General features: G+C 41.7%; 6 protein-coding genes across 6 annotated transcripts in view; 5 read left to right on the top strand and 1 right to left on the bottom strand.

Moving 5' to 3' along the window:
• LOC121181369 overlaps nucleotides 1–5778 on the top strand; it is an 18989-nt gene extending 13211 nt beyond the window's left edge. The window contains exons 9-13 of the mRNA XM_041037305.1: nucleotides 1622–1699; nucleotides 1826–2018; nucleotides 2920–3161; nucleotides 4090–4269; nucleotides 5533–5778. Coding sequence (XP_040893239.1) covers nucleotides 1622–1699; nucleotides 1826–2018; nucleotides 2920–3161; nucleotides 4090–4269; nucleotides 5533–5778 — 939 coding nt within the window. The remainder of the gene's footprint in view (nucleotides 1–1621; nucleotides 1700–1825; nucleotides 2019–2919; nucleotides 3162–4089; nucleotides 4270–5532) is intronic.
• An 8229-nt stretch (nucleotides 5779–14007) lies between these two features.
• On the top strand, nucleotides 14008–17379 carry LOC121180669 (dynein light chain 4, axonemal). Its single transcript, XM_041036266.1, has 4 exons — nucleotides 14008–14119; nucleotides 14627–14706; nucleotides 15869–15952; nucleotides 16155–17379. Exons 2-4 carry the CDS (start codon nucleotides 14635–14637, stop codon nucleotides 16317–16319), a joined length of 321 nt encoding a protein of 106 aa, XP_040892200.1. The 5' UTR covers nucleotides 14008–14119; nucleotides 14627–14634; the 3' UTR covers nucleotides 16320–17379.
• Nucleotides 17380–23145: 5766 nt separating this feature from the next.
• LOC121181367 (extracellular serine/threonine protein kinase FAM20C-like) lies at nucleotides 23146–53170 on the top strand. The gene is made up of 10 exons (XM_041037299.1): nucleotides 23146–23627; nucleotides 24435–24610; nucleotides 26254–26332; nucleotides 26647–26739; nucleotides 26959–27074; nucleotides 27285–27465; nucleotides 27657–27766; nucleotides 52249–52330; nucleotides 52418–52477; nucleotides 52897–53170. The coding sequence occupies exons 1-10, from the start codon at nucleotides 23146–23148 to the stop codon at nucleotides 53168–53170; spliced, it is 1653 nt and encodes a 550-aa protein (XP_040893233.1).
• LOC121180477 (dynein heavy chain domain-containing protein 1) lies at nucleotides 29350–51772 on the top strand. Its single transcript, XM_041035924.1, has 45 exons — nucleotides 29350–29629; nucleotides 29672–29723; nucleotides 29985–30182; nucleotides 30314–30517; nucleotides 30605–30715; nucleotides 30996–31152; nucleotides 31354–31608; nucleotides 31905–32048; nucleotides 32231–32342; nucleotides 32485–32717; nucleotides 32806–33049; nucleotides 33302–33459; nucleotides 34024–34149; nucleotides 34264–34540; nucleotides 34805–34932; nucleotides 35205–35403; nucleotides 35489–35580; nucleotides 35770–35998; nucleotides 36136–36261; nucleotides 36385–36482; nucleotides 36595–38079; nucleotides 38113–39763; nucleotides 39852–39972; nucleotides 40119–40278; nucleotides 40377–40659; nucleotides 40761–42273; nucleotides 42579–42684; nucleotides 43051–43165; nucleotides 43263–43449; nucleotides 43715–43817; nucleotides 44204–44332; nucleotides 44495–44686; nucleotides 44922–45341; nucleotides 45435–45858; nucleotides 46038–46130; nucleotides 46276–46452; nucleotides 47153–47331; nucleotides 47773–48807; nucleotides 48886–49057; nucleotides 49185–49259; nucleotides 49516–49741; nucleotides 49963–50054; nucleotides 50134–50283; nucleotides 50569–51197; nucleotides 51344–51772. The coding sequence occupies exons 1-45, from the start codon at nucleotides 29350–29352 to the stop codon at nucleotides 51770–51772; spliced, it is 13569 nt and encodes a 4522-aa protein (XP_040891858.1).
• A 1244-nt stretch (nucleotides 53171–54414) lies between the features above and the next one.
• On the top strand, nucleotides 54415–61989 carry baiap2l2b (BAR/IMD domain containing adaptor protein 2 like 2b). Its single transcript, XM_041036687.1, has 14 exons — nucleotides 54415–54468; nucleotides 54714–54789; nucleotides 55750–55836; nucleotides 56969–57030; nucleotides 57289–57360; nucleotides 57852–57941; nucleotides 58120–58251; nucleotides 58754–58858; nucleotides 59069–59171; nucleotides 59574–59781; nucleotides 60529–60594; nucleotides 60955–61300; nucleotides 61448–61491; nucleotides 61885–61989. Exons 1-14 carry the CDS (start codon nucleotides 54415–54417, stop codon nucleotides 61958–61960), a joined length of 1521 nt encoding a protein of 506 aa, XP_040892621.1. The 3' UTR covers nucleotides 61961–61989.
• Nucleotides 61990–62850: 861 nt separating this feature from the next.
• On the bottom strand, nucleotides 62851–68478 carry pvalb7 (parvalbumin 7). The gene is made up of 5 exons (XM_041036824.1): nucleotides 68322–68478; nucleotides 64868–64936; nucleotides 64396–64525; nucleotides 64147–64256; nucleotides 62851–63480 (listed from the first exon to the last, which is right to left on the bottom strand). The coding sequence occupies exons 2-5, from the start codon at nucleotides 64926–64928 to the stop codon at nucleotides 63455–63457; spliced, it is 327 nt and encodes a 108-aa protein (XP_040892758.1). The 5' UTR covers nucleotides 64929–64936; nucleotides 68322–68478; the 3' UTR covers nucleotides 62851–63454.
• Nucleotides 68479–69674: the final 1196 nt, after the last annotated feature.

Genomic DNA, 69674 nt, shown 5'->3' with positions numbered 1-69674 from the left:
CACCCTCCCCTCTACCTCCGCATCAAACAGCAGGATAGAGGAATAAATAAAAGATGAAGCTGGCTGGACAGGAAGGAGGCTGGTGGTGTGGTGTGGGGGGAGTCAGGTTCTCAGCCTGTGTGTGTGTGTGTGTGTGTGTGTGTGTGTGTGTGTGTGTGTGTGTGTGTGTGTGTGTGTGTGTGTGTGTGCTGAGATTGAGACATAGAGAGGCTTATAACCACGCACACACACATGCACACACTGCTGCATCACTGCCAGCCTTCTTCAAGCACAGTCAGTTACAAGGTTGTCTCCATCAGTGTGAATTTATATCCTGGACGTCCAAATCCAGCCCTGCCTCAGCAACTCTCTTGATATTATATATCGCCCTCGCAGTCGTCTCATCCACAAACAGCAGCATCCCTCTCTTTACTGCTGCTTCACCAACACCTTCTTTTTTCAACTTCTGCTCTGAATACTAATAACTGCCACTGCTGGGGTACTACTATCATCACTACAATGCCTATCGCTGTGCTGCTGCATTATCATTTTACTCCTCTTCCTTCAGTTTCATTTCAGTTTAGTTTAGTTATGCTACTACTATGAAGACAGGAATAGGCTCCACTTGTTCTTTTATATTAAATGTTTTAAAGTCCTCTAGGGTGCAACCTGCCAAGAGCAAAGATCCACACAATTCAAAAATAAGTGGGATGAGCAGTCACATTTTTCTCATGCTAGATTAATGCAAATAGTCCACTGAAACCCAGACTTTCAGGCTCCGCATGCAACGTACAGTCTCTGGGCCAAATGTCCGCTCTCAAAGCTTATATTAACCCCAGCTCTGCCCATCAATAGTCAATAAGGACAATCACAATCTTTCCAACAGACACTTCCTACTAAGGAAGGCATTGCCCAAGATGTCTGCGTATTTGCAGGGACTGCGTGCTACTCATTTAATTTTGAGAAAGGGAGGATCTACGTGCTTAAGTCCAAATCCAGGATTGAATTGAAAAGCCAAGCTTTTGATCTTTAGACTGCATTAGGGCAAAATTATAAAAGGGAATCTCAAAGCTTATAATGACATTAAAAGATGAAGTCAGGGGATCAACAAAGTTGTTAAACTTTATCCTGAGGGGGACATGAATATGTGTAGTAGGTATCATGATAATCCATCCAAGTGGTGTTGAGATATTTCACTAAAAGATGAAAATGTCACCCTGCTGATGGTGCGAGAGGGAAAGCATCGGTATCCTCTGGAGACCATGAATGCCTGTACAAAATGTCATGACCATCCTTCTGATAGTTGTTGAGATGTTTCAAGTCTGAACCCAAGTTGTAGCCAGACCAACCAACCGTCAGACCGACTCTGACAGTCAGAAAACCGTTATTGTTGGCTATGTCCTCAACAAAAATCATTATATGAATATTGATGCCACTGCCTACAACCTCCACCGCCACCATTATAACAACAACTGAAACCTGGCTGCTTCCGTTAAAGATCTTCCGTGAACAGATTAGTTGTTTTCTTCTCTGCACAGCATTTCTTTTGTGATCTCTCTGTACACCTCTTTGGGAGTTTTTAATCATTTATGTTCCAAACACCTACTTTATCTTTTTTTTTTCCTTTCTCCGTGTCTTGCAGGCGGAGATAGGTCCTGCTGCTTTGAACCTTACTGACACATCCGTGGGTACAAGCAGCAGCAGCAGCAACAGTGGCAGCAGCAGCAGCCCAGATGGTAACAGCGGCAAGGCTCCCGCTCCACCCACCGGCAGTGCTTCTTCGCCACCTGCAGCGGCTGGCCCGGGTGGCCGCCGTCCTGCCTCCCCCGCTTCCCCTGCCCCGAAACCGTCATCCAAGGGTTCCCCCGGGCGTGGAAAGGGCACCTGGAGGGTGGAGGACCTGGAGGGGGAGCTGGAGAGGAAGATAAAGATGCTGGAAAAGGAGCGTCAGGCCATGAGAAAAGAGACTCAGGGCCAACACGAGAAGATCAATCAGGGAATCGACACCGTCAGCCACCGCGTCACTGAGCTAGAACACAGTGAGTCCGGGGGAGAAAGGGGAGGAGGGTAAAGGCATAAGGTGGAGGATAAACAAATGAGAGATGGGAAATATGGATGAACTGATGCGTACAGGGAGGTAAACAACAGCATCACCAAGGTGACTTACATAAGAGCATTGCAAGAGAAGGCTAAAATGAAACTTTAATGAGCACTGTGGGCAAGCTGTGTCACCACAGCAGCAGCGAATAAGCTGTAGATTAAAATAAGGTGATTAATGAGTTCTGAAGGTTGTGAAATGTCAAATAGGGCTTGGGTGTGAAAACAGAAATCATACAGCAAAAAATAATTGGAAATAAAACTGCATGAAAACCTTTGCTCTAGGTTTTCATTACTATAGGAGTTTTTCTTCGGCAGTGATGTGATTTGAAAATGTCACATTGGTTTTGAAGAGGTTCGTTGGTCATTTGTTCGTGAAATTCTTCTAACACAGACAGTCAAGGTAAGTGTAGCTGAAAACCACTGGAAAAAAGAGAGAACTGACAATGGGGGAAGTGGAGATGTAGAGGAGAGACTGAGCTCATGGGGTGCAAAGAAGATGGTTAAAAAGAAAAAGAAAAAGCACTTCTCTATTCTCTTTTTAGCTCTGTCATTCTCTGTCAACTCTCTGACTGTCGCCACATCTTCTCTGCCTTAAGAGCTACACTTGTGGCCTCGAGTTAGAGAGGCTGATCGTTAACTGTAAAACTTGAGCTCTTGCCAGGCACCGTGCGTGTGTGCACAAACTGGCAGGCACAAGTAAGAAGAGAAATACCAGTGTCCTTGTGTAAATTGGCCGTTAATGCATCATCCTTCCCCGTTTTTTCTCTCTGCTTGCCTTATCTCTCCCCCTCTCTGCTGTCTGACTGTTTCTCTTTTTCTCCTTCTTCTGTGTCTCCAAAGCGCTGACAGAACCATCGTTCCCCGATGGCTTCGTCCTCTCCTTCCCCATGCGGACTAACTACATGTACGGCCTGGTGAGAAAAGAGATAACTGAGATGTATGCCTTCACTGCTTGTGTGTGGTTGAAGGCCAAAGAAGGGGGCATCGGCACCCCCTTCTCCTACTCAGTGCCTGGGCAGCCTAACGAGCTGGTGCTGCTACAGGGAGTCCACAACCCTGTGGAGCTGCTCATCAATGACAAGGTATGAGGGTTTGGGTCCTACCTCAAGTGGTTAAATGATAAATTTGGAACAGTTGTCAGACCAGAAAAATAGCAATTGTGAAATTGTATATTATGCATGGAAGTAAATGGCTTTTTCTGGTAAAAATAATGAATAATTTGTTCCCTGCGAGTTTCCTTATAATTAGTCAAGCAAAATAGCCTGTCATGTAAATCATTATTAGCTTATTATGCTGTTCCACAGAACAGCGCAAGCCAGTCTGTGGCTCATTGTAACTCATTGATTAAAATGAGCAATGAAAACATGTTCGTTCTTGTGACAGACCATGTTACATGAGTGGTAAAAAGAACAAACTGTACGATTGAAAATGGCAACAGCATCCAATTACTGTTTCAGTCGGTATGATGTGGAGTGGAGTTTAATTTAGGTTTGGGGTTGTTTTTCTGGATCCACTATAGCCTAAGGTGTGTATGAGTGGACCCTGTTTTACCAACCATTTAATGTACCACAGGTAAAAAAACATATTTATTATTATAATATATTGTTTACCTGCTACAGAAAAGGTAGAACTAAAGCAGACGGTAATAAACACAATGACAAATGGGAATATTACTTTGGATATAATCTTTTTCATCTAAAATAAAAACCTTGATTAAACACGGTGCGAGAGTCCAAGGCAGCTGATGTTTACAGCTGTTGTTTTGTGTCATGCATTAATGCTTAGCTGTTATAGTGCTTACGCTTATAGTTCCCATGGAGGAGAGGAGTGGAGGTTTGCAACTGTGGTGTAAGGAAGGTTGGGAGTGTCCACAGGGCGTAGTTTTGCTGACATAAACCACCAGTGTCCACATTCTCGCCTGATTACTGCCCACACATGTCCAGTATACATTCATAATGCGATCTTGATATTCAACTTGATCACTCACTTTCCACCTACTCTGACCTGTAGGTGGCGCAGCTGCCTCTGTCCTTACCGCAGGACGAGTGGCAGCACATCTGTGTCAGCTGGACCCTGAGGGATGGAGTGTGGAAGGCCTACCAGGGGGGGAAGATGAAGGGGAGGGGAGAGGGACTGGCTGCCTGGCATCCCATCAAACCAGGAGGGGTCCTCATACTAGGACAGGAACAGGTGAGATGGATGGATGGGTGGAAGGACAAATGAATGAATGAAAGGGTGAACAATGGACAGATGGATGAACTGACAAAAAACAGGATGATGTATACATGGATGATGGATAGACAGCTTAACGGATGGATGGGTGTACTTATAGACTGACAGATGAATGCATGAATGGATTGATGAACAGTATGATGGATCAAAAGATAAAATGGATAGATACAGGGATGGATGGATGGATGAAAGGATGAATGAACAGTTTGACGGATGAACAAATAAATGGACAGATCGATGGATCAGCAGATACATGGATGGATGAATGGATGATGAATGGATGATGGACCAATAGATGGATAGATTAATAGGTGAACAGGCAGTTAGATGAGCAAAAGGGTGGAAGGATGAGTGATGGATGGATGTATACTGGGCCAGGAAAACATGAGACATGTGGATGGATGAATGGATGAATAGAGGGATAAACAGATAATGCATGGATGAATGGATGCATGGATGGATGGATTGATTGTTACATGTTTGGGTGGAGAGAGAGCTATTTTAGGGGAGCACCAATAGCTTTTCACACATAAACAGACTGAAACCTAATGGTGTTTATCCTCATACTGGGCTGCCGCTCGTCTTCATTAGTGAGACACGCACATTACATAACCCTTATGAAATCTAACATTATCCCTGCTCCCTGGTGTCAAAAGAACAACCCAAAGCTCATTCTGCATCTCATCGTCCTTGCACAAAGGATAAAGAGCAGAGTCCAATTCTGCAAGATGCTGCAATGATGCAACAAGACTTGATTTAATGGATATGTTTTAAAGATAGAGAGAAAGAGGGAGAGGAAGTGCTTTATTAAATCTATATTAATCTGTATTGTGGATGAACGATGGATTGCTGTGTGGATGTGCTGACCAGATTTTATTGGGAAAATCCCAGGACACCCCCCTCACAAGGGTGGGATGAAGGAAGGATAAAAAAATTTTTAAATCTTATTTAGGGTGAATATTGAAAGCACAATATTTCTGTGTGTGGATTGAGCTTTATCTGCACTTTCAGTCTCATTTACTAGTATTTACTCTGTAACAATTGCCTGGGGATGGCTGTAATGTTAAGGATAAGAGATTGTTCACTAATTTCATTGTACTATTAGTATAAATCTGTAAAGAAAAAAAAAGTGTAATATTGGAGGAGGACAGTGTCTCTGTGCTACTCATGCTAGCATTTAAAATCCAACCCCTTGTTTTTTTCCACCTCTCCCTACCCAAGGATACCCTGGGCGGGCGATTTGATGCCTCACAGGCCCTGGTCGGGGAGCTGTCCCAGTTCAACCTGTGGGATCGGGTGCTGAAGCCTGCAGAGGTGGCCGCCCTGGCCGAGTGCAGCTCCTCGGCACTTGGCAACATCGCCCCCTGGACCGACCACGATGTAGATGTCTATGGTGGTGCAACCAAGGAGTCCCTTGACCCCTGCCACGCCGCCCAGAGATCCAATCCCTCCAACCCCAAACAGTGAGGGGTGACTGGGATAAGCCAGCCGTGGGTGGTCGTGTTTGATAGGTCAACTTAGGAGTCCATTCAGCAGTTTAAAGGCGTATCATATTGGAGTTTCCAGTTTATTTAGTTTGCTTGGGGATGGGAACCTTTCTAGTGGACCGAAAGATGGAACTGTTAAGTCGTTAAGAGTGGTGTATCTGTTTTGTTTTTTTTTGTGTTGGTGTCCACACTCATGTGTTTACTTCTGCAGTGAGATACAGCGAGTTTAGTCACAGAATCACCTTAGTGAAGGCTGCATGGGTGGATCAACTTCTGGCATGAATGGGACTATTATGGAAGCATTCCATAATAGATTCATGATTGGCTCTGATTAAATGTACCGCCTTCTGCTGTTGGCCACATGTGGTTATTCAGACAGAGGGCCTTGACTGAATGCCGTTATGAATGAACCTTTATTGATGCCATATCTAAGGGTTTCTTAATTTTACAACAAAGTGACACAAAGTTCTGTCTTTCCTTATCTTGTGTCCAGTTGGTTGTATCTAATGCTAAAACTGATTTATGAGATGCTATCATGGTTACACTGATTTCAACACTCAATGGGAAACAAAATGAGTTTTGTTCATTTTTAACTGTATATGATCCTGTTGAGTAATGTCCGTGTACTTTTAAGTTTTCTATATTGCATACCATGATTTGGTAAAACAGTGGTCTTATAAATGTATATTGTGTAATGTATCTCTGCTAATGTTGCTCTGTGCCAGTCTGCTGCCCCTGCTGTAGCCTCTCACACACCTCACAGTCCTGCAAAGTTAAGTTGCAGCATTTTCGTTTGCAGCTTAAAGCAGCACTCTCAATTGTTGACCTCTGAAATAATCACTCGATGTCTACCTGAGCACCAATCGGACACTGAAATTGTGACAAACCTGAATGAGTGATCAAATTGCGTTGTATCCTTGAATGTAAACCAGATAGAATGTAAGTATATTTGCATGACCAAGGTCACATTTCCCATCACTAAAGAAACAAACTCAAAATGTGGTTGGTGTTCCCCCAAACTGCACCACACCCTGAAGCACACAGATGTCTTTATAGTAAATCAGATCCTCACAGAATACTTGACAGACAGCTAAGTGCATGATGTGGATTAATTCTATGATGACCATTTTGTACTTTATATCTGACTATACAGAAGATCAGTATGAAAAAGGGGTTTTTCTTTAACACCAACTCATACATTCTGTTTTTTCTTGACCTGGAGCAGACACATGTTGAAGCTCCTGGATCTAAACTAAAGAACAACAAAACAAACAAATAGATTTAAAAGATATGCTGCATTTGAATTGCAGCATCAGCCTTTCTCAAATCCAAATGCCCTGTTTTGTCATAATGTTCTCAACTGATGAAAAGTATGTCACTGAAACAGTGACTGTAACTGCCTTTTCCATTTTCTGTTTCAAAAGCACCTAATGCCATGTTTACACCATGTGGGGTGGAAAACAGCGACAGGAAGTCCCCACCATTTTTTATGGTGGGGACTTCCAAGTAGTTATCATAGAGAATCATTTCATGAAGAAAGATTTGGTAGAAAATAGTGAGCACAATCAAACACTGTCTGTAACCCTAGTTACAGACAGTTTTACCTTGATTTTCAGACATATTATCTCCAGCTCAGTCGATTAAATTGGACATTTTAAATAATTCTCCAGTCATAGCCACCATAGTGTTAATGTCAACTGTGACAAGAACGTAGCTTTAAGATGAACTGAAAGCTGAAAGGAAAAAATACATGGACATCCCTCTGGCTTAGAGAGCATCAAAGTTGCCACATTTCCACCCTAAACTTCACCAGATGGTAACTCTGTCACACTGCCTGATGGAGACCAAATGCTGGATGGTATAATCAAGTTAGTCAGCACTCTTTTGGACGGCAACCATAGAAAATGATTGGGTTTAGCTCAAGCCAGCACACCATGACTTACATTACCTTAAGCTGCTAGCGATGCTATATTCTGCCAGTTTTGAGATTTGGTTGTCTCTTTTGTTTCCGGTGGGCTCTGTTAAAATGATCAATGCACGCTCAAAATGGACATCATAGGAATCTGGTTTAGAGAAGGCAGAACGAGCCACCCACTGTGAGGGGTGAGGGATTCATTCCCACTTGGGTCAACAACACTAAACATGTACTGAACATGTCAACACTGTGCAGTAAAGTGTATAAGCTGTGGTCACAACAGAATCAGTTTCTGTTCACTTATTACCTCAAGACATCAGCCCCACATACGATTTGACAACCATTTGTAAAGTGCCTGCCTGGGCTGTCATGCCCAAAAAAAAAAAAGTAAGATGTTTTTATGTTTTCTTCTTTGTCGTCTCTTTCTTCTCTCGCTGTCACTTTCTCTCTCTCTCTCTCTCTTTCTCTTGCTTTTGGTTGTTGAAGATTGTGACAGTGTTGCGCTTGTCCTTATCTGCATCTTCATGGATCTATGATATTGTGAAATAGGTGGATAAAAATAATAAAATGGTTATGACATTTCCAGAGTCGTAGCTCAAAATAACATCAAAGAAGCAGCAGTGTGTGTGTGTGTGTGTGTGCGTGTGTGTGTGCGTGCGTGCGTGTGCGTGAGTGTGTGCGCGTGTCGGTTGTGAGCCCAGCTTATTCTGACAGGTCTCTTTACACCTCTCAGCTCATCTGGATTACACCTCAACTAAGTAACCACAGGGAGACTGTAAACCCTCACGACCCTGTAACACACACACACACACACACACACACACACACACACACACACACACAGGTATGAAGCCTAATCTCATTTAGTTGCAGTCAGACTAGATGAGGTGCATTTTTGCTGTCAGATGGATTTGCCTTTGACACGTGTGTGTGTGTGTGTGTGTGTTAATGTGGAGATGGTGAGGTGATTGTTCAGCAGAGAACCACATCTTGTATGTAGACATAATAGATTACTCATAGATTTAACTAAGACAGTGTTGATTCGTGACCACTGATCTGCCCACACACACAACATTTCTTGGCGTTCGGCTCAGCTGAACTGTGATCTGATGTGTAACCTCCCACTGATAACATTTCATAATTTTATTTGTCTCACTTTAGCATTCCTCTTTCTTCCTCAGGCCACAAAATTTCAGTCTTATAACCAAAGAAATATGATGCAACTCTTAGTATTTCTTAGTATTACCACCATTTCTACTTCCATTACTAATAAATGATACTAAAGCCAGTTCACTTGTAAGTCCATTACTACACTTTTCATTCTCATAAAATTGCAACTTGATTTCTACACTCATTTCTTAATTTTAGGTTTTTACTAAATTCATAAAAACTGTCTTTTGTCTGTCATTTGTGCTTGTGTCCTTTGTTTCACACCTGGTCGAAAGCGGATCTTTGCCACGGTTGGACAATGTTCCCATCTGTTCAGTGTGGGCATGTTTTCTGATCGAGTGCTTTAACAGATTGCTTGTGGAGTATAAAGTCATGGACAGATGACTGTGACTGGGAGATTAGTTTCATTTTAGGGAATATTCTCAAAAATATTGGGAGAGTCTCTGTTCATCAAAGGATCCAGTCTGTTTTTTAATATTTAGTTACCTTCTTCTCTCCTGCATCATGTCCTGATTTATCTGAATCAGAGCCTTTGGCAATAAAGGCTTTAGGTCCGTATCAGTATCACCACCACTTCTCCATTGTGCATATTTCTTGTATTCAGGTGAAATTAATTAATTAGTTTAGGAACATGGGCAATGTGAAGTATAAACTTACATAATGGAGATGTTAACTCTATCTCCAAAAAACAGGCCCACCAAGATTAACCAGTAATCCAAGACCCATGTCCTTTCAGATCATTTTGTAATTAGCTCTGCATATTTACAAAAGAGTGTGTAGTTAATCAGATTACCACAAACCAATCACACAGTGATGGGCTCCATGCAAGTCATTGGCCCTGGAACAGGAGCAGTGAGCACACACACACAGATTTTAACAGTAATTCAACTGATTTTCTTGTACAGGGTTTCTTCTTCTGTTCCCGTGACTTTACTCTTGAGCCACCATGAAGCTGATATCAGTGAAATGTCAGCTGTTACATGGTTTATCAAGAAACTTGGTGCACGCATCCATGTCCCCTCTCAGGATCAACTGTGCAAACTTTAATTCAACTTTTCATTTAGTAAAAATTTAATTTGTCCATTATGGCCACATACCTGCAAAACTAATGCCAGTCCCACCAGAATTATCTGTACTTCATGCTAAGATGCAAAAATAAAAATGGTGAGCGTAGCAAACATCATACCTTCTCAGCATCACCAACTCAAAACCACAAGTACAGCTTAACAGAGCTATGAGCATGGCAGTAGACTCTTAATCTAGTTTCCCAAGGTCTCCTCAATAAATACTTTGAACCCACATGAATAGAACAACAGCTTCATTCAAGAACTCATTAATTGTTACTAAAATAAGTGCACTGAGGTGCGGCAAAAATAGCAAATGCACAAAAAAAGCCTAATATATGCCATGAAAATGATTAACTCACTCTGCACCATTCCAGCTGCCTGTAAGCACTGATCAATTACAAAGCCAAACAGAGTCATCAGTCCCCCACTCAGTTGGATAATGAATCAGTCAGAGAATAATTTTCTTCACTTCATTTTTTTTTTGTTTTATGTTTCTCTGCTCCATGTCTCTGTTGATCTCGCCTCTCTCACAGCTTGTTAGCAGAGTCACATGGGGTCTTCCTCTCCCCTCCCCGCCAATCTGCTTCCTCTGCTGTTGAATTATAGATACACCTTAATTACCTCTCTCTGAGGCAGGCAGACATTATGGAAATCCTTGTGTGACCCGCCACCACACTCACTGTCGCACATAGGCACAAATACACCAACTCAAATATTCATTTTTACAGCGAATCTTCATCCTTTTCTTAATCTTTCTCAACTTTTTCCTCATCCCCTGCTGCACAGACGCTCGCAGCGTGTCAGCCTTCCTCGTGAGGAGTACTCGTGAGAGTACAAATGAATTTTATGCTCACTGCAATGCATCACCTCATTGCTGCCAGCTCTTCAGTCAAGCAATTCTTGTACGTCCTCCACATCTACACTGTAATTTCACTGTTGATCAGCCCCTCACCTTGAACTGCTTCACTCTCAAAGCTAACTCATAACTATCTTCCACTATCCAAACTGTTTTCCTTGACTTTTTTCATTTTTTGTGTGTGTGCGCGTTCTGGACTCTGCCTCATTTCATTTTTACCACAAAATGTTTATACAATATTTTCCTCTCATGATGAATTCTTTCCTCAAGGTCTTTATACCTCCCCCTCCTCTCTTTCATCCCTCTCTCTTCACCTGTTGGCATCTTTTCACTACACCTTGTGTCAAAAACACCTCCGTCTCCTTCTCTCCTCTTGTTTCAACAGTCTTATTTCAGCTTACCTTCGAGCCCTCTGGCGCTGTTCTTTGTGAGTCTCTCACCTGGGTATTTAATGCTGCCTCTCTCGCTCTCTCTCAGTATATTTTAAGACGCACTTCACACTTGATCAAAGACAAGTGCACAAAACGACTTGAGTAAACTTTGTTTATCAATGTGATTGCTACTTTTTTTTTTTAATTAATACACCCCCAAATACACAAATAAGTAAATACTCCCTCACATAAAAATCAAAGAAACATTTTTTTTTGTTGAGAATAAAGCAATAACATGTCTTTCTGACAAAAATACGTACTTCAAACAATACAGTTATACAGTTCATTGACCTCATGGTGTAGTTGCCATTCTGTGCAAATAAATAAAATAAAAATATGGCAAACCATTTGAGTATGTAAGACAAAATAAGGACAATTAAAAACAGTGTTGCCGTAGGAGTAGTTATAATTGCTAACAAATATTGCACAAAGAAAAACATATAAAAGGATGAGCTAATGATATGTAGGACTGCAACTAACTGTTATTTTCATTATCAAACAAGCAGCAGGTTGTTTTCTCGATTCATGGATCAAATGTTTGGTCTCTAAAAGGTCAGAAAATAATGAAACTGACATTTTTAAATGTCTCATTTTGTTTGACGAGTCCAAAGCCCAAAGATGTTTCATTTACAATGATATGAAACAAAGAAAAGCAGCAAAAAGCCCTGAACGTAAGGTTGAACTTGTGCGGCTGTTCAGCTCTCATTTCAGCAGACTCATCTCTGTGAATACTGAAAAAAATCCACTGAGCAATCGCCCATCCACGGATGAAGACTGCGCAATGTGATTGAAAGCTCTGGGAATATTAACTGGACTGTGAGTTGGGATTGTTCTGTAAAACTGTGTTTTTCTGGCTCTCAAACTGATGTTGTCACCAAACTGGGTCAACTGGGCTGATCAAAGCCCCTGCTGCAGCGTTTCATAACATAATCTGTTGCTGTGCAATTAGTTAATGGCTAGCTGTTTATCTGAGTCAAAACACTTTGGAGAAAAGGAGTCAGCAGGGGGGAGTTGAGAGACCAGGTTTAAACTTATGGTCCACACGTTGCAGCCTTCTCCTGATTGCAGACAGGATGGAAGAAAAAGAGAAGAAGGAGAGAAACATTATTACATGATCTGTTTGTCTGTCTGTCCAGGGATTGATTGATAATCCTCTCTAATCCAGAGGGGAGTCATTGTTTCAGAGACCAAATTAATCCAGATGCTTGTGGTGGTATTTCAGACTGGGTTTTTCCGTCCGGCGTGTGAGGCGAAATGCACAACCCAGGTTAACAGGCACAGCTCTCACTCAGAGAATCTGGGACTATCTCACTTTCAAAGCTTTGTGGATTTTGTGTGTGTGTGGAGGAGACAGACAATTCTGGGTCACAACTCTCCACCTGGGAATTCCACCCAGATGTTTCCAGCTGAATGTGGGTCAGAGTCAGTAAGAGGGCTGATTAGGAAGGATTGAAATAGGTTTTACTCACACACAGTCTGTTTGACAGTGGTGTAATTTTAGAACAGAATGACAAACAGTTTGACAGTGGTGAGAAGTATCAAAGTACATTTACTCAAACTTCTAATCAGTTCTTGATTTTGGTTACTTGTTATACATGAAGGAACCAGCACAGTGACTTAATATATATGACTGTTTATCACAGTGCACTAAGATTTGCAACCCGCTTAAAACCATCAATGTTGTCTCCCATGCTGAATTCAAGGCTATTATACACACTGATTCCTTTAGTAATTGTCTTTGTTTGTGGCTTATGTTAGAAGGCACAGGTTTCCTTTTTTTTTTTTTTTTAAAAAAAAAGAACTTTTATTTAACCCAAAACAACACACCAAACATACAAATGAATGAAAGTAAGCAACTTTAGTAACAAACAGAACTCCACTCGAAACTACAGGAAACAAAACAAGATTCTTAGGCCAACTAATTGACCTGACAAAATGCAACAGGGGAAACTTATATACTGCCTGATCAGACCATTAAAGACCTGAAGGGGAAAACAACAGAGACTGTAATTTGGACTCAATGCAGAGACACACCTAACCCCCCCATTCTTGTGCAGCTCATGGTCTGGTCCATTTCTTGGGCCTCTGTATTTAACGGGGCTCCACCCTTAACCACATCTTTTGGCCAGACCAGGAAGGACTCATGCTGTAGACAGGTAAATCAAAGCTTCAGAAAAATTAATGCACCTTATTTGCAATGATAGTGATAGATCGATATAATGCAAATTTATGTGTCTCATTGTGAATAAAGTGTAGTGTCAAAATGTAACAATAAACTAAGTTTTCAGCTAAACTGTGGATGCATTTCATCTAAGTGGCCGCAAAGAAAACTAACAAAGACTGTGGTAATGATGTGGGAGAGCGTGTGAAACCATTAACCTGGATCTTGGATTTATATGTTGCGTGTAGTGAGACTGGGTGGATGTGATGATATTTCTGTTTTCTGTTGCATGGTTGATATGGCCATCACGGCTTATTTTAGCTTTCTTAATACTGACGATTGTTTTGTAACTTTGAGCCTTAATACATTGTTACCTGGTTTTCAGCAGTTTGTTTGTTTGTTTGTTTGTTTGTGTGCCTTGTGTTGTACTATCTGTCTAAAACTGAACATTTAGTACTGTACACGCTGTAAATTATTTGTATTGATAAACAAAAAAACTAACAAAAAAGAAAAAATACAAACAAACGATTTCCGTGAAAAGGGGCGGTTCGCGACTATTCGAATCGACCAATTCAGTTGATTGACAGCCTCAGAGCCAATAGGAACGAAGTCAGGCTGTGGTGGGCGGGACTTCTTTCCACCGACGTGTGTTGTTTAAAATGTCTCCTTAACAACCGAACTGAGAGTCGCAGAGGAGAAGTTTTCGCTGGACAAACGCCTCGTAAGTACCCCGCCTCTGTGTCATTTTGTATTTATTAACTATTGACAACACACTGTAACTCGTAGTCATACGACGGCGGGTTTAAATAAGTCGAGTTCGGGGTAGAAAACATCAACCGGTAGCATCAGCTGTTTGCTATAGAACGAGCTAGGCTAACTAGCTAGCTAGTAAAACACATTAAGCTAGTTAGCTTTATAAACGCCATAATGCCCGGTAAAGTTCACCGACCAGTCGTAATGTGTTACATCTGTGTATAGTGCAAAGGAGAAATTGTCTAATCTGAAGTAAACTACGATGAGGTACTTGTTGTCGCTAGCTAGCAATGGCTAAGCGAGGTTAGCTAACCTCGTTCCTAGCCGGGTCTTGTGACAGCGATGTTAGCTACAGATTTGGTTACTGTCTGCGATGCTGGACACTACTCATGAAAAACTATATTTGGCAGAACTTCTAACCAGAATGATTCATTGAGGTTTTTCTTGTTAACATGCGGAAAATGTCCTTTCGCAGGAGTCGGAATGGCTGGGACTGGCGATGGAAAGAAAGAAGAGGCTGACTACAAGAGACTGCACAGCTTCCCTCTGATCAGGGTAGGACAGTAGTGTAGTAGTGCCTATGCGTACAGGACAAAAACATCTTAACTGCGGCCGGCAGCATCGATCTTTGCAAAGACAACGTCAACGTTACTTTCACTGTATAAATTTGATGTGTAGGCCGCAAATTTTAGGCTGCTGAGGTTTGGTTCTACAAATGAACAGTGTGTGCATTTTGATTGAATCAGCTATGTCTCACTAAAAACATGAAATGTGCCTGCTAAAATCTTCATCAGTTTTATTTAACCATTAGACTTTTTGTAGGTGTACGAAAACTTCCCAGTGACTCAAACGGCAAAAGCAATCATGACAGATCTTTGAGAGAATGTGTACTTTACACACTCAGATATGTAACAGTTATCATAAGCCTAGTATTCAAGTATGTGCAGACTATACGATCAACAGATAACACAAAACATGTAAGGAGAGAGGGGTGCAAAGAAATCTATGGGTCAAAAGGCAGAAACATTAGTTATTGTGTAATCAAAGATTAGCTAACCATAGGTGGTTGTCTGTGCAGCAGTGGTGCATTGTTTTTTGTGACTTCAGAATGAGTCTGATTGCAAACACATTTGTCACTCTTAGCGCTATTGTTTGTGTTGGTCAGTCACAGCAGACAAGCTCTGGCATTTTGTTTGAATGAGGTGATACGAGTTTATACCTGTTTGAAACAGCCACTGTAAAAAAAAGTGGAGCGAGAAGCTGGTCATCCTTGAGAGGGGGCAGACACTGTATTGTTTGAATATGGAGATGACCCACATTTTCAGATGGAGTCTTCTGGAAGGCTTTTGTGGTGTTGCACTTTGTTATTCATAAGAAACATGAAGGATAAATAGTTGTGTGACAGATGAATATAAAAGATAGCTGGAGAGAGAAGTTCAGCTTTTCGTTTGTGCATCCCAAGGCCTGCACAGTATCTGTATGATGCAACAGACATTAAGTGACGCAGTGCAGCTTATGTGTATTACATTTTACAGTTATGTTTGAATCATACAGGAGACTGTTTTGCAATTACTCTGTTTTGTCTAAAATTTGTAAATAATTTTAAATATCTAAAATCAGAGACGTCGTTTAATGCTTGTTCGTCCATAGCTCGCATAATATTTGTATTTAATAGAACAGACAGACAATGGCTGACTCTTACTATTTTTTTTCTCAGCACACAGACATGCCAGAGGAAATGAGGGTTGAGACCATGGAGCTGTGTGTTACAGCCTGTGAAAAGTTTGCCACCAACAATGAGGTAAGTGTAGATTGTGCTGTCAGTTTTCTATGTTTATGTGGTAGCTTGTTCAGAAATTAATGTTTTGCTGCTATTATAATGGCTTCTGTAAGAGAATTAAATTATACTTTACAGTAGTATTGTTTTCTTAATATTCTTAATTCTTAATAATCACTATAACAATTTCTCTTAATCTTTTTTAATCCTGGCTGTCTTCTCTCAGAGCGCAGCGAAGATGATAAAGGAGTCCATGGACAAGAAATTCGGCAGCTCATGGCACGTAGTGATCGGTGAAGGCTTCGGCTTTGAGGTCACACACGAGGTGAAGAACCTGCTCTACATGTTCTTTGGAGGGAGCCTTGCCGTGTGTGTGTGGAAGTGCTCATAGCACCTCCTTGCTGTCCATCCTCCCCCCCGACATGGTCACTGGGCTGGGAATGAACACCAGCTACCAGCCAGACGCTGGTTACATTTGTGTTGCGGCAGGTCAGATTGTCCACACTACCAGCCACTGTGGCTCATAATAAACCATCATTTTGGAGATCTCGTCCAGTTAAAAATGTAGTTGGCAGGGAAAATACTTGAAAGGGAATTTTCGAGAGCAGCGGTCACTTTGGCTTAAAAATAGCTTCCTCCCTTGTCTGTCACTTTTCTTTCTTTTTCTCTGAAGCTGTGTCCATGGTCCTAAACATTTGTGAGTGTGCATGTGCAAGTATGTTCAACTTTTACAAACAATACAGCCAGCCAGGGTCTCCAAAGTCCTTTATCCTCATTCCTCTTCAGGGAGCGTGTGTGTGAGTGAGTTCATATGTTTGTGTGTGCTGGACACACACTGTTTTTTTGAAATAGCATTTCGTTGTGACCTCCCTCGGCAGTTTGTGCAACCATTAACCGTCCACGCTGTCTGCAACGTTTCACACGTGTCTTTCTCTCTCAAGCCGCACTAGTCTTTTAATAAAATTTGTAATATTTTTTATGTGTACATATTTTGATGCGACTTGAAAAACTTCTTTTTAAAGACCAGTGTCATCTTCTTACAACTAAAGGCTCAGAGTCTCCTGAGGCAGACAACACTAATCCCGATCCACTTTTTCTCCCTGTAAAGGTGTTTGTAATAATCCCTAATGATATCACCCTGCAGAGTGATATTAGCAATGTGATTGTTTTCATGGTGATGCCAGTGTTAATGATCCAGAGCAATGGACCATTATGTGTGAAATGACCTGATTGTACAATAAACTCTGAAATGTGATGAAATAGGAATGTAGACTGTCACCTGTGTTCTTCATAGCGTTTGTTGGTGGCTGAGGGTTTACAGTTATATTCATTACAAAGCAATCTAGGTCAAATTTATCAAAAGCAAATGCAATTTTTATGAGCCTTGGGAGAAAATCAGAGCTACTGAGGTAGAAAGGAGTATAAGTTGAGAGCAAATTGGAATGGGTAGACGGGGCATGATTAATCTTTTTTTTTTTTTTTTTTTTTTTAAACAGTTAATCCTGTTATTGAGCCATTAGTGACTGTACCTGCATTGCCAAGAGTCAACTGACACATTTGTCCCAAGTATCAAGAGGTTTTGCATTTTAATATCTGCTTATGAAATGGCCGAAAAGACTAAAAATATACAGCTTTACACAGAAGAAAAACATGGCAGCAACTGCTTTTACTAGGCTTTTTATAAATAAAGACACAGAAGTGGAGACTAACAAAGATGTTTCCAAAAATACCTGACACGGGTTTATGTTCATGAGGAAAGGGAAGGTAAATGGAGTGTTTGGGACTTGTCAGAATGGATAATGAAGACTATCTGAGAAACTGGTAGAAGTTGTGCTGAAAAGATACTACTCTACAATTTAAATGTTGTTTCCCGCTAAAGGCATTTTAAATATTTTGGGAATAAGTTGCTCAAAATGCCAGTTTTTCTTAAATGTCTTTGTAGAGTTCCTTATTGACACCAAGAGACACAGTCACACTCAGCTTGTTCTGTGGTTTCTGTGACGGCTGCTCCAGTTCATGTAATCCATTTTAAATGCATCAGTATATCAGTTAAAATCCGTCTTCGTGACAGCTACTCATTGCACTCCTTTATATAGACAGATGACATTTGTCTGCTTAAGATAAAGAGGTATAATGTTATGTAATTAAAGCAGCCCTTTTGCACCATGATGGTGCAGAGAGCATTTTGACCCAGCAGTGGAGGGACAGAAGGAGGCCGACCATTATTGACAGATTAGCAAAATCTGGCAACTTAAACGAGAATATTTGAGTACCCAAACACCATGACCCCAAATCAGGTCAGCCTGCTCTCTGGCCTCACAAACAAGACTGCTGTTTTTAAGCCTCACTCTCACTGCTTCCCTTCTGTTCACGTTTGTCACCAACGTGACTAATTTGTGCAGGAAATAGTCGAGTCACAGACTCGCCCAACATAAACATTTCAGGGCAAATGTACTATTTCAAAATCTTTAGAATAATACCCACAATGGTTTTAATTCCCTGACATGGTCCTGCAAAAAAAAAAAAAGGTCATGATTGCATGTCTTTGCCAGTGAGAATCAATCCAGAACTCATTCAGGAGACATTTAGCTTTTTAGTGTCTTTATTTCAGCTGGTCCAGAATGCCTTTCTCTGAAGAACAACCAAATTAATTTGCCAGCATAGATTCTGAGCGATTATCTTAACAAGTAACAACCCAAGAAAGAAAGAAAAGGCAAGAAAGTCCCTCTCAACTGCACACTGAAATGACTGAAATGGATTTGACATGGATACACCCAGATTTACTTGGATACCTACCCGTGTAATACACTGGTAACTTTCACCCAGATTCACCAGGTTGGCCTGTTTCATGTGAAGGAGCCTGCACATTCTGCACATATTGTAACAAGCCTCTGATTAATCTGGTGGGTCTTCTGTCAGTAAACATGGTTCCACCCTGTGATGCTTCTCATTCATTATTCACCTCAGACACTCTTTATATATCTCCTCCCTCGCACTGTGTCTTCTCAGTGTTGTTAAAAATTCATCCAAAGAGCCACAGAGTCACACTAAAGACTCTGCTAGTTTGCTCACTCACAACATTAGAACGCTCTCCCCAGTGTGCAGGAGGAAGGCTGCTTATCCTGGTGTTAACTGGGGCTCCTGAACTTCTGAACCCAGGTGCTGGCATGGACGAGGGGTAGGCAAGTAGTTGGCTAAAGGATAATTTATTGAAGATGGTAATGGAGATGATGGAGCTGTGGATGAGGGTGGAGACCAGCAGAGCAGGCTTTGGAAATGGCTGTTTACACAGTGGAAGCTTGAGCCGCAGAGCAGGGAGAAGGAAACACAAGGGGGTGTCCGGGGCTAGAGACAGCAAGAACAGAATGAGGCGGAGGCTAAGCTCTGGCAGGGTGGTAGTGGCAGAGCTGGGTATTTGTAGAAAGCTTGATCACGGTGATGAGGTGCAGATGGTGCGGCACGGCTCTGACTACAGCACGCCTACTTCCACTCAGACAATCACAGACACAGGGAGAGAGCTACCGGGGTAGTGACAACAGGTTAGGGAGACACATAATGAGGTGTTGGGGGGGGAGTGTCAGGGGAGGCTGCTGAGGCAGATGTGACACCTGTAAGAGGCTCCAGTGAACTTAAGGACACATTGCCACATGAGGCAAATGTTAAATGTCATGCACACATCTCCATAATACCGCACAGGGGATGTGAATGTCAGTGGTTTTTACAGCTGGTGTTAGAGGTTACTGCTGTGGTGTTGCAGCAGTACACCACCTAGAGACCACCTGTCAATCAAACAATTCTTACCAAGTTGTAAAACTCGAAAACTATCACGTGAAGTCATTTATAGCAGGTGTAGGTGACTTGCATTAAGATGGTCACTGTAAGACATAGAACATAAAGAATAGAAGCCACCGAACATTTTTGTTTCGTGTGGTGATGAAGAATTGGAAGTTTTGGCAAATAGATTTTCTTGTAAAAATTCTTCTCCAGCTGTCGATCATGTGCTGAGCTACAACATTACAACAAAAATGGCTTTTATTCACACATGCTGGTACTTTAACTGTTGATGTTGTAGTTTAAATACAGTTTTGTGCTCTCGCACTCTGTCCTCATCCCAAGTATCCTTCTGTTGGAGAAGCACAATGCTGTATCTTAGCAACCTCCTTACCACCTGCATTGGCGGGTGGAAGGTTAGAGGCAGCCCTGAGTATGTGTGTGTATACATGTGGCTGTGTGTCAGGGACAGAAACAGGAGGTAAAAGAGAGAGAGAGAATCTACAGGAAGCTGAAAAAGTAGTGACTTACAACTCACAGATTTTAATTGCTGGTATAGAAAAAAAGGAGACTTGGTGACAGAGAGAAAGTGGATTTTTGAGAGACAGAAAAATTTGCTTAAGGATACTGAGAGTTAAAGAGGAGTAGAGAGAGAGAGAAAGAGAGAGAGAGAGAGAGAAGGGTGTATTGGGCGGCTACCAGTTAGAATCAGAGGGCGACAGAGGACAGCAGAGAGAGGGACGGATAAATTTTTCATCTGAACATCGCTACTGGGCTTTTTATTTTATTGAGAAATGAGAAACACAATCTAATATTAATATGAGTGTGTATGTGTGTGTGTCTTTCAGCAAGCATTCGTGTGAGGCAGCTCCCATTTTGACCATCAGTAACTGTGACTGTCTGTTTCATTAACTCGACTCCAGACTGAACTGAAAGGGTACCATAAGTTTTGGGGAAATGGAGAAGGGCGGTGAAACGAAGCGAGAGGAAAGAAGCAGAGACGATAAAGGATGAGCTTTGTGTGTGGAAACGCGGATCAAGCCTGAGACAGCTTGTTTATAATACATCAGTGAGGAGCAGAGACAGAAAGAGTGAATTAGACAAAAAGTGAGACGCTTAACAAAAAGTAAAAGATCCAGAAGGCTTGTAGGTGTTCTGAAGTAAGAAGTCAAACAGTTTAGAGGAAAGACATGGAGACGATAGTTGTCATGCTGTTTGCATTTGTTGTCTGAGTGATTCCTCTCATCACCTACCTTAAGGCTCTGGATATCCTTGAGAACTTTTTTTTTTTGCCTCACCTGTAAAATTTGTCAGCTAAAGAAATAGTGAAGAAAATACTAATTACATTTTAACAGCACCTCAGGAAGTTAAATATGATGTTCATTTTTTAAAAATTCCATATGATGCTAACAACCTTGAAAACCATATAAAATATAAACCAGTTTCACAAGCTGCAAGGCTGAACACGGTTAAATAAACAGGAGGCCACATAGTAATTTTAACTTTAACAAGTCACAGCTCCGTGATCAGCATGATACAAATCAAAGCATGGTTTATTCTTAATAAACTGGTGGTTAATAAACTGAGTGGTGGTTGGAAGCAGGAAATGAAGAACTGTCTGATGTTCTGTTTAAAATGGGATCCCGCCATCGTCACTTTATTTTCAACCATTTTCTCCTTGTTAGGTTCTGGTTTTGATTCCTGGTCAGCCTTGAAACATAACATCTCTGCTGGAAAGAGACCATCCAGTCATCCATGTCTGTCAAAACCTGCTAAAAAGACCCAGTGAGACACCCTGCCAGCTAAAGTGTTTATTCTCTCTAGTCACAGAACTCTGTGGACTAATAGTCATCAAGTGAGACTAATCCTTACAGATAATAAACACAGCACACTCATGCAAAAATATAATCTAATTACCTCTGCCTCCAACACCTTTCAGCCCCTCTGTAGCTCATGCCGTTATCCAAAACATCCATGTTTTATGAGTGCTGATAAATGATAAATGACTGTGACCACCTGCATGAAAGCAGGAAATATCTTGCATTAAATCTGTTCAGTCCTCTCTATTCAGCTGACAGAGATGAGTCTTCATTTTTTTTTAAAAGGCAGGTGATTCTTTTCCATGCACAGTCAATACACACCATACAAACTGTCACATGGGTATAACACATGCATTTTAATAAACTCTCTCAGACCTTTGCCGTGGATTGACCTGTGCGATTACTGATCACATGCATGCAGCATGTAGATACACAGACACACTCACAAAGACTTTAAAGAGCCGTACTTCACAGAAACGGTGTATCCTGAGGGACTCTCCAGGAGGTCTGAGGTGCCTCAATCAAAGTCTCAGTGCAAACACACACTCAGAATATGAAACATCTGTCTCGCCCACTGCCTGGTTACGAAGCCTCCTTCATCAAAACCTCTAAGAGACTGCAGATAATTTATCGGTTGTAATTTGGGCCTCTACGTTCAATGTAAAAAATGTGTCATGTCCTGTGGTTGGGATTGTGTTTCCAACAGCTGTTGCAGGTTTTTTTTTTTTCACTGATGTTGTACAGTACCTCATACAAACTGCAATCTGAATGTTAGTAAAGAGAGAACAATAAGAATGTTGGTGGACGTGTGGACTAAAGTTGCCCCTGCCTGTACAGTTTAAAACAGCCCAGGCTCTCATTGAGATGACCAGGCAGATTGTGATTGATAAGTTTTCTTTTCTTCTTCTCTGGAATAGCTTCTAGTGACTGCAACTCTAGAATAAATTTCACTTTCTGATTTTACCAAAATTACAATTTTTACAATTTTGCAAAGTCTAACGGATGGATGCAGATGGACAGACACGACAAGCTGGCAGGAAGAGGCCGACTTTAAAAGACATGAGAAAACACATTGATCCATGTCTAGATCACTTTAACCTGGCACCTCTCCCAACATGAGCCCGGTGACAGAGGACTAGAAAAGTTCAAACAACTGGGTAAAAGCTGACTGGATACTGGACGGAGTCCCATCTCATTCCACTGGGAACCAACAGCAGCTGAGAGGTGACAGAAAGCATTTTACAAGGAATGAAGCTGTAAGTTGCCTTTTTCTTGCATTTTCTCTGTTTGTGTGATTAGCCTTATGGATATGACTTGCACAGTGACTTCAGTAAATTGATTGCATAGGTCATTTGAGAATGGGAACAGGTAGGAGTAGACTGACATAGACTTTTAAATAAAAGTGTTAAAATTAATGCCTTTGTCAATGCCATGTTCTTCATATTTGTCAGCTACAGTTTGCTTGATGCCAGTACTTGAATTTGTTTTATCACTATACACCATATGGCTTTCTCTCATATTCTCCTAGAGTTTTTTTTAATCTTTTACACCATATTTTTCTTCCTCTCTTCTTCCCTCCATGCGTTCACCTCTCCTGACCCTCTCTCACACTCTCCTCTCAGCAGGATGATGTGGCGTATGCGCCGCCGCTCCAGGACAATCTGTCTGTCCTTGGCCTTCAGCTCCGTTTTTCTCCACCTCCTTCTGGCACTTGTCTCTCTTTCCACTTACCACCAGCCCTGTGACCCCCCACTGCCACCCAAGACATACATCCTGAGAGACCTGGCACGCACCAACAACACCTCTGTGGGGATCAGCGTTCTAGCTGAGCCACCAACTGATGCTGCACAAAGAGATTCTTCCACCAGAGATGCCAATAAGGATGTGAAAGGTCAGGTGCAACGGGCTCCTGCTTCAATCAACACGGCAGCCAGAGTGGGCAGTTATGATGCCAACAGAGCTGATCCTTTAGAGTCTGAGTTGTCAAAACTGGAGGCACTGTTTGACCATCCTCTTTACAACATACCCATCCCTCCAATCCCTGAAGAGGACTGGCTGCTGAGGGTGAAGCCGAAGGTCAAGGCCAGTGAGAAGAGCTCTCAGATGTGGTCAGTATTATACAGTTAATGTGCAAAAAGACTGCATGTGTGTGTGTGTAAGATTTCTGATTTGACATAATCTCTCATTGTTCTCACTATCGAAAGCTCAATCACAGCAAAATCACTTTCCTTAACCAAACATATTTGAATTTGCTTTATTTAACTTATTTCAGCATCTTCAATAACACAATTTTTCCCTGCAGTGTACAGCTCATCACTACCCAGGACATGTACAGAAACATACAATATATTAAGAAAAAAGACAAACACAAAGCTACAGCAAGTAAAAGCAATGAGCTAAAACTGTATGTGGAATGCTGGTAATTTCACTCTTGGTTTCTTTTGTATATTCCTCTGAAGTACATATACATGTGCAGTACATGTACTGAGTCAGACTGCAGGGATCAGATATGATCTGCTTTTGTCAAGGCTGGTTTAGACTTCTTACAGTGCTGCTTTGATAGGTTTCTGTGGTGTCTCTGCAGAGGTGTGCAGAGCTACTGTGTATTGTTACACGTACAGTACGTCTTCAGAAGTCTAAACAAAACGAGGACAACAGGATAGACAGACTTTACAGACACCTTAAGAAATGTGACAGGTCTCCCAGGGATGCTTTGTATTGTCAGGGTGTCTTTCCGGTGGAAAGGTAATTCAGGTAATTAATTACTATTTAGTCTATAAAATGTCATAAAATTGCCAATAATTGCCATCACAGTTGTCATGAGCCTGAGATGACATCTTCGTCTTTTTCTGAACAACAGTCCAAAACCCAAACAGATTCAGCCCCATCACTCTCTCCCCTCCTTCTCTTTCCAGGGTGAGTGCAAGCCAGGAAGACTACGAGGACGTCCAGTGGAACAGCAGCAGTAACAGTCATCCTCCCTGGCTGCGCTTCCACCTGGGCATCTCCCGCTGGCAGCTCTACCCCCATCGGGACCCCAACATGGAGACTCTGACCCAGCAGCTTGCCACGCACCCCATCGTCAGTGCAGGTCTGACACACAGCTTCTGGGTTGTGTCTTCATCTCTGGTGTTTGTGTAATGCTTAATTTTTGTATTTGTGTAACAGTTTTACTTCACCACAGTATGGTCAGAGCAGAGCAGCAACACAGTGATCATGCATGACAGCTGAAGTGTGATGAACAAAGGCGAGATGTTTTTTGAGTGGATGATAGGAGCATCTGAGTCAGTAGAGAGGGGGACTCAGTGAACCTTTTAAATGAAACAGAGTATTGGAGAGAATAATTGTGCGACTTGAAAAGAAGCAGATCTAACAGAACCAAAACTACAGACCCAAGTCTGCAGATGGTCTTCAGGGAGGGTGAAGGCAGAATAAAGGGGTGAGATGTTGTGATCATGTGACACCTCAGGTTTAAGGTTAGACTTTAAAATGTAGATGCGCTTTGAAATTCTCCTGACATGAAAGCTACTGTGAAGCTTTGAGGGGCCTCGGAGGCTCAGCAGAGGATGGACGGGAATACATGAGCCACTGGGCACGTAGTAAACATCTCAGTATCCATCGATCATGCATGTTTTTACAGTTTTTACAGTTTCACGGTGTACTCTGAGTGTGGCCTGTTTAGTTTAACCTGTGAGGACAGGACTTGTGATAGTAATGTTGCTGTGAACACATTTGGACATGGGAAGACATTCTGGTTTGGCAGAATAACTGCGGCCTCATAAGACACCAAATAACTAGATGCTGGTAAAAAGTAAAAACAGTGTAAGACTATCATAAGTAGAAGAGTGTCTTCAAGCCAGTAAACTTACTCATTAATGTCAGTCATACAGTGATATCTAGCTTTTTATTTCAGTGAAATGAAAAAAAAAATTAGACCAGATCTCCACCAAGGCCAAATACGAACGAAACTGTTGATAAATGCCCAGTCCTGGTTCAACCTGTTTAACTATATCCACACTTAAATTTAAGGGGTTCTCCCCTGGCCCATGACCCATCCCTCCACCAAGTTTGGTGCTGATCAGTACTTTTTGTCTAATTCTGCTGACAAACAAACTAACAAACCAGCAGAGAACCAGCAGAAAATCTGAAATTTTACCATGATTTTACCATGTTCAATTCAGAATCACTTAAGATTTGTTCTGACTTGAAAGAGTTACCTTCCCTAAAAGCTCAGGCTTATTCTGTATTAATATGGTTTTACTAATGATTTGAAAAGATATAGAGGGAAGTATAAAAAAAAAGAAAAACATTTACAGGTAAAAAAAACAAAAACAATGAAAATATATTGAAATCTGTGGCAAAAAAAGAGGATATAAATTGATGTAATATGCAGAAACTGACATTAAGGATAAATCCTTGTTACTTACTGTACCTGCTGTTTCTGATAATATACTGTATCATGTGAAATTGTGAGGCTGGGTAACATTCACATGAATGAATGGCAAGTAACACAGTGTTTCGCCAAATATAGCAAAAGCTGCGTAGACTGACTGAGCTGTGTCTTTGGTGATGATGCACACATTTTCTCTTTATATTTTATGTGTGTGTGCGTGTGCATGCGTGTTCCCCATTAATGGCCAATGCGTTCAGTCACAGCGTGGTGTGTTCTCTATGTGTGCGTCTGTGCACTGTGTGTTTTGTTGCTATGGTAACGTTCTCAGTACTGTTTTTCAGTGCAGAAGTCTGGGGGGACGCAACTGAAGCTGGTGATGTCATTTCCCAACTATGGACAAGCCATGTTCAAGCCAATGAAGTGAGTCGCAAAGGGCAAATCCAACACACTGATCATATTACAGAGAGCGTATATGAAATGAAAGGAGCACTGAGCCCTTTAAATCCTATTGAAATTAATCCAATAAATTGTGATGGGAAACTGAAGGTGAAGCAAAGAGAGGGATTTTTATGCCTTGAGACAACTAAGTAATGAACTGTTAATATTAGGAAGGAAAGTATCTAATAATTTATGAACTGAAATGTCTGTGAAAAGCATTGTCACAAATTTGCAGTATGGTGAAAGAAAATGCATGGATTAAGTACCGTAGTTTGACTTTTCCTTTCCCTGGCAAGGCAGGAGAGAGATGAAGAAACCAACTACAACCTCTACTACTTCTCAGACTTTGAGAGACACAATGCAGAAATTGCAGCTTTTCACCTGGACAGGTACCAAGTCCATTTTTTTTTTATCCAGGAAGCTACAGCATTACACAGCCAGAGTGAGGACCTTGAGTAAAATGGTGGATGAAATGGCAACATAATGAGTACACATTACGTAACTGTATTGTGTTTTCTTTCTGTTCCATTCCCTCTCTGGTTTTCTTTTTCTCTCTTTTCCCTCTTGTCTTTATCCTCATCTCACACTTTCTTTCACCCTCTCTGCAGGATCTTGGGTTACAGGAGAGTCCCTCCAGTGGTTGGGAGGCTGGTGGATGTGGTCAAGGAGATCAAAGATATTACTACTGACCGCAAGCTGGCCCGAACATTTTTTACGTCCCCTGGTACCGCTTCCTCCATTATTCCCTTACCCTTCTGAAAATGCCCTTGTATTTCAACTGATTATGAATCTCTTTGAATGCTCTTCCTTTCATCTAATTCTCACTCATGACAACCTCCCACGACCTCTTTTATCCTAATTTTTCCTTTGTCATTTTTCTCCTCTCCCCTTCTTTTTCCTTTTTCCCTCTCTATGCTCCTCTGGCTCCCCCTAGTGGGGAATGTGTGTTTCTATGGCCAGTGCTCTTACTACTGTTCAACAGAGCACGCTGTGTGTGGTAGACCCAGGGACCTGGAGGCCTCCATAGCTGTCATGCTCCCAGACCTCTCCCTGGCCACCCGGAGGTCCTGGAGGTCCCCCTGGAGACGCTCCTACAGTCGCAGCAAGCTGGCAAAGTTAGTGCGTATAGGGTTTTTAGTCAGAGAGGAGGCACTACACTTCTGGATTGCTTTATGGCACAATACAGGAGTGCCACTGCTTTGTGGTCATCATGCACAAAACTAAAGCTTGGTAGAGTGATATCAATTACAGGTGCTTTTGCTCAGGGTAATTATGTCAGAGGGTGAATTATTCCTGTCTGTTTCAGGTGGGAGACAGAACCAAACTACTGTTCGATGATGAAAAAGACCCCACCCTACAACGAAGGCACAAGACTGGTGGACTTCATAGATATGGTCATTCTGGACTTCTTGATGAGTAGGTTTACACTGGGCATATTGTGTTTTGAATTTAAACTCTTTAGGTCTCAGAGGAGTTAGTGTGGTTGTTGTTGGGTCAGCTGGCACACACAGCATCTGTGTCTGGCATAGTTTTTGGCTTCTGAATGAGACCTTTTTGATGTTGCAGTGGTAATAAAGCTTTTTCACTGCAGACATTTTGACGCGCCGTAGCAGGAAAACCACAGGTGTATTTAATGACATTAATGATGGCTGCATTCCACTCTGGAGATGTGCTGGTAATGTGCCTGCTGGCTCCAAAAAACAGCTCACTGGTGCACTTAAAAAACTGAGCTATGATAAGTCAAAATGTCTGCTGAGAAAGGTTTGTTTCAGGTTTTTTTTTTTTTTTGCATTTTAAGCTCTATTCAAATGCCCTAAATGTAGTTCTGCCACCATTAATCTCATTAATTACATCTGTGCTTTTGAAATAACAAGTCACAAGTCAAAATGTCAAATGTGCTTCTAAAGGATGTTGTTAAAACACCTAAAAACACCTAAGCTACCTGAATCTAAAGGTAAAACCCATAAACCATAAACCATAGCTGTCACAATTTATCGACAGTTTTCATTATTTAAACTGCAGCGCAGGTTGTACACCGCCAGCGCGGGGAACATAAAGTGTTGCTGAGTTTTGTGTTAAATAGTCTGGACCATGGTCTGGACATAAGGTTAGAGGCTGTGAGCAGCTAAAAGTCGACATACTTGACCTTCACCAGCGGACCAACGGGAGTGACTGTGCGTTACCGTGGCAACGAGCTGTCGCCGTGGTTGCGCAGACAACTTCTTCACGGCCAGGTAAGAAAGTCACACAAGTTAGTTTGGTTTCTTTCGTTCTTCGTTTGTTTTATTTTACTGCAGAAACATCAGACTCTCTCTTTTTTTCTAATTGTTTCGATATCTACGCCGGTTTTGATAAACGCGCCTAGTTAACTGCCTAACGAGTTTAACTCCAGACACGGCAAAGTTAGTGGAGATTAACTAACTCGCTAACAGTTGTAGCTCGTTCCAGGATTAGCAAGAACATGATAGGCGTTATTGTAATGGAGGGTAAATCACGTAAAGTGTAATGCAGTCTACATAGAAACGGACATGTCAAGTCAAAAAGATTTATTGTAAATTAAAATGAATCTGCACTAGATAGAGCCAAGGACAAGATTTTTTTTAAAACTGTGCACTGTTTTCTTATGAGTTGCTGAAGTTTAGTGGGAAAATGCAGCTTTTTCACATTGTTGGTTTCCACACATCTTTTCTCAGAACACTGTTAAATTTTTACGCCATTAACCTGATAAGTTCTGTGTTCAGAGAGCAGTATAAGTATTAACCAGTTCATCCAGGTATAAAATGGTGTTAACTGCTAACAGTTAGTATGATGAGTCTGATGAGGTTTCATGTACATCTCTGTCTAATGTTATTAGACTGGATCTTATTTTTATTATGTAGTTAATTGTTTTTTTTTTTTTTTCGTTCCAGAATTTCTTGGGTAAAGCCTGAATGTAGTTCAGCAAGATAAAGTGTGTGGTATGTAAACCTACTGATGGTGTTCATAGAGAGATTAGCAGCATGTTCGCTGCCACTTCAGAGGAAAAATCCCATAATCTGACTTCTCAGACCTGTGGTAAAGACCTCACCAGGTCTGGACCCAAGGTTAAGAAAAAGCCCCGCTCTCCTGAAGTGACTTTACCGCCTTTGCGCCCAAGGCCACCTTCTTTCTCAGCAGCCTTTGTGGACAGGCCCCTGTTCAGCCGTACCCCCACCCTCCAGAATGTCCCCTCTGACAGACCTTTATCAGTGGTGGAACTTCCTCGTCTTATTGCCCAAGTAGGACCTGAAAAAGCGATAAGTGACACAAAATGGACAGAAGGACCTCGACTAATGGCCTCAGCATTAGGGACCGACATCCCTATCAAAACTGCTGCTGAGTTGACAGCTCAAAGGTTCATGGAACAATTCAGGTTGAGGTAATTTATGACATAAGTGCAATATGTTTGTCACACTGTTGCTGGAAGTAAATATTTTTCATACGTAGTTTTGTGCTGTATATTATAGGAACTGTAGTCTATTATAGTCACAGCCTGTTTTTTTTCCACTAACAAAAGCAGAGCTGGCAATGGAGCTGACAAATTTAGTTGCCAAGATTTACTCCCTAAGCTGTCCAGAATGAATTTTTGTTGTTTACTCTGTTTTCATTGTTTCAGTCTTACAGAGAAAGATGAATCAATAAAAGTTACAACGTGTAAGGATAAAAAGACGACGGCTGTAAAAGATGGGAAGGCGACCAAACCAAAAAAATGTCCTCTCACTGGCACAGACGTCGCTCAGATCTTTGCACAGAAAAGACACCTGGCAGAATTGGAGCTTTATTACCTGAAAGAAGTGGATGGGGACTCCTATAGGTACAACTGAATAATGATATTCACCACCCCTAAATTTCAGACTTCTGTAGATCTTCTCATGTCGTAGTTTCGTTCTGTGGAATGCAAACAGTTAAACTATGAATGCACACTGTGATATCCTCTTTTCTCAGGCCCTATGACCTACAAGTGGTCCATTCCAGTGAAGCTGGTTCTGAGCACTACATCTTCTCCCCCAGTTCTGTGCTACATGTGACAGAGAGGGGTTATGGTGGACTTATCAGTCTGGCAGCATGGTACAGAGAGTCTGTGTTATGGACAGCTTTGCAGGAAATCCCATTTTTCAGGGCCTTCAGACTGCGGAAAGCTTTCACCTGGTAAGTACATTTAAGCTGTCTTTCACACTGCTTACCTGGAAATTTTTTTTTTTTTATCTTTACATTTTGCCTGCTTTTTTTTGCCAGGTGGCGTAGAAATGTGCGCAAGATATGTTTTCAGCGCAGGTGTGAGGATCTGCAGGACATGCTGCTTATAGCTGTACCACAGTTCAGAAGTGCTTTTTATCTGTTGACCAGGTAAATTAGAGCAAACCCCCGTCACGAATCAAAGTTACAGCACCAATGATACCAGGGCACTGGGTCTCCACATGGAAGCGATACTCTTAATGTAATATTTTTGACTGGGTGTTTTTGTTGTAATACTTAAACAATGAGGGAACTGTTAGACTTTTAACCAATGGTTCTGAATTGTTCTCGCCATTGGATCCGACCTTTTCAGTTTTCAGTGTAAGACTGATGTTCAGCTTTAACATTAGAGGTTTCGGATTACCTGGTTATACAACTGTATCTTTTACAGACTAATTGAAGATTTGAAGGAGACACACTGGCTTCCCCAGGAGGACAGTAAAACCTACACATTGCTGGAATTCAAGAATGTACTGATAACCAAGAATCAACAGTGTCTGCAGATTCTGGAGAAGTTATCACAGTATCGCGCTGTCATCCTAAATGCGGTATTTCATCATGTTTTTCCAAACAAATCTGAACCCATGTTCAAAAAAAAAAAAGAGCATTAATACTTGGACGCTTAAGAACGTGCCATTTCCTTCTTCTTAAATTTTGGTGCATTAGAGAAAGAACTTTTACAGTTTTATCTAAAAAAAGAATCCTTTCCATTTCTAGTTTCATCTCTGATAATGCTCATTTATCCCCAGGTGAAAGAGAACAGCTACAGGGCACACCAGGAGCTGCATTTGCACCTGGAGTATGCTAAAAAGCCAAATAAATGCTACGAACCCATTCACCTCCACCTGGCTCACCAGCAGGAGCTGAGGAAAGAGCTGGCTCGGTCTGAAAGCATCTTGCAGAAATTGGGGAACTTTGCTTCACTCGTCAATCAAATGATTGTGCAGAGTCTTGTCACAGTCATCAGACAAGATGCCGTTTCGTTTCTCAGCAATGTTCTGAAGGTAACAAGACCATGTGTCAACTCCTTTTATGTTGCAGTGTCCTGCTTTCTCCTGGAAAAATAATGTTGCTTTAAAACATAATGACCTCGTCATTTTTGTTTTGAACTCAGTATTTTGCACCGTTGCAAACCTGCTCCTGAGCTATAACCAGGAGAGACATGGATACAAAACTTGAATTACTGTAAAGCACCACTGCTACATAAAATAATGGAGAAAGGATCAGATACAGCGCATTCACAAGGAATTTCATTAATGTTTAATTAAATGAAGGCTATTGATGTGTCTCTCTTTGTTAGAGAATGAATTCTCAGCAGTGCGCTCTCTTCCACACTGAGCTGTGCATCAGTGCTAATGGTCAGCTGACTGTGGACCCACCGATTCATCTGTTCCGAGAAGCAGTTAGTGACGCACTCCTGACTGTTGGTGACTCCATTGTTCAGGTAACTTACAAATGTCCACAATTACAATTACAGCTATACATACATTAGCAAAAACTGATTTCAGTTGTGGCTGCTGGGAAGTTTTTAGTTTATTTATAACATCTGTTCATGTGTTTTAATTTTGAACACTGTCTTGATCTTGGATTTATCACCAGCCTCATGAACCCTTTCCTCTCTGGTAGATGTGTGACACTTGTGGATTCTTCCTGGACATCAGCAACATTAACTTAAGCTCTGATTTTGCTCAGGATTTACCTTCTGACCTCAGTTGTATTGAATATCCTTCTGTTACAGGTAAGATCATTTGCACTGAAGTTGTTGCAGGGCTTTCGCAGAGCATTTCATTGTTCTGATTTCAGTTGATTTGAGGCTCTACCCCAAACCTGTAGTTTTCTTATGGAAGACAGATGAAGTGTCCATGTGTTTTAATTCCCAGGGGAGAGTAAGAACAGTGCTGGAATGACTGGTCGCAGAAAGTTTTGCTGCTGGCGAATGCTCAGAGACCCATCCGCTCACTGGCAGGTGCTGCCAGATCGAACCCCACAAATAGTGCAGGGCAGCATGGTGCACGGCAGCTACTATCCTCTCTCCAAGACACAGCTGGAGTGGCAGATCAGCATCAATGACTTTTCAAAACAAGTTGAGAGAGAGCAAGAGAAGATCATGCAGGTGAGGCTCACTTTCAGTTCCAATACTTGCCAACATTAGTGCATAATCAGTAATCATGTGACAGTAATTCTCATTGTTCTCTGGACAGGAAACCGAACTAGAAATCCAGCAGGTGTGTGCGGGCTATGAGTGGCTGGTCGACATTCATTTGTTCATTAGCCAGTGGAGTCAAGCCTCTTTGGAATCCATGAAAGATCAGCCTGCTTTACAGTATGAGGAGCACATTAGGAAGATGCGGCGCTGGTCTGAGAGAATCAACACCGTTCCCTCATCAGTCTCTACCTCCAACCAGCTGTTCATAATCCACTGCACCCACACAAAGGAAACTCTAGGTACGTCTGCACTGCATGAAAGTAATTATACATCCATCTCCAGTGTGACTTGAACTCAAAAAGATTGTAATACATGAACCTTTCATTGATCAAATCAGAATGAAAGCAGGAAGACATGACTAGTTATTGTTCCCTGGTTTTGTAAAATACCAAATTACCTGAATGGCCAGATTGGTAGGTTAAAAAAATCTATTATTACTTCCTGATCTTTTATAATAATTGCTCTTATTTTCTTTACCTTTGTTTCTTCAGTGCAACGGCTGAGTTTCATTGAGGAGGAGGTGCTCGAGCAGCTAGTTGGGCAGATAAAGCTGCACTCAGAAAACCTCATATCAGACTTGGAGAATGCTACAGCTGAACTCAAGACAGAACCGCAAGACTTACAGGACTTCTCCAAATATGCTCTTATGGTACAGAAATTCGTCAAACTTTACATACTTGCATGAAGAATTGAAAAAATGAAAGAACATAATGTAAAGAGAAACCGATTACCTGTTAGGCAAAGTAGATCCAAATCCCAAAGGGTAAGAAAAACATCTCATAAAAAGACAATACCCTAGTGTTCAGTGTTTTTACCTTAACAAGGATGGGTGATGGAAAATTCAGATCCTCTGAAACTCCTCTTTCGGTCACACATTCGCTTTAATTGAATTATTCATCCCGAGGGCTCTGCCTTATCAGAGCAAATGTGTTCTGAATTTAGATTCCATTATCCAGGAATGTTCAGGTGATGCATAGTGCATTAAGCTCCTCAGTGCAGGGCAGCATGGTGCATGGCAGCTACTCTACTACTAAGTGTTTATCAGTGATGTGAAACTCACCAAGAACTGAACTTACATCTTTAAAATCAAGTTAAAAACTGTCCCTCTGTAACATGGGATGGGAGATATGTATCCCTTGTTAAATATAATGAGGCATGGTGAAAGGCATGGTGAAACTGATAACAATGGCTAAATTTGTCCTTCTCTGTGCAGGTGAGAGAGTCTGCGAAAATGTTGACAGAGATGCAGGAGCAGTTGGAGTACATTCACTCCCTGCAGCACACAGTTTGCATGAACTTTAGAAAACTGACTGTGCAGGAGCTGACTTTGGAAGAAAAGGTCTGCAGGCATAAAAGTGAAAATCCTAATAACCACATTTGATAACATCTCAGCTATGGCTGTTTTTTTTTTTACACTGCAGTGAGTGTGCTTCTGTTTGTGTTCTATGTTTAGATGCTGGGCTTGTGGGATGGTTTTATACCCGTCTTGAAGGAAGCAGGCAGCATTGTGTGCCATCGTCTCCCTTCAGTGGCAAATGCACTGGACACAATGTTCTCGTTTATGGTCTGTGACCTTAAAAACGTGGTCTCTAAAGCTACATCTGGACCCTTCCTCGACCCAACTCAGGATGCCAAAGAGATGGTCTCCAAACTGAACAGTGTGTGTGCACATGTTCACATTCTAAATGCAAAGCTGGAACAACTTAATAGGAACAGTCAAAACCTGCAAGGTATAAATAATGGATATAAATAATTTCCAGGCTTGAAAAAGTTATCTACTTCTGAACTTTTAGCCCCGACTACTTGAAGTTCAAAACATGCATGATAAATAAGAAAGAAAAGAAGAAAATTGTAGCTTGACAATAAAAAAAATAATGAAATAAAATAAGCATGAAACATTTTTCTGTGGAACTACAAGAATAAAGCTTGCCATATAATGTCCTTGCAAAAATCCCGATCTTAACAAAATTATATGTTCTGTTGCCTCTCATTAGAACATACAATGGATTTGACCATTTTGACTATGGATATTCAGAAGGTCAAAGCCCGTAGAGAGCTGTGGGAGCTGATAGCTGTTTACACAACATGGATGGAAGAATGGAAACAGCTGCTTTTCAGTGAGGTAACCTCTCAAATGAACCTCTCTCTGCTTACTGACAAGAAGATAGAATATGCTTGGCACAGAGGTAATTACTTGTGTGCATTATACCATTTGTTTGAAATTTATGGAAACTGCCTTCTTTCATTTCTTTGGAGAAATGATGCAGTCTAATGTAACAACATTAGCGCTGGCTCTCATAATAAATGCATGTATGTATGTTGTGATTTGCTTGTAAGCCATTCAAAGTTATAAAGTTAACACTATTTTCTTGTGCATGTGAAATTTTCTGTCAGGTCATGGTGTCACATGCTCAAGAGAAAATTGCCAAGTGGAAGGAGCAAGCTCTGTCTCTCGCAAGTATCCTACCTACCCATGATGCAATGCTGCAGGAGACTGTAGGAATCCTGGAAAGCTTAAGCCATCAGCTTGCAGTCATGGCCCAGCTACAGAGCCCCACACTCAGACACAAACACTGGAGAGCTATTTTTAAAGGTCAGACACTTCACCCATACTGTAACACATGCATACTGTGAACTGCATTAAATCTGAAATGATCAAAACACATTCCTTGTGGCAGGCTTGGGCCTACAGTATGTCCCAGTGGAGAACGTGACTGTTGCTGAACTGATGTCTCACCAACTTGAAGCTCACCAGAAACTAATTACCAAGGTATGAGCAGGAGAGAGGTTATGTTCTGGGCATGTTATGGCAGTGCTAGTAAAATCAGGAGACAACGGGGGTGGAATAATTTGTTGAAATATTTCTTAGTGAAAACAGGCTTGATAAACAACAAACTATTCCTATATGTAATTGATACAACGTGATAACTTTTGCTTATGTGACCTTTTACTCTCTCAGGTATGCAGGGATGCACAAGCAGAGTGTAACATGGAGCAGACCTTCCAGGAGCTTCAACAGGGGTGGAAAGCCAGACTCTTCCAGCTGGACAAATTCACTCGCCCTGTTTGGCAGTATTGTGATCTACAACATGGATTAACAGAGACAGAGAAGCTCACAGAGGGGAACGTTTCAAATCTCAAAACTGCCAGTCAACACTTCTGTAATGATGCAAGATTCACCATCATCGGTGAGGCTATATAACAAGCCAGGAAATGAATAATACAGATGTAGTAGTAATCCAATGAGCATGTAAGGCTGAAATGTGTACAAGCAATATTCAGCTCACAAGTTGGTAGGATTTGCCATGTTTTTTTTCTCTCTCAGGTCTTGAAATACACTTTGCTGAGATAGAGAATGATTTGATGACTCTGTCCACCATGTTGAAGTCTCCATACAGTTCTGAGTTCAGGAGGCAGGTGGAAGATTGGATGGAATCATTGCAAGATCTTGGTAAATCAGACATTCAGGGGAAAAAAAGAGATTTTCAGTATTTGCCTCCAAATGCAAAAAAAGTTTGAACAGAGTTTTAAAAATTCAGAACATTTTCTTTGTTTTTTCTTTCTCTATTAATAGAGAAGCTGCTTGATTTATTTGAAAGATACCAGCAAATATGGGCCTTCCTGACAAAGATGTTTAATGAAACATTCTTTAGTGTGCAAAGAGAGAATCTGGTATGTACTGGTCTCAAGTCAAACATATATTTTTGCATTGCTTTGAAACAGATTTCAGAGCTTTGCTATAAGTTTAAATGTCACACTGATGTTTTTTTTTTTTCTTTCATAGCTGGAGCCGTTCCAACCAGTTGATGAGACATTTAAGGAAATTATGCTCACTGTATCAGCTGACCCTCATGTGTTGAACTTTGTTCATTCCAAGAAGACAAATGACAGATTTCATGGAAATAGTCTTTGCCAGATTCTCATTGATGGTCTGTCTACAATGGAAGCTATTTCCAGCCAGATGGCGGACCTCCTGGATGCCCTGCGTGAACAATTTCCAAGACTCTGGTTCTTGAGTGACAGGGAAGTGATACAACTACTCTCCTCTCAACCAACACCTTTCACGCTGCAACCCTTTGTACGCAGATGCTTTAAAGGGGTACACTCGCTTGAAGTGGATAGTGAAATACCATGTAACACAGAAGATGTGAAGAGCCATGGGGTTTCGTCTGGGAGCCGCAGACAGTTGAAGGTTCTGGGGATTTTTGCCAGCCTCCAGGAGCACATCACCTTTCTGTCTCCTTTAGAACCAAATCTAAATGCCTTGGTTTGGCTAAGTGTATTTGAGAAACAATTTAATTTGACCATGGTACAGCTCATGAAACAATGTGCTGCTGTGCAATATCAGCTTCAGCCATCCAGCCAAGATTTGACTTGTGACAAGACAGTGGGAGACATCTTGCACAACATTGATAGTTGGAGAAAAAATATACAACCTGTGCTCGATCTGCTGTCTGAATACCCTCTCCAGTGTCTGCTGGTGGCTGAGGAGGCAGTATGGTGCAGTGTTGTTCTACAAGCTTTCCAAGAATCAAGCCCAGTGAAGCTGAGCAACATAAAGGCATGCAACTCCGCAAAACTGAAAAACCTTGGCTGTGCCATAAGGGATGGAGTCACAGGGGCTAAAAGTGAATCTCTGGTTTCTAAGTACATGATGACGTGTCTGCGTGGTTTAGTGCAGCTTACAATGAATCATGCACAGCAGCTGTCTCGCCTCATGGATGTGCAGTGTGCGCTGGAGTCGTCTTTTGAATGGCTGAGTTTGATGAAGTATCATATAAAATCAGAAGATCAGAGTCTGAAAGGCAGTGATGATCTGGCATGTTATGTGGATGTATTGGGCCATCGCTACCAATATGCCTATGAGTATTTTGGTCCAGAAGACTGCATGATGGTGCATACTCCTTCCACAGATCGAGCGGTACTGGGGATTCTCCTTGCACTGACAAGCTACAGATGTGGGTTTGTGAGTGGGCCTTGCATGTCCGGAAAGACAAAGACTGTGGTTCAGTTAGGAAAAGCCCTGGGGCGGCAGGTTGTCATTGTACAGTGTAGTCCAAGCATGAGACCTGGTGTTGTTCAGCAGATGCTGTTTGGCGCCCTCCAGACTGGAGCATGGCTTCTGTTGGACTCTGTGGACTTACTAACACAAGGGGTCCTGTCAGCACTGGGACAGCATCTACTAGACATTCACCAGTCCTTCTGCGGGTTAACAGGACACAGGGATCAAAGAGTGAATGATGAGCCAAAGAACAGGACTGCTGATGGGGTCATAGGTGGCACAAATATCGTTGATCCAGAGGGCCAGATGGTACAGATGGCAGGGAAAAGCATTTATGCTAACCTCAACTATGGGTGTGTTCTCATCTCATCAAAGGGCTATGCACCTGAGGTTCCAGAGAGTCTGCGATTTGCAACGAGACCAGTTGCATTGACCCATCCAGATTACAGGATCATTGCTGAAGTAATGCTGACTTCCATTGGTTTCACAGAGGCGATGTCTTTGACTCAGCGTCTGGTGTCTCTCATCAGCCTGGCCAAGGATTCATTCTGTTTGCCTGATTTCATCACTGATGACCACAGTTGCTTTCTTGTTGTCTTGCAAAAGATCATCTCTGCCTCTGAAACACACTTGAAAAAATGTGCAAGACAACGAGAAATTTCAGACGAGGCTAAAACATCGACTGCAGAAAAAACGGATCTAATGTCCTCTCAAAACGTGTCTGCCAGAGACGTTCAGAAGGACAGCAAAGAATCTGAAAAGCCTCCCAGGTTGTGCAGTTCTCATTTGTCAATTGTACGCAGCTTAATGGAGGAATCTGCCATTGTCAGAGCGATTCTTTCTGTCTTATTACCTGTTCTTTATGACCCCAAGAAAGCCTCACAGTTCCACATCATTTTCAAGAACACATTCCCTATAGCATGCCAGTTTCCTCTTTTCCAACAATATATTGAAGAAGAGGAAAAGAACCAACTTAAAGATGCAGTTGCAGAAGAAATACAAAGGAAACGGTTTCACGCTGACACAGAAATAATTTGCAGCACTCTTACACTCTACCAGACTATGAAATTCTCTCAGGCAGTCCTGCTTATAGGCCCACCAGGTAGCGGAAAGACAGCCTGTTACTCTGCTCTAGCCGGAGCACTCAATAGTCTGGCTGCCAAAGCAGTGGAATATGTGACTGAAAATGACAGTATAATTAAAGGAGGTACCCCACAGTCAGATTCACAGATCTCTGCTTCAAACTGGAACTCTGTTGACACAGTGGTTTTATTTCCTAATGCCATGTCCCATGATGAGATATTTGGCTGCTTCTGTGGAAAGAGAGGATGGCAAGATGGAGCTGTCCCAAAGGTGTTAAGAATTTCAGAACGATGGGAACACACAAGTTCTAAACTGTGGAGCAATAAGAAGAAAAGCGATCAGATGCCAACAGTGAAGTGGCTGGTAATGGATGGGGAGCCCGTGGGGCAGCCTGGCTGGTTAGATTACTTAACCACACTGTGTGATCCTGAGGACCCATTTCTCTTCCTGTCATCAGGTGAAACACTTTCATCCCAATCATACCTGAAGCTGCTTATGGAAGTCACAGACCTAAGCAATGCAAGCCCGTCAGCAGTGACCCGCTGTAGCCTCGTTAATTTCACAGGGACTGATCTGTGGAAGGCTGTGTGGAAGAATGAAATGGATGCTCTCTGTTGTCAACACAGACTTGATCAGGGGACCTTGAAAATGTGGAATCGTCTGGCTGAAGATCTGTTCTCCAGCACTCTTAACTTGCTTAAGCAGAATGCTTTAGCTCCTGCCATCCATAGCAAAGGAGAATCTTTTAAAAGCCCCACGCATGGACTGCAAGAGATCATGTCATTTGTCCGGATTCTGTGTGCCGTCCTACAACATTTTGAGAAGGTATTAGAAAAAGCTGAGGAAATACCGCAAAGAGACAAAAGAGGTAAAACCATTATTCATGAATTTATAATCTTGTGATACTAGTGTAGTGGTGTTTCCTGGATTAAAACTATCAGTTCCTCTCCCACCAGATATACCTCTACATGGAACAGACACACCAGGCATAGATGCCCAGAGTAAACAAGCTCTTCTCGCCAGAAACCTTTTTCTTCTGGCTTATGTTTGGGGATTTGGTGGACATCTGCATCCTTGGTAGGAGAATTTTTATGGAACTTTTTTATGTAGTCACATACATATATGTATAGTTTATTCTTGCTATCAAAATATGTAATCACTTTTTTATACAGTCTCCACATTGAATATCAGTGTTATTAAAGCGCTGTTTTTTTTTCTTTTAGCCATTGGCCACAGTTCGACTTGCTTGTCCGCCAAGTGCTGTTTAGTTGCCGGTACAAAATTGTGGTTTCTGATGAAGAGAGTGTGTTTGAACACTTTTTTAGCACTGACATTAAGGTGTTCCCCAAGAACACACTGTTTACAAATACCATCACACCCAAGGTTTGTACTGACACTCTAAAGTTGTGAAAATATGGAAATATTGTAATCACCACTTTTAAATATTTTAGCTTACAAGTGTCTTAAATATATGTTTATAGTATGGGAACTACACCTATATCCTGAACCTCATGTTGGAGGCAAACCAGCCGGTGTTGCTCGCAGGAGAACCTGGTTCTGGAAAAACCAGCCTGTGCCAAACTTTGCTGCGCTTTGACAAGCCACACATTAACCTACCAGCAAGTCCACTCCTGACTTCCAGAGACCTTCGCACTATACTGAAAAACATCAGCTGCCAGCAGTACTGTAAAAATAACCCAGGTTCAGCTGCCAAACAGCCAAGACTGCTTCTGTTTGTGGATGATTTGCACGAGGCCCCCTGTGGTGAGTAAGAAAACTTACTTCAATGAAACATAAATGATTAAATTTAAATCTGATAGGGTGAAGCTTTATAAGATTATTATTTCTGTTTTTCCTGTTGATAGATGCCTTTGGGAAGACATCAACTGCTCTAGAGTCGTTAAGACAGAGTATTTCAAAGGGAGGGATTCTAACAGTTGATACCTACCACTTCAAGCTGCTGAGTTCTAGAGCCATCACCTACATGGCGACCTGTTGTATTTCTGGATTAGGCAGCCACCACAGTCTTGTGATATCCTCCCGGCTCTCACGCTTGTTCTCCATCTTTGTGCTGCCGAGCCTATCAGCAGACGTTATATTTTCTATCCATTCTCCGAAGCTACAAGTCTGGCTGAAAGAAATGCCACTGAAACAGAGTGGTGAGGATATGGCATGTTGTATCATCAGTGCAACTAAAAATCTGTATCATGCTGTATGCGAGCACTTCCAGCCTACTGTGCAGAGGCCCTATTTCATGTTCTCCCATCATGACTTGCAGAAGGTGTTTCAGGGGATGTACTTGTGGCAGCCTAACATCCCAAACACAGGGATAGTACAGAAAATGGAGTTTGCGCTACCAGGGTTTGCTCCAGTCCTGTCAGGGCCCGCAGCAGCAGTTCTTAACATAGCACATCTGTGGATGCATGAATGCATGCGTACGTTTAATGATAGGATGTGCTCAGAGGATGACAGCAAAACTCTTGTGTCACTTATAGCCAAGGTTGCAACAACACACTATGGGATTAGATTGGTTGATGAATCCTACCCTGACAGTATAGATCTTGATATTCACACACTACCCCTGGACACAGTAGAAACCTCTAAGCAAATAGGTCAGAGTCCATATACACTAGGTCTGCCACAAGAGCCGACACCAGCTGGCTATACATTGATGGAACGTTCCCTTCTGTCTGAAAACAGTTGCTCGGAAGAAGAAAGCCTAAAAACTAAGCCTCTACAGTCCCAGATACTTCAGCACATGGAGGGCATGATGGGTAGGCTTGTATATGGCCCTGAGCTCTCAGAGCCTTTGAATTCAGTGGATCAGCAACACATTTTCAAATCTAGCTCTTGTTACAAGGAGCAAGACCTTGATGTACTACTGCAGAAACTGTCTGCTCTCGTGGACAGAAAAGAAGACAACAAAGGACATGAAGCTAATAACCACAACATTACGTCCAGATACGTTGTGCACAGACAGAGAGTGAGTCAGCTGTTACATATCCTCAGGGCTTTGCTCATACCTGGAGGTCACGGAGTACTGATTGGCTCAGACAGGGGCACAGGCCGTAAAACCACTGTGCGTTTAGCCGCCTACCTCACAGGCTACCAGTTGATGGAGGTACATAGTGGTAATGAGAATAAGTTGCATGAAATCCTGAAAGAGGCTGGGAATCGAACTAGAGCGGGTGGAGGTAACGTTATCATACTGGTCCATGAGGAAATCAGCCAGTCTGTTAGAGAGGAGCTATTGGTGGCGATGGCCCACAGAACCTACCCAGCGCGCTACACAGAGGAGGAGCTGAAGAACCTTGTTTCCAGGGTGACGGCTGTGAAAAACTCAAGAAAATACCTTATGGACAGTTGGATGTTTGATAAGTAAGAGGAAACACCTAATCGATCTTTTAATTCTCATGCTAGAACTGTCACTACTCATTTAATGTCCATTTGGAATTTCCGAAAATCCAAAAGTGTATGTAATGCTAATGTACTTGTCATGTGGGTGTTTGTTACCAATAACATGCATTTATACTGTAGTAATGCTGTTGGTATGTTAATGGTGATGTAAAATCATTCACCAGAATGGGCCTTTAAGAAAACTGTCTAACTGTTTACAGTAAATATTTAGAAAATATGATGTGCGTACAATGTCAATCCTATTCACTCTGTTTCTTTTAACAAAGGTACTTGAGCCAAGTCCACAAAAACGTCCATGTATTCCTTCTGATGTCTTTGGCCACGTCAGACACCGGCGAGATAACTGCCAACATTGGACCTCATGGTAGGAATGTAAGTATTCATTTGAATTACTGTGCATGTCACTGAAACTTTGCATTCCATACCAAAAACACAAACTGTACATTTCAGACCACATTCATAAAAAACAACAAAATGTAAAAACCAAGCCAGTAAGCAGTAAGGTGGGGAAATCTGGCATGGGATAATCATTTAAGTCAACAAACCTTGACTGGGGAACAGGACCTTCTCTACCCTGTCACATCACAGTTGAGTCAGTGAGCCCCACATGTTTGATTGTAGCCCTTGTTGTTGAGTAAACACAGTCATGCATACTAAGTACAGGTTGCACCATTACATTTCGGACTGAATTTTAAGGATCAGGCCTAAGTGCGTGACATTTTACCTTTTATGATTCAGGGACAATTGACCAAGGCCCTGAGCCTCAGCTGCTGTGTCGAGGTGTACCAGCTGTGGTCCTGCCAGTCTTTAGTGGAAGCTGCTGCTCAGTGTCTCACAGCCAGTCCCCTCAAAAGTTAGTCTGTTTTCAATTCATTTTTACCACTTTTTACTGGCAGTGTTATGTCTAGACTGTAACAAGACATTTCCTTTGTCCTCTTATTTTAATTCAGTGAAGAGAAAAGGCTCAGAGACCAGCTTCTCTGTGACTATGGCAGGAATCCATCAATCTGCATGTCAGTATGCGTCTGTCCTTCTAAGAGCTCAGCCTTTCAGCCCTCAGACTTACATGGAGTTCATTGCCCACTTTGGTTTCCTCTGCAACCACCTGCACAAGCAATGGCAGGACAATGGCAACAGGTAATTAGTCATAAGCTGGTAGTTGAGTAGAATAGCATAAATATGTGATGATACTACTGTGACCCTGCTTTATCTGATACAGTGACCCTACACTGTACATATAAGTAACAAAACACTGTAAATTATCAGGCAGTCCAACATCAATATCTGACACGGCTGCAACAAAAAATAAGCATAGTTTAATTAGAAAGCAGTAGATTGTACTGGTCTAAATGACCTGTTCTTGACACAATACACTCTACAATAACTGTTTTATCTTTTTCAGGGTTGCTTCTGCTCTGTCTCATTTGGATGTCTTGAACAACACAGTTGTGCACTACAAACAGCACTTACAAAGGCTGAAAGAGAAGCTTTCTGAGGCACAGCAGGTATTGTAGATCAGTTAAGCTTATGCGGTTCAAGCAGGATCAATATTAGGCTGCAGAAGTACTGACTCCCTCAATGTCTGTGCTACAACAAAGTTATTTTTCATCACAGTCAAAAATGATTCAAACAGACTTGTTAGCAATATTTTCAGTGCACTTAGAAAATACTACACGCCAGGGACTACTGCTTTATCCATTTCAAACTGACAAACTCCCAGTGTTACCATTTTTTTTATTTGCTTCTCATTTTAAGGAAGAAATTATGCTATAGTAACCCCACATATGTACCTCAGTTAATATTGCAATTTTAATATTCATGACCTCATGACACAATATTTTTGTGAAATATACAAATGTAATGCTCTGTTCCCTTCCTCTTTGTGCTGCAGCGTGAGAAAGTGCTCCTCAGAGCTGTAGATGATCAGAAAAGCCTGCTGGAAGAAGCTCAGGAGAAATGTGTGGTAGAGGAGAGCAAGTTGCATCACCTAGAAGAGCAGACTAATCATGCTCAGAAACAGGTGAACAGAATTCCTTTTTTTAATCATATCTGCATCCAAAGTCATGTAGATTCCATCTGTGGCTGTTTAGACGTTGGGTAGTCAAATCCCTTAGAACAGTTAGTAGAAGTATCACAGAAAATGAACATAATGTTGTAAATCTTTTTCTTTTTTTTTTCATAGGTGAGACCTGTGTTTCTGTCAGGCCTCAAAATTCTTAAGTGTCTGAATCCGTCTGACCTGGAGGAGGTTCGTCACTACAGAGATCCACCTGAAGGAGTGGTGAAAATCATGGATGCCATTTGTTTACTGTTTAATCGTCCACCAGGCTGGGAGAGTGCTAAACAGCTTCTTGGGCAATCTAACTTTTTCCAGGTGTGTGGAAGAATATATTCAATTTTAATTATTATAATTTCTTATTTTGGAACAAACTTTTTTGATACCTCGGAATTTGCAAATGTCAACAAATTAAACATAATACAATCATACTACATGCAAGAACAAGATGCTGAGACATAATTCCAGTTTGTGTAGTAAAATCTGTTGCTTTGGCATTGCAGTATTGAATTTGTTGTGAATTAAGAGGCTGTGGTTGCTCTCCCTTCACCAGGAGCTGGAATTTTTTGACCGGTACAGTCTGAGAAATGAACAGCTGCAGCAGCTCAGCCAGATAGTTCACAGTCCCCAGTTTGTTCCAGAGTCTGTGCGAGAGGTGAGCAAAGCCTGTGAGTCCCTGTGTCGATGGGTCCAGGCTCTATATGAATGCTGCTGTGTGCAACACCAACTGCTGGTCAAGCAGCAATTGGAGGTGCTGACCGAAGAGACACGGGGTCAGCTGCACCTGGCCAAGCAGCAGAAGGGGGATGCATATCACCGTCTACAGGATGTTAAGCTTGAGCTTCAGTTTGTACAAAAGGACCTGGAGGAGCTACTGCTGGAGCTGCACAAAGCTGAAGGCATGGAGAGAGAAGCTGCTACAGTGGCAGGGCAGTTAGATACACATGACAGAGACTGGAGGGCTGTTGCTCAGGTAACCGAATTAACAAATACAGTTAGAAAATTCCACTTAATTTAGTACTCTGTTGTGATTTAATGATTGTGACTTTTTCTGTTTTCTCTTCAGGAGACAGAGTTACATAACCAAAACGTACAAGGCGATGCTCTTATCCTGGCAGCAATCATTGCTTATTTAGGCCCCTTTGCACCTGATATACGCGCAGAACTACTGAGCAAATGGAGAGAGCTATGTCAGACAGGAGGCATCAACATAAACCCAAGGGACCCTCGAATCTGCCTGTTTGCACAGTCAGACCCTGCACCTCCACACCCCCCTGCAGGCTTTCCCATCCCTGTGTCTGAGATGCTGCAGCTGCCTTTGAGTCGGGCTTTAGGTGTGAATGAGTGGCAGCTCCAGGACGCTGTATCTGCCAGACCGGTGGTTCAGCTGCTGCTGTGGGGCTACAGAAGTCCCTTGGTTCAGTGCTGGCCTCTACTGGCAGACATCCAGCAACATCTGGAGATAAGCTCCGAGAGCTGGCTCATCACAGGTGGGTCCTTAGGTTAACTGTGCTGGGAACTGGCCATTTGTTGCATGTTGTGTGTCATTCAAATTGTGGTTTTTGACCACCAGCAGTTGAAGCCCATATGCTCTGTACAGAAAAGGATCTGATTTGTAAATTGTTTTGAAAAGCTTGAAATCAGCACATCATAAGTGTTTGCTCTGCAGGAGCGAATGCCAAGCTTGAGACAGAGTGTGGAATTGTGGTTTGTGCCAGTGATCCAGAACTGCTGGACAAGCTGGACAAGGCTGCTGAGGAAGGTGAATCAGGCCATTTTACACAAACAGATTCTGATGTTTGGTTAAACACTGTGTGGTAGTTACTTTGGTGTCCAATTTGGTGTCATTTCAAATTTACAGTGTCTTTTTTTCACTGTTAACTCAGTTTAACCATTTTATCGTGCAGGTCTGAGAGTCCTGGTGACTCACGTGGAACGTGCAACCCCCAGTCCTCAGCTTCTGGCCAGATTGGCCCACCCAGCTGGGTATTGCCTTCCAGGGTTCAAGCAGCATGCTCAGCCGACCCACCCTGACTTTTGCCTTTTCCTCAGCACTCACCTGCCTGTCCGACTGCTTAGCAGTGGTAAGACTGAATTGTAGATTCAATATAAACAGTGGTAGTCTCTGTTAAAGTTGTCTAACTTTGTTTTTATTGAAAAAGTGAAGTGAAGAATACATCCAAGTTTTCAGTTGTTTTTGCAATTATTTTGTTTTGTAACGTTTATAAATTCTGTCCTTATTTTTGTGGTGGTATTTTGTGACTGTGATCATTTTTCTCCTAGTTACACTTTATTTTGTTTTTTAGTTTGTTAGTTTGTTTTTATGTTTTTGTGTTGGGGTTGCAGCATCCTTTGGCGGCTGGCCATCTCTGATAAAAACTTTATGCAGAGCGTATACACAAACTGTGTTTTGTTTTTTGTTTTTTTTAACATTCTGTTAATTACCCAATGTAGGCTCTTCACCAAAACACATTATAACAAAGATTTTTTAGTAAGTCTGCTAGTGTTGCAGAAAATTCATCCCAGTTTGTCTTGGTAATTAAGTAAAGTTGCTTCGAGTTGTAACTGACATAATAACAACAATAACTTTTTACAGAGCATAGTGACAGTGTAAAGACAGGATTCTGCTCTATACTTCTTATATATTACTGTGAACATAAAGAGCCTAGTGCCTAGCATGGGATACCTAAAAACAGTAATGTACTGGACACTGGGCGTTTTGGATATGAGTTCTTTTAACTCACCTGAAAATAGTGACTGTGTGTTCTTGCTCTTGTTCCTTAGAGATCCATCCATCCATCTTGGCTCAGGTGCATGTAGTAGACCTGTCTCTGAGCTCAGAAGAGATCCAGGAGCTGATGCTGACACAGCTGCTGCAATCTGAGTGTAAAGAGCTGCTGATTCAACACCTACGGTTCCAGAATGACAAGCAGTTGCTGCAGGAGAAACTGGTCACAGAAGAGGTGACCAGACCACCATTTACTTTTATATCAAGCAAATACTGTTTGATCGGGCTGATATCTGTCAGGCTCAAATGATTATCAGTTAATCAATTTCAAGACCTTAATCTTATAATCCATATTGTGGATGAGCTGTAGTCTGGTTTTATCATGTCCTTATTATTTGCATTAGCTGGGCTGCAGTTTGAATGTAGACCATGTGGACTGACTAATGATGTGGTTGTGGTTAGGATACTGTACACATCATGGACGAGGCTTTTGAGCATTTCAGTAATTTATGCAGTTTTAAATCAAGCTGCCTCTGTGAGTGTGGTCATTTTGCTTTTAAATCCTACTAAAGCAAGGTACAGTTCTTTTAAGCAAACATCTGACTTGATAGGTGTAATTATTTGCTGGTGTTTGTTCCTGCTGTACATCAGTTGACTGTACACAATATTGTCTTAGGATGCTTTGAAGGACTACATCCTGCAGGCTGATACGCCACTGCTGCAGGACAGTGATTTTCACCACCGTGTGGCTGTTTGTCAGGAGGCAATGAAGAAACTGCAGGCTGAGATCCAGCAGCTGAGCGAGGAGCTAGAGTACCACGATGCTCTAGTGGCTGTGCCCCGACAATTAGTGAAGCTGGCTGCTGCCCTCTACCAGTCTCTGCAGGAGGTGTCCCGTCTTTCCCCTGCTTACTACTTTTCCCTACGTGGCTTCATCACAGTTATGCAAGAGGCCTTTATTATGAAGGGCAGGCCATTAGTGTCATACACCATTGGTAAAGTGCCACAGGGCGCAGTACCAGAGATTTCAAACAAGATGGTTACCCAGATGCTGGTCCAATACAGGCCTTGTCTCTTCAAAAGCCATGTCGCTGTCCTGAAGCTGCTTGTGTCTCTGGCTCTGCTCCAACACAACCAGCTCTGCTCAGAGGGTGAGAGGGTGGCCTTCCTCAGGGGCCTTCAAGACATAGAACATCCTCTCTTTAAAGTTAAACTCTGCCCCCCTTCTCACACTGCCTTGCAGTCCACCACTTCTCTGCCCAGCTGGATACCCCCTCATATCCATCCAGAGCTCCTCAGCTTGGACAAGATCGTGGCCTTCAGAGGGCTCATTTCCTCACTTTCCTCTTCCCCCCTACAGTGGCAGGAGTACCTGCACCTCCCTTCCTCTACTGTGGCAGGAGCTGTTCCCTGCCGCTCTCACTCCCATCTGTCCCTGCTACAGCGGGCTCTCCTCTGGAAAACCATGCTCCCACACTCCCTCGAGGGACTAGCCAATGTGATAGCCGACTGCCACCTCTGCCTGCTTGCACAGACTGTGGGATCTGAGGCCCCTCACAGTGGGAACCCAAAGTCCCTCTCGCGATACCTTGTCAAACATGAGGGACCCATCATTCTTACATTACCCAGTCCAAGAGGAGATAACCGGACAAGTATTCAGCCTCTTCACTTAATAAACAAGTTGGCAGAAACAAAGGAGGTAACACACAATGTTTTGTTTTAAGCTAATAGCTGTAACTGATGTGCATCAGTGCAGTGCTTGATGTTTTTCTTAATGACTATGTTTTAGGTGCAGGTGAAAGTCATTTCTTTTGGGGCTCTGTATGACAGAGAGCTCATCCTCTCAGCACTGAACAAGGCAGCTAATGATGGAAACTGGCTGGTTTTTAACAACTGTCATCTGTTGGAACAATGGGATGAAAAAGTATTGGCTCACCTCAGTCAGCTGATCTCTTTCAAAGGTAGGTGGTCCATTAAGAATCAGTTCATTGTGTCATTCATACTCATTAATGAATGCTTACAATCCAGTCTTTCTGTTAATGTCTCTGTCCGTTTGCCTGCTTGCCTACCTTCCTACCTATGGCACAGAGGAGCGATGCCCGATTCATCCGTGCTTCCGGTTGTGGTTTATAACTCAAGAATATGCATTACACCACATACCAGGTAGATCCAGTTTTACTGGCATTACTGATCTGTCCAAGTTTTTCTTTCAAGACCAGATACCACAGCTGCCGTCCAAAGGTTTAACCAGTCTTTCTTTTTCTCCACCAGCTGGTACTAAGCTAGAAATGTTGTTGTTCAATACTGACAGATATACTTATCAGTCTAATCCTTTACCTGGTTTACAGTCACAGCAAAAAGTATATCCATGTTTCTCTATTAATTCAATCTGATGATTATTTTTTCTGTTACCAAACAGTGGCCGTGCGAATGTGTGCCCTGCCTCTGGTCTGTGACTCTGCCTGGGATCTGAAGGAGGAGCTGAGCTGCTCCTTGCAACAGGTGGCGTCGGTCATACAATGTCAATCACTGTCGGGTGTGACAGCAGACAAAATGGAGTTCCTCCTTCACTGTGCCATCTTCCACTCTGTCTTACTGCAGAGACAGACCTATAAATACTTAGGCCAGGGGAGAATCTACAACTGGTGAGGAAATGGGCTCACACACTGTATACTGTAATTGATATACAATAGAGGTGATGTCTCATTCAAAGATATTTGCCTGTCATGTCCGTTTAGTGTGAAACCAAATTTGTCTTGGATTAATGTTTCAGTATTTTAGAACCGAGATAATTCTTCGAATGGTGGATTTGTAACGATGGATTAAGAGTTTATGCTGATGCATGTTGATTGTTTCTATTTCAAAGGAGTCAGGAAGACCTCCTGGCTTTGTTGGATGCACACGATTGCATCGCCAATCTCTGCCATGACAAGACCAAAGCTTTGCGGTATATAGCAGGTGAGGCAGCATTAACAAGTAATTGTCAGTCTAGTTCAGTTACTGTATGTGTTAACCTTGTTGTACGTTTCTTTCATAGTCAATCTAGTGCATGGAGGCCATGTGTTAGACTCTGCAGATTTGGAGGTTGTGGAAAGCATTGCCAAGACCTGCCTCAGCAGAGTGTTGCCTCTGTGGGGCAGTGGACCACACATCCTCTCAAGTATTATCAACAATCCTGGCCAGTTTGGTAACGACTTCCTGTGTTTTGCATAGTATACATTTTAGTTCATGAATTAGATGAGAGTGTGAACTGAAGAAAATAGACCATGCAAAGATTTTTTTCTTTATTCTTATATTTTTTCTTTAACTGAGGCCTTTATGTGGAGCAAGTTACATGGAGCAAAATTTGTAAATCAACATTACAAACAAGTAGCAAGGAGTATAAGCATTAAAGCCACAGTGGGTTTTTCTGTTTGTCAGCTATTCTCTGTAAGTACAATGTATTGATTGTGGCTATGTTTCATGTCCTCAGATTTGACAGGACTGCTGCAGATTTTGGAGCAGAGTGTTCCGGATTCAGCGAACATCAATGACCCACTTGTGTTGGGCTTTAGTGCGGATGTAGCAGCAGAGTTAATCAAGATCAATAGCCACAGTTTGAACATACTGCTGCAGGCTTCCCAGACTCCTCTACCAGGAACAGTGAGGAGTCTCTACACGCAGCAAAACCAGCCCTCTGTAATTCCAGCCTACAGCCATGCTAGAGACAGACTGCAGGCTCTGAAGACTCACCTCACAAACAAGAATGATAGCAGAGATACAAATGCAGGGGCTTTTTCTCACAGTTCCCTTTGTCACTTCTTTCAGACTGAGTGGGATGATCTCATTGATTTGGTGTCCTCGCTCCTCTCACAGCTCCAACAGCCCGTTCAATACAGCACGCCGACCTTTGCTTCCCTCCTCAAGCTTGCTGAATTGTCTCGGTTGGAGAGGAGGGCAGAGTTGCTCAGTGCTTATCTCTGGAACTGCAACACTTCAGATCCACCTGGCGCATACCGACTGTCTGCTTTCAGAAATGCCAGAGGCTTTCTGCTGGCAGTGATGAGAGAGGCCACCCAAGTAAATCGCAGATATATCAGTGATATAAAACTCCACTTTCAGGTAAATCATGAGAAACAACTGATGCAATCATAGTAAAATGACCTTTCGATTTTGGAACCCAGTGGATGGAAATAGTTAATCTACCATTACTGCAACCATCTGCAGGTGCTGCAGGATAAATACTTATAGTTTTCATGTCCCTACAGGTTCTGAGTGATGAGACATATCCAGCCTCACCTCCCCTGGATGCTGTGTATTTGTGTGGTCTTGAGCTTAGAGGGGCTTCATGGGATGCACAGCTAGGAGCCCTACAGGACGCAGTCTCTGTGCAGCCATGCTCACTGCCCCTTGTTTGCGTCAAGGCTCAAGTGAGGAGCACAAATACTGCCCGAGATACCTCTCCTTGTAAAAGTTCATATTTAATGGACACCAGTAATGTGCAAGTCTCTGATGCTTCTCCACTGACTGCCTCTCAGTTACCAGTCTACTACTGCCCACTTTATCTTGATAAAGAGCAGGAGACAGGAGACTGGGGGCTGGCAGATGTTAACATTATCACTAAGGTTCCCCTTCATACCAGGCTGAATCCTGTGCTGTGTAGTTTGAGAAGGGTAAGGCTAGTGAGTACGCTCTGACTAAAACAACCCAGATTCATCGGCTGTGATGCATCTTACTGATGTTCAAATGCAGTAACCCTCGAGAAATCTTGTAATTTATGTGAATCCTTAAATAAATTTGAAGTTACTGTCTCATGTCTGTTTCTAAATTATGCCTTGTACTTATGTTACTTATGCTTTCAACTTTGTTTCATTAAAATTGTTAGTGTCATATAGACATTGTCTAGCGTTTTGTCTATTCCATCTGGATCTCACTAAACCCAAAGGAGTGGAGTTCTTATCTGAACCAAATGTGACTTAATCTACTGAAAGAGTTTTGAATTGTGATGCCAGTGCAGATTAAAAAGAAACAGACATATGTTTTTGCATCCATGCAACAAATTCCAGTTTGTATTGCTTTAATGTGTAATTTTATGGTTTAAGGTAACAAAGGATCTTTGAGTCTTCACTGTGCAGTTGTTGACAACAGTAACTGAATCCTTTTCTTCCCACAGGTAATATGGACAGGCACAACTATGAGACTTTTGAGAAGTTTGGCAACAACACTTTTATATTGCATCTTGACAATGGGAGAGCGTAAGTATTGTTGTTAATGTTCTCACAAACAGTGTTTATGTTTGTAACACACTTGCTTAACTGGCTCTGGGTCTGTTCCTACTGCAGATTTGGGCGTCACTCCAAAGATGAGCCATCTATCTTAGCTCCTCTAGAGCAGTGCTGCAGGTACAAACAAGAATGATATAAAATAATACCTACGTACCTGTCTCTCCTCCCTTTGCACTCTACAGTAATATTCTTTTTCTGTGGCTACTTTCAGTTAGAAGAAAAAGGTATTCCTTTTAGCAGAGTTGAAGTTAATATTTATTTCTGCTCATAAAAAAATCACATACAGTATCTCCTCAAAGTCATAAAAGCCATCATAAAGAAGTATCACTGGGTATAACAAGATAGGAGATCCATGTCTTAGTTTAACAATTGTAAGAAGAAATTCCCAGTTCAAAATACAAATCTTTGCAATGGTCATCGTGCTGTACCAACAAATTTTCCCATTACAGCCATGTTCTTCCCTCTGTCTTCTCTGTTATCCTCCTCGCCACTGTTTCTCTTCAACCCCTCTTTCTTTCACTTTGATCTTTCTCCAGAATCCGTCGCTCCACTTGGCTTCGCCTGCGTCTCCTGTCTCTGCCTCAGTATCGTCTCAGTGATGTCATGCGGGCCTCGCTCTCCCATGATCCTCTTCACAGTGTGGCTCCACTGCTGTGGGAGCCCCACCTCGCTGCTCTCGATCGGCGTTTGAAAGCGGTGCTGGAGACTGTCAGTCGTTGCCAAAAGCAACGGAGCGAGGATGGTGGTGGTGACGAGGTCATCTTTGATGACATTGCCTACTTGAAAGACATGGTCATTCCTTCTGGGTAGAGCAGCTTCACCCTTAGTTCACATGATATTCAAAATGGTGTCAGTCTCAAAGACCTAGATGATGTCAGGATGTATAAATAGGACAAAGATGAGAAGGGACAGCCATACAAATGGCTGTATTGGACTTTTGCAAATTTGGGGTTCTACAGTGAGTGTTACATGACAGATGTTCCTGGTTGTCTTGCAGCTCCTGCTTCGTTTTGTGGCTGCTAGCAGTAGCTAATCCACATTTTGGCACATCATATTATTCAATACATTTTTTCCTATGCAAATAAATGTACTATGTACAGTATCTCCATATTTAAAATACTGTGAGATTCTGAATGATAACAAAATTGTTATCATTCAAATTAATATAACCTGTTAGCATTTCTGCTACAAAACAAATAATGAAAAGGTCTTAGTGTTGTCTAACTGCAGTACAAGACAGAAAACATCAGAGGTAACTTCAAAATTTTGAATTGCACCTTCTCTTCCTTTAATGCACATGTGAATTGTTTTATGACCTGTCTGTCTTCAACCTGCCTCTTCTCTTTGGGACTGAAAACAAGCTAGAGATCATATCTTTCATCTGGATTCACTATGATAGTCTTTTTGATGGACAGTGACCCTAATATTATTTTCATGCTTTTGGTCTGTGATAGGTTTGCAGGAAAATAGTCTTATAAAAGCGATGAGCCTCTGTGTGACTTTGACATTTGTAAAGTAATTTCTTTCTATATAACTCCACTTGATTACTTAGTATGTGCCTTTTTTAAGGCAGCAGTTTGTTTCAGCAAAGTTGAGGTACTCCCTGAGGTGTAAGTATACGTCAGCCAGCTGGGCAGCTGGCTGTCGTCCTCCTTACTCAATAATTTACTTGGGCCAGTCATATCGATGGCACCTACTCACTTTTCTCTTCCCCTTGCTCACTTGCTCGCTCTTTCTGTGAAAACTGCTGATGACAAGGGGCTAAAAGTCATTAATGAATGATAGAAAAAGGGAGAGAGAAAGGCACTATCATTCTATCAGACAGGTGTTATCGGTCTTTGGAACAGCACTAGAAATAGTGGGAACTGCACTGAGGCTGACTTTCACGACCTTAAACCCTGATACACAGAGGACAAGAAACGCCTGAGGAAACTTGCTCAGACTTTTGAATGGGAATACAGACTCTTTACAGAAGTTTGCTCTGTCTCTGACATTCATTTTTCAAGATATTTTTTATTTGTTTGAAGTTCATATTTCACTTTAAATTGGTCACTATGTCAGCAGCCAGCAGTGACCAGCTGCACAGATCAACTTTAACTGTCTATACGGTGAGTTTATATCCATATGTACTGTTTTCATTTTCCGTTCATGCTGTGGATGCATGATGATATAATATATTTCTAAATGGGAGGAAGAATTACGATGCGCTGTATCTTTAAATGTGGCCTGGTCTGAGTTACTTTGGTGAGTATTTGTCAGAATTTAAGTCCCAATGTCTTTATTAATAGCTGCAGTACAATTTTCTTCTTGGTCATGTTCGTCTGTGTGTGTATTTGTTTGTGTGTTATTGTAGAACCTGATGGAGCACTTCAATCCAGGCCTCCAGAGGCTTGTTGCTCTAGGAAACAGCTATGTCAAAGCTTTCCAAGGTAAGTGGGCTTTATGACTGGGTGGGTGCACATGAGTGTGATTGAATGAGAGTGTGCATGTGTGTATGAGCTAGAAACAGACACAGGTGTTTGCTAGGAGTTGTTTGGATTATTTTGATTTAACGTTTAATTTTTAATGTTGGTTTATACATAAAAATGTTTGAAAATATATGGAAGTACATATGATGTTTTGCTTTTGGTTTACATGTGTTATCAGAAGTTTATACTTATATACGTCATGACACAGGTTGTGCAAGGATACAAGGGGACCTCAGGAAGAAGGTCATAAACCTCCTGTAACAAAATCCTCAGTATGTGTTTGTAGCACTGAAAGTTCTTCACCTGGGCTGTTTTTAAACGAGCCCAACGTTTTACCTAAAGCTTAAAGTCTCTGGACTTTTATGGGGTGTTGGCATTTTGGAGTCATTCAGTGGAGTCATACTCATAAAATGTAGTTTTATTTTTCACCATTGATCAAAACATGAAGCCAAATTTAAACCTTTTTTTTTTTTCAAACATGAGGTATCAACGTTTAGAACGGAACCTTTTGTGTGCATTGTATTGTGTTTGCTTGTCTGACCTCACTAATCCTTCTTGTTTTCGTTTCTCCAATCTTTATCATGTGTTACGTTGGTAATTGGGTGAGCAGCATGTATCATTAATGCACCTCTCTGCCTGATAAAACAAGCACAGGCCGTCAGTCACAGGGCAACAAGGCAGCGTGGTAAAACTATACCCACTGGCATGGGGCTATTCCTAGACTGAAATCACCTATCACATGTCAGCACTGTGAGGCTTGTGTGAATGAAATGAATAAAAGCCGAATTAATTGACCTAATTAGGAGTAATTTAACTGGCTGTGATGTTACTCCACAGCTCATAGGTTTATAATGCTGAAAAAGTGTTTGAAAAAATGTTTGGTTTAATGTTCATATTTGTGTATATTTGTGTGTCCTGCAGCATTAGCTGTTTGCAGTGAGGCCTACTTCAGCGCTGTGGCTAAGATGGGTGACCAGGCTCTTCACACGTTTTCATCTCGCTCTCTTGGTAAGTGTATGTGAGTGTGTCTGTGTCTGGGTGTGTTTGTATGTCTGATTGATTACTCAGTCTTTCCATTACAGGTACCACTCTTAATTTATTAGATTCATTACAGACACAGAATTGTCCTCTAGAGACAGACAAGTGCTCTATCAAGTTAATGTCAAGCCCAGTCATACTGACACATCCTAGATTGTAAAATACCACGCACACTCAGTAATCCTTAAAATTATACCCTGCTCCGTTCTTTCTCATCGTCTCGTGTATATGCGTCTGTGTGTGTTCACGTACAGTATTGGTATTTTTGTGTGTATGTGTTTAGTCCTGAGTGCACGCATGACTGCATATTTTCCACAAGCTTCACTTTCACTCTGACCCTGAGGACATGCGATAGCATTGTTAGCAGTAATTAGCAATATGCTAACACGTCCCCATTGAGAATGTGTGGGCTCATGCATTAGGGCTAGCACACAGCATGACACACGTGGTTCTGCTAGGTTGGCTAACTGAGAAGGTCAGGGAGCCACAGCGTGACAAAGGCCACTATTGAGTGACGGCCCCTTGAATTATTGATGGGGACAGTCTTTCAGCTGCACTCAATTCATTAGTTCAACCACAGTCCATGACAATAGACAAGGCCAGAGGCACCCATAATATAAAAGGCTTTGCTAACTTTCCACTATCTTAGCAGTCCAGCTAGCTAGATCAAAAGAATCTGTAGATGACTTGGGCAGTGTTGAATTGTGTTAAAGTAATATATCAAATTACTGATATCCTCACTCAAATATTGTGCCTTTCTTTGGACACAGTGGACGTAAATTCAAACAAAATGAGACTGATATCGATGGTATGTTAAAGCGTCACTGGGTCTTTTATATTACAGAAATTTTGAATGAAAGATTTAACGTATTCTTCCCCTAAAATGGCCATTTTGTTGTACGTGCAACAAGATAGCATTTTCAGAAAGCATAATCCCATATAAAACACAATATGACACATCTAACAACTGAATATACAACATTTAGGAACAGTTAACACCACCTCACATTGTGTCAGTGGGTTTTTGCTGTGTGTGTGTTGACCTGGTCCATGGTTGGTCTGTCAAGTCTCTGATGAACCCATGTCTTTTTGTTTTAAACAGGAGATGTTCTGATCCAGATATCAGACACACAGAGGAGACTCACTGCGGAGATGGAGGGAGTGGTCAGTACACGTCTTCAGTCACTGCTCATGTTATTCAAATTAAAACACAGGACCCCGAGTCTCTCAGAAATGCTAAATATTCTCGATCTTAGGATTTAAATGTGTTGATACCGTTAATAAGAATGTGAAAAATCTTTTTAGTGGTTTATAATCATGCTTGGTGTGCCATATTTGACTGAATAATAATATTTTCCCAAGTGACAGTTTCCATAATAACTTGGCTACATCACAGGCACATTGTTTTTCTTCCTGCTGCAGTTTCGATGGTTCCAGATAGAGGTGCTGCAAGCCATGGAGAAGAATGTGAAGTTGGATGAGGAATACATTGATGTAAGTTTACAGAGGGGGAAATAATATGTTTTGAAAATTTACTTATCATTCTGAGAACCTGATATATTGTTTATTGCAACCATTAGGCAGCCATTCTATTATATGTACTTGGTGAAAGGTCTACATAGATATATTACTGCAATAACTGTAATAGTAAGAAAAATATTCTGTCAGAGTTGATTAGACATTCATCAGTATATTTTTGAGAACTAATGTTTTGTTACTGAATGACTTTGAGGACTGTGGCTTGGCATACAGGAGCCACTGATTGTGTACAGTACTGTAAATGTATATTTTGAGTTCATATTTCTTGTGATTTACACCACATGATGACCACACCTGAAAACTCACTTACAGCAGCAGTACAGAAAAAGTAATCTTCCGTTTGGACAGGACGGCGATTGTGCTTTTATGGGCGGCTTTGCAAATTCAGGAAAACTTATAGTGGCCACTTCAGAGTTTCTTCAATCAAACAGTTTCCTGTGCTGCAGGGTAGTCGCAGAGTGTATGAGCTGGAGGTGAGGAATCAGGCAGAGGCTTTGGAGAAACAGCTCAGACGAGGAGCCTACAGAGACTCTCTGGTACACACACACACACACACACACACACACACACACACACACACACACACACAGAGAGAGAGATCTAAATTCTATTCTTACAATGTACAATCAGCATACACACAGCCCAGTAGCTATACTTCTGTACCTTGTGTGTGTCATTTTGTGTGTGTGTGTATGTGTGTGTGTGTGTTTTTAGGAGAACAGTGAGTACATGCTGTACCTGAGGCAGAGCCAGCAGGAGATCCTCAAGGAGGAGGAGAGGAGATATCGCTTCTTGGCAGAGAAACACTGTGGCCTCACTCAGTCACTACTTTTCCTAATAAACAAGGTACACACACTGCCATCACACAACAGCTGGGCAAGCCAGAGCGGCCTGCCTCCTCCTCACAAAGTGAAACAAGCAGCTTAGTGACAAAACTCTGGGACTCATGAAGCTGGCTCAGGTCAAAATGGTGAAATAGTACTCTTTGAATAACTGAGGGAATTGTAGAAGTTGTGAAAATAAGATGTGAATATGCATAGTTAAATTTTCATTTTTACAACTACACAAATTTTACTCCCTTTTGTAGGTATATAGTGGAAACTGCAAATAAACACTAACATCATTGTCTCAGCAACACTTACATGTTTTCTTGAAGCCACCTTGGCTAAGACTTTGGGCTGTCCAGCAATTTTATTCCACCCACGTGACACCATGTTAATCGCTTGATTATGTGAAACTCACGTCCCAGTGTCCATTTTCTCATTTACTGAAGCGTTTCTGTTCAATTTGTTTCTGCCTGTTCAGGCTGAGATTTAATGAGGTCCTCACCTCTCTCATCTGTTTCCAGACCGGTGCATCTCTTCAGCAAAAGGCAGATGGATGGAAGGAGAAAGTGAATGAGACCAGAGGGTCCAGGCCTCGGACTCCGACCCATTTGGACCAAGAGGCACAGGTACCAACACTTTGAATTTGATTGCAATGATCGCAGTTAATGAATTAGTCAATGGGAACAGTTTTTCTGTGAAGTAACCCAAGTTTTGTGTACAAAAAAACAAGATAGATAAATCCATGTTTTTACTGTTTTGATTATAGCACACAGTGTGCAGAACTTCTGACTGTGTTAGTTTTCGCCACAGTTAATTTACCTGTTGTATCTGACCAGTTGCGAGGTTCAGTGAGCTCCCTGCTGCAAACAGTGGCCAGAGATGAAGACATGTCCTGGGCCAGGAGGGAGCAACAGGCGCTGGGCAGAGTGCCCTCTAGAGGTGGGAGGTAGACAGTACAAATCACAATTCCTGTGATTAGCAATCTGACAGCCGCTGAAGCTAAAGAAGAAAAATAGTATTTTTCTCCACAGCATTAGATCAATTAAACAGCCTCTAGATACTGTTCTGTACAGTGTCACATTATAAATTAACATAAAAATGTTTTCCTGCTTTAATGACTGAGTGAATTAATTTTTTGCCTGTGGGTGTGCGTTCATTCATGCATACTCAAAATATTCCCTTCTCCTGCATCTGTGAATATCTTTTTCAGTGCCATATTAATTGTATAGCAAAAAAAAAAAAAAATGGAGAAAAAGACTTTTTCTGTCAAACTTTGTCCCTTTCTTTCTCTGCATTCTATTAATCTCTTCTTGTCCTTATCCGTCTTTTCTTCCCCTCCAGCACCGTCTCCCCTCCCGAGCCGCTCTCGTTCCAGCTCAGTGGGGGAATCTTTGGGTCTGGGAGGAGGGAGAGCCATGAGAGCCCTGGTGTCTCACCCCTCCTCATCCAACCCAAAGCTTCTACCTTTCAACAGGGGAGAGACCATCACCGTACTGGTCCAGGAACCACGCAATGGCTGGCTGTACGGACGTACTGACAGCAGCCTGCGGTGGGTAGTATAAATAGAAGATTTCTGTGCATATATGCAGGTGCAGGAGCCATAGATTTGATTTTTCACCAGTTTTTACGTGGGGATGCTCTGTGACTACTTCACCAACCAGAATCAGCTGAATCTGATTGCTATGACTGTGTCTGCAGAACAACCTTGACTTTGTCACCTCCTCATTCCTCCTTGTTATTGACGCAGATATCTAACTATCTAAGAGATGAATAAGCTAACGAATTATCAGGCATAGCAACGAAATTCTGATGGAAATGGTAACTGTGCTGCCATTTGTTCATTTTTCATGAGAACACAGTGTCTCGCAAGGACGATTACTCACTTTTATGGACAGTAGGTTGATGGAGTTCGAAAGTAGAGAATAGGTTGAGTGTTTTGTAAAGAGAAATCTCAGCAGCTCGTGGTCATCGTTGTTGGTTTTGATCAGTCAGTCAACAAACCCACATGAATCTGTAAGCTATTAATTTTGGCCACTTTAACCTATGAGATAAAATGTAAGATGTGTTTTTTTTTGTAGTTTTCCATTTGACAAGAGCACAAAGAAGTAATGTAGACTAAAATACTTAATAATAATAATGATATGTAATATGCCATGTAATGGCTGACTTAAATGCAGCATGTACTGTAAGGTAAAGTGTTTTGCATTATAGACTCTTGTACAAGGACAAGAAGATTATAGAGTGTGAGTTGTTTTGTTTGCTGTTGCCTCATCTTTGTCTGTCTTATCTCCTCCAGTCAGGGCTGGTTTCCTGCTGCTTATGTGGCACCTATTGAAGATTTCTCCAACACTTTAGCGACAAGGTAGGAATTACTGTCAGTCTGATCAGCACATATAAGCAGAGAATTTTGGGGAACAATTTGCCTCTGTAGTATAGTGGCCAACATTTATGCCTGTTAGAGCAACCACTTGACAGGATGACAGATTTCAGTGTGACAGGTTGCCCTTGGATTTAGAGAGACTCTCACAAGGAAAAATGGGCCTATTCCCAGATGCGGGCCAGCACATGACCTGGTTGCTGCTTTGAAGGACAAAAATATAGGCTTGTACCCAGCCCAGTGGGAAAGGATGCTTTATTTTCAGTTATCTTTCACCAAAATGTTCCAGGTCACTGTCTGTTATGAATCTCTAAAATTTCCTGCATGTGCTCCTTTGACCCTCAGTGGTGGTGCTCTAAGAAGCCACAGCATGAACAATCTGCTGGATCCCACTGACACCTACGCTGACCAATCGGAGAGCAAGAGCTATGGAGATGTCCCGCCTCCGGCTACGCCCAACCGTAGGGCCTCTGTAGACGTCCGGGCTGCCTCTCCGCTCCCTGAGAAGAAGGCAGAAGTAGTGACCGAGATAAAGCTTGGTCAAACGAAGAGCTACAATGAACACACGCCTCCGCCTCCTCCACCACCGCCTCCTCCTCCGCCCAGTCAGAGTCTTAGAAGGGGCTCTGTAGATTTTCGACCAGTCTCTCCCCTCCCTGACAGGAAGAACGAATCAGCTTCTGATGTCCAGGTATGAGAGGTGTAACGCTGAAAAAAATTTACTCTTAAAGGATGGAAAAATGTTTTTTTTTTCTCTTCCATGTAAAGGAACCCTGGTACACTAATCCAACTTCTACTTCCTGTAGTTGTTCACATTGATGATCCTCTCTTTTCTTAGGCATTATCACCTCATGGGCCACCTGAAAACCCTCTGTTTCCCAGGTAATTTTCAGTGTTTATTGGTTGACAGAAAAAAAATCTGTTTGTATTCCCTGATAATCATAGCTCAAAATGATTATTATGCGTGCCTCTTAAATATTGGATGATTAACACAAATGTTAAGTGATCATGTCTAAGGTGCAGGCTACATGTATTTCAAACATGCCACATTTTGTACTGTAGACTGGAGCCTCAAATTGGAGTTTTAACAATGTCGGACCTCTGAAGCATGCTCACTAGCCACAGTCAAAATGTACCACCCTGTGGTTGTAGTCTGGTGTTAGTTTTCCAATCTGGAGTGTGTCCATATGTGTGTACGTGCTTTATTTGTGTTGGCAGAAAGCAGGTGAGTGTATGAGGTATTGTGTAACATTTTCCGTCATCCTCTCGTTTCAGAGGTACAAACCCATTCGCCACTGTAAAGCTTCGCCCCACGACGACCAATGACAGATCTGCTCCTCAGATCCACTGATCCATCAGCACTCATGCAGGGGAGGGTTTGTAACCGAGGCTGCGAGATCAGGTTGTGGAGGCAGGATATACATTTTTGTTTCTTGACAAAGTAATGACATCTCTGAAAGCTTTCAGCCAGAGGGGCAGAGGATGGTGTGGTGAGGTTTTTTTTAAGATGAGGTATTTCTTGGACCAAAAGCAAAAGTAATACTCTAGTTCATCTAATTAATTAAATATCAAAATAATAAACTTTTAAAATAGTTGTTTATCAACTCTTTGCACAGTATTTAAGTTTTTATGTTGAAAGGTGTTTGTTTCTTTTGGTAAAAGTATTATAGTAATAATTATGGCATTTTTTTCTCAAATCTCTCTGCGAAATATGAAGCTGGCTCTGGCAAACATATTCAGCGCATAGACATTTTCTCATTTAAATCTAGACAAGCAAAGCAAATAACCATATTTCCCAGATGTTGAACTATTCCTTGAAACTGATAGTAGCACGTTTATTTATTTATTTGGTGGAGCTGTCATGTCTTGCTCCCATGCTATTCTCATTTTATAAGCAAATGTGTCCCAATTGAGATTTTCTTGGGTCATGTGATGCAGATCTGATTTGACAGATCCTAACATAAGAATATAAAGTTATCAAATCAATGACTTGGGCCACTTTTATATTTGATCCTAAAAGCAGTGGAGTACATACTGGATCTCTCGCATGATAATAGTTCTCCTTCAAATTTACCCTCAGGCCACAGCATCTCACCCAGTGATTATAAATGTGTAATCCTCTACACTGTTCTGTGATTGACATGTTTTGCAGCGTTATTAAGTGCGTTATAGTTTGTGAGTTTAATGTTTTGTGTCCGCTGTGAGTAACAATAAGTAAAGAGACGGTTATTACTCAACTTTTTATTATTATTTCTTACTCAGCTCTTTTCTCTCTTCACAGCTCTTCTTATATATCATTTTATTTACTACATCATCTGATTGGAGGCAGGGAGTGAGGAGGAGGAGGGCATAGATGAGGTGAGGGAAGGTGGATGTGGAAGGGGAGTGGGAGGAAAGTGCACTGAGATGTGAACATCTAGAAGTAAAACCATACAGACAAAATGCACTACCTGAAATACAGAGGAAGGAAATTAAGATTTAAGTCTTTATAACAACTACACCATCTACAGCACTATTACCACCTGTTTTGAGACCACAAACTATCCTCATGAAATATTAAGAACGATTCTGAAACCCATACAGCATGAGTGATTAAATATATATAAAAAATGAAAACTTAAAAATGAAACTGGTGCCTATTATGCCTGTATGTTTCTCCTCATGGTAACTCCCTGTCAGCCTGTTTTCGGGAGTGTTTTGTAGAGAGCAGGCCTGGTCTGACTCCATGCTTGGGGTCCCCGAGGGAGGTGAGAGGAGTTTGAAGGTGGCAGTCACAAAATATGAATGCAGGGACGAAGAGAAGGAGGAGGAGGAGGAAGAAGAAGGGAGGGTGTTCAGCTGTCCACTACTCATGCACCAAGGCCTCAAACTCTGAAACAGTAAGGATGAAAAAGTTCACAAATTATAAGACAAACTTTTCTGACCGGATGGCAATATTCTATATTTCCCTACTGTCAAAAAAAACAATAAAAAGGCAAATAATTTATTTTTCCTACTAACAAGTATTATCCAGTGCCACAGAGCTCCATCACAGAACCTTTTCACAGTTTGATTTGTCAAGGCAGGAATAGCACAGGTGTAAATAGTAACATTAAGGCTGGCTGCTTTTGATTAAGTGCCTAGTAAGTCATGACAGCGAGTGAGCATGCTCGGTACCATTCTCCGTTTTTTTGCTTTGACAAGTCCAATTTCCTGCAATGACAAGGGTCTACGGTCTAACACATTGATGATCCATATTATTGCACTGAAGAACATGTTCCTCATGCATCATCCTGCTGGTGTGAATACACACTAGAGTCCAAAATGTGTATTAATTTCCATGTTAAAGTAGTCCCCAACAGATTTACTGTTTACTTCTCTTTGAGTAACATTTGGTTAAACAGTGTGTTATAGGAATGTTGGAATAATCTTACCCAGTCTGGAGGTGTAGAGCTACAGTAATCCACCCTTAGCCTTCGTACCACCTTCTTCCCTTCTCCTCTCTTTTTTTTTTAATTAATAAAATTAATTATACGCAAAGTTCTCCCTTTCTCTCACCGTCAATGCCGATCTTGCCATCTCCATCTTTGTCTGCTGCTTTGAGGAATGATTTTGTCTCATCGTCAGTCAGGTCTCTGCCGTCCTTGGAAAAGCCCTTCAGTACAAACCTGAGAAAAGTACATAGTGTTGCAGAAAACTGTCACTGTATTAAACAGAGCACCGGATATCAATTTCATATATTATGGAGACTATTGGACTGGCTTAGCCTTCTCTTTGTGTGTTTCTGGGTGTGTGTGAGTCCCTCACTTGAGCTCCTCTTCCTCAATGAATCCACTACCGTCCACATCCAGAACCTGGAAGACCTTCTTGACGTTTTCGGCTGACATGGCCTTCATTCCCACCATTTCAAAGAACTTTTTAGGATCGAATTTTTCTGCTGCAAACGGCGAGACAAACAGAACAACAAAAACCAATAAGTCCAATTGGAACCATCAGGCAGCTCTAACTTCTACCTGTACATTAGTCAGTTTGAAATGTTTTGGAAATTAAACTTGTATGATCAGGCCAAGGGGGCATAATGAATTCTATCACAGTCAGCTGTGGATTAAATGAGTACTACACATCCAGAGCAGGATAGAGCTGTTTAACAGTAACAGTGTGTGAAAGATAGAAATGTGTGTAGATTTACGGTGACTGTCAGTATCCATAGCTAACTTCTGGAACTCTGGTGGCCTGTTTCTGCTGAGAATTCCATGTCGACTCTACAACGGTTACAGACCTGCGAAGGCATCAAGAGCTTTCTTGATCTCCTCAGCTTTCAACAGATCTGTCATCGGCATTTTGTCAGCTGGAGAGAGGGAAGGGAGAGAGAGAGAGAGAGAGAGAGAGAGAGAGAGTGGGGGACAGAGAGGACATAAAAGGTACAAAGTAAGAAGTGAGAGAACAGCATTTCAAAGAGATGAGTGTAGACAACAGCAGAAATGGGAGCACAAGAGTGGAGGATTTTCTACAAAAGCTTTGAACTGTTAACATTATGTACACGTGTTTGAGAATGTGCTGGCTGTTTGAAAGTGAACTACAGCTCTGGCCTAGAGATACATAGGAAATTAAAATAGTCTGTTGGTTGGCTATGACATACACACAGATGTACACTAAGAGGATTTGGACCTGGTAGAGTTACATTCAGGCTTTCAAAAAATGGCCTCCATGGAACTTGGAGCACATCCCCCACAACGGGGTGGGGGATGTGCTCAAAGGCCATAGTTTAAGGTATAATTAAAGAAATGGGCATAAATACAACATGGCATGCACTAAGCGGCCACACAGGCATATACCTCAACTGTACATGCCTGTGTGGCCGCTTAGTGCACACACAGGCATGTACAGTTGAGGTATATGAGGCATATACCTCAACTGTACACACAACCACGTTATCTCACCATTTATCTTTACGCATGCTGTACGCACACAAGCGCACAAATCATTTACTTCTTTAATTGTGAATTCTCTCTCCTTGCTAAAGCTCTTTAGGTCTCTGTAAACATAAGTCTTTGATCTTCTTTTCTTTTGGTCACCTTGCATCACTTTGTGTGTGTGTCTTATCTATACACAAACACAAGATGCGGGCACCGTATTGTAAAATATAGCGGAGAACTGACTGACTACACCTACGCTGTAAAACACAATGTGATTTTAAGACAGAAGATTAGTAACAAAAGCAACGTGTGGAACAATGATAACATCAATTAAACATGGTCGGAATCAAATCAACATGTACAGCCAGACAGCAACCAAGTCGTTTGATGTCTTCTTCATTTTATTATATGATTTTGTTTCCTGTTAATCCTGTGCCAAATCTGCCAGCCAGCATTTACATGTATATTAACCAGTGTACACCTCATTAGTTATGCTGTGATTTATTGATCTCTCATGTTTCCCCAAGAATTAAAAACATGAATAGGTCCCCGCCGGTTGCAGTACACTGCAGCAGCCTGTAGATGTCAGTAGGCATCAGACCTGAGCTGCAGGCTCTCAGGCTCCTCGTTTTGAACTGTTTAGAGCTCTGGGAACAAGTGTCAAGTTGTCAGGACTGTCTGATGAACGTGTTTGTGTCTATAAGAGAACTGAGCTCCCCTGTGTATGTTATCTTTGTGAGCGTGTGTGCGTCTCTGTGTATGTGTTTCTAATGCCACATAGTGCCTTGGTTAGGATTTGAGACTTGCAGGGCCCCAGTGGAATGGTTTTCGATAGTCCCCCTGCAGGTTGCACCGTCTTGACCCCAATAAAATACTTACCCTCCATGACTAAAGGACAAAATACCTTATGTAAAAAAAAAGAGATAATACTGCTGCTACTTCTTCTCAGCTTTCTCCCCACCTGTTGTGTTTGACTTTTGGCAGCAAAAGTCAATTAGTGAGCATCTATTTGTGGTTTTTTGAAATGTCTCGAGATGTGCAAACTATGAGATAATGTTGTACGAATAGAAAGCCTCTATGTCACCAGCATAACATGTCTTCGTCCTGTGGTTTGTTCAAGACAGAAAGGTTGTTTAGGTAGCTAACTTAATGCTCTGTTTACTAACAATAAACCGGTCTGGCAGGTTACTCTGGATCTTGATATTCTGTCAGCGTCGTTAACGCAGTAGTAAAAGCTCACAGACAGCGTGACATGTGCATCTCAGCCATCTCTGGCATTCATAGGGTTGACAGCATACCTTCAGCCTAATGTAAAGTTCACAAGTTCTTTGACATCTTTGACTTTGAGACTTGCAGATGATAGCTACAGGCAAGCTTCCTGTAATCAAAAGGGTCCGAAGTGTCTCTGAGCATGCATCATTTTTGTTTTGTTAGTGCAGCCTAAATTTTGAAAAATATCTACTATCTGTTCTGCAGTGAACAAATATGGCTGCTGTGATGGATGAGTGATGTTTTATTTTAGCATCGTAGCATGTCTGTTCATCAAACGGCAGATAGAAAGTTAGTTTTGCCTTTCAGTGCGCTGAGTTTCCTCAGCAAAGTAGCTTTAGCTCTGAACTCCCAGTCAACTTTTTTTCATGGAGGAGGCAGGAGTTTAACTCTTTGAACAGCAGGTTAACATTGTTTGACAACAGAAAAGCTATAATACCCTGTAGCACAAAAGATAGTTGAAGATTGAAATTCTGGTAACAGAACAGAAAGTGCATTATTTATAAAGTATATTTTATTAAAACAGGTACTATTGTTGAGCATCTGGGCCCATTTCTTCAAGTAGAGCTCAGTCAAAATAGTAACAACAATGAAAAACATCCAGAAAATGCATTACTATTAACTACTGTACTTAAAGTCTACTGTGCCATGGCACCATTTACAAACACCTGTTCATGGAGAAAGAAGAGCCAAGAAAATACCCATTAGAACTACACCTGCTCCTAACATTACTTTTTATTTAATACAGGCTACTGCAGAGCAGAAACCAATAAAGAGGAGGCAGCAAATTGCAGAATGCAGGAAATGTAAGAAATACAACAAACCAAATGACCTTATAGAGACATAAAAGACAATATTACCAAATTCTTCAAAAAACAATCCTGTTATTTTAAAAAACCAAGACACAATTATGAAGTAACAGCAGAAAGAGTTTTAGCTTCCTTTGTTGACGACTTTTAAAACTGTCACATTCATTTTGCTTCTGTATTTACGTGGGTTGTTATTACTGGTGCAAACATTTGTTTCTACTTTTTTTAAGGTTAAGTTTATTGGGAATTAAAGAAATCTAAATTTAACAAGTGAGAATGGTGATGTGTTTTCCACCATTTTTCTGTAACATTCATTTTGACACAAGCCTCAATTTTCATTTATTGCAGCATTTTATTCAAGTACTGCTTTTTTTTTTTTTTTTTTTTTTACAACCCTGGTTGAATTTACATCCATGATGCCTGTGATAGATTCTGAGTCAGTTCAGTTTCTAGCTGAGCACTGACTCAGACTTTTCTCCAAAAGCATTCCTGCAGCTACACAATATTTTATCAGTGTGTCATTCTACCTTAATTATTTATACAACTAACAAAGGTATTTCATTCAATTGCAGCATTTCTACAGAAAACCTCAGAAATCACTGTATTTAAGTTTTCTGTTCACAGTGGCCTAGAGCTCATTCTTTTCACTGACTAAAGCACGTGAAAGACCTGACTTCAATTGTGTTTTTTCAAACAGCTTTTCTCTGTCGTAGCATTTAATATTTCTTTTCTGTCTTACCTGAATGAAGGGGTGGATGAATGCACCTGAGAGGAGAGAAAGAGGGCAAGAGGAAAAGTGATGGAGAGAGAATGGAGTGGAGAAGAAGAAGAAGAAGAGAGAAGGGTTGGAGATGGAGGTAAGACGAGCAAGTTGGGAGGGAGGACACAATAAGACTTTTATAGCTGCTTCAGAACACATACACACTGACCCCATATACCCCCACTCACCCACCTCATCCCCACCTCTCAGTATTCTCTCTATTTTGAGAAAGGTGGGGTGGGATGGGGGGGTTTGTCAAGACATGACGCACACACTGTTGGCCCTGGAGTGTGATCGCTTTCTCTGCAGCACTAACAAATCACACACAGGCCTATTAATAATACAGCCCTAACTGACTGCCCTCAGACCTTATCTCCACCCAGGTCTTCTGTCTTTGCCTGCGTGACCCTCTTCTTCTTTTGTTTTTACGCACACCTATCCTTTTTACTCTTATCTGCTTTGATTTATTCTGTCCTCTCTCTAATCTTCGTGTTATGGAGCTCGTGTCTTCCCTCTGCCACAGTTGCCACAAAAAAGAAAATGTTTAAGATGGCTGGTGTAAGATAACATGAACCATCGAAACTGCACTTTGACACTGTTGTGCTGTAGTTGCAGCCTTGTTCCAGGCAAAGTCAACAACTTTCTGGTGAACATGTTGGAGTAGTTTAGCAGCTAAAGAGGCAGATGTTTGTTGGAGACCAAAACTGAGCTAAAAGGAGCGTAAACAGTGAAAATAGTTATAAAAATATTTATATCAGCGGGTGGAAACAAACAACCTATGTTACCCAAAAACTGATGCAGTTTAAGGAACCATCCTATCCTATAGCACTAGAGCTTGCACTTCAGCCCTTCTTTAAAAATAAAGTCAGATTTCTTTTTCACAGTTGTGTTGATCGTAAACTTGTACAACTCTCTCTCAGCAGCTCTCCTTTCATCTCACTGTTCTCCTTCCACTTTCCTCATTCCAAATCTAACTAGAAGTTTGCTCCTTTTTCGCTGCATCCATATCTACTTGTACCTCCTTCTTTATCGGCAATGAATATCTATCTTGTAAGGACCCTGACAGCTTCTGTGTCTGAGTCTGACGCACCCTCTCTCTTCCTCTTTTCTCCCTTTCATTTGCTTATCTTTTGTTAAATGATGTTTCCAGCTGGTCAAGGCCAAGAGATGAATTAATCTATGATGGGTACAGGTGTTTGAGAGGCGCATGTTTGAGAAACGCAAAGAAAGAAAGAGCCACTTGAGCTGTTACAAGGCTGCAGCGAGTTAAATAAAAGGGCATGAGGTCTGTTTTTTGTTTTTCACCCCAAAGTAGACTTTTTTGAGCACTGG

Source organism: Toxotes jaculatrix, chromosome 4, assembly GCF_017976425.1.
Source record: "Toxotes jaculatrix isolate fToxJac2 chromosome 4, fToxJac2.pri, whole genome shotgun sequence".
Classification (NCBI taxonomy): domain Eukaryota; kingdom Metazoa; phylum Chordata; class Actinopteri; family Toxotidae; genus Toxotes; species Toxotes jaculatrix.
This window is presented reverse-complemented; position numbering and strand designations above follow the sequence as displayed.

What these genes read in the sequence shown, in the direction of transcription:
- LOC121180669 (XM_041036266.1), top strand. Translation starts at nt 14,635, where the DNA reads ATGGCTGGGACTGGCGATGGAAAGAAAGAAGAGGCTGACTACAAGAGA. An exon ending in ACAGCTTCCCTCTGATCAGG is followed by an intron (nt 14,707 to 15,868) that starts GTAGGACAGTAG and finishes TTTTTTTCTCAG; the next exon opens with CACACAGACATGCCAGAGGA. An exon ending in AGTTTGCCACCAACAATGAG is followed by an intron (nt 15,953 to 16,154) that starts GTAAGTGTAGAT and finishes GTCTTCTCTCAG; the next exon opens with AGCGCAGCGAAGATGATAAA.
- LOC121181367 (XM_041037299.1), top strand. Translation starts at nt 23,146, where the DNA reads ATGATGTGGCGTATGCGCCGCCGCTCCAGGACAATCTGTCTGTCCTTG. An exon ending in GCACCCCATCGTCAGTGCAG is followed by an intron (nt 24,611 to 26,253) that starts GTCTGACACACA and finishes ACTGTTTTTCAG; the next exon opens with TGCAGAAGTCTGGGGGGACG. An exon ending in GCCATGTTCAAGCCAATGAA is followed by an intron (nt 26,333 to 26,646) that starts GTGAGTCGCAAA and finishes TTCCCTGGCAAG; the next exon opens with GCAGGAGAGAGATGAAGAAA.
- LOC121180477 (XM_041035924.1), top strand. Translation starts at nt 29,350, where the DNA reads ATGTTCGCTGCCACTTCAGAGGAAAAATCCCATAATCTGACTTCTCAG. An exon ending in GCGCTGTCATCCTAAATGCG is followed by an intron (nt 31,153 to 31,353) that starts GTATTTCATCAT and finishes ATTTATCCCCAG; the next exon opens with GTGAAAGAGAACAGCTACAG. An exon ending in CAAAGGAGGTAACACACAAT is followed by an intron (nt 48,808 to 48,885) that starts GTTTTGTTTTAA and finishes ACTATGTTTTAG; the next exon opens with GTGCAGGTGAAAGTCATTTC.
- baiap2l2b (XM_041036687.1), top strand. Translation starts at nt 54,415, where the DNA reads ATGTCAGCAGCCAGCAGTGACCAGCTGCACAGATCAACTTTAACTGTC. An exon ending in GTTTTCATCTCGCTCTCTTG is followed by an intron (nt 55,837 to 56,968) that starts GTAAGTGTATGT and finishes TGTTTTAAACAG; the next exon opens with GAGATGTTCTGATCCAGATA. An exon ending in TCCAACACTTTAGCGACAAG is followed by an intron (nt 60,595 to 60,954) that starts GTAGGAATTACT and finishes TTTGACCCTCAG; the next exon opens with TGGTGGTGCTCTAAGAAGCC.
- pvalb7 (XM_041036824.1), bottom strand. Translation starts at nt 64,928, where the DNA reads ATGCCGATGACAGATCTGTTGAAAGCTGAGGAGATCAAGAAAGCTCTT. An exon ending in AGCTCTTGATGCCTTCGCAG is followed by an intron (nt 64,526 to 64,867) that starts GTCTGTAACCGT and finishes CGCCGTTTGCAG; the next exon opens with CAGAAAAATTCGATCCTAAA. An exon ending in TGGCAAGATCGGCATTGACG is followed by an intron (nt 63,481 to 64,146) that starts GTGAGAGAAAGG and finishes TTACTGTTTCAG; the next exon opens with AGTTTGAGGCCTTGGTGCAT.